This window comes from Chironomus tepperi, unplaced genomic scaffold (assembly GCF_022539635.2).
Source record: "Chironomus tepperi strain 1889 unplaced genomic scaffold, CSIRO-AGI_Ctep_v1 contig_353, whole genome shotgun sequence".
NCBI classification, from domain to species: Eukaryota; Metazoa; Arthropoda; class Insecta; order Diptera; family Chironomidae; genus Chironomus; species Chironomus tepperi.
In genome coordinates, this window is record NW_027226475.1 from 112943 (window position 1) to 185031 (window position 72089).

The 72089-nt window shown below is 33.4% G+C and overlaps 2 protein-coding genes and 1 long non-coding RNA gene across 3 annotated transcripts; 2 read left to right on the forward strand and 1 right to left on the reverse strand.

Annotated features, from left to right (window-relative positions):
- Window positions 1–711: 711 nt before the first annotated feature.
- On the reverse strand, window positions 712–9365 carry Balat (Beta-alanine transporter). The gene is made up of 8 exons (XM_070645212.1): window positions 9261–9365; window positions 9087–9190; window positions 7930–8152; window positions 7152–7660; window positions 5819–6042; window positions 3478–3639; window positions 2415–2552; window positions 712–1097 (listed from the first exon to the last, which is right to left on the reverse strand). Exons 1-8 carry the CDS (start codon window positions 9363–9365, stop codon window positions 772–774), a joined length of 1791 nt encoding a protein of 596 aa, XP_070501313.1. The 3' UTR covers window positions 712–771.
- A 23941-nt stretch (window positions 9366–33306) lies between these two features.
- On the forward strand, window positions 33307–34457 carry LOC139094234 (uncharacterized). Its single transcript, XR_011544758.1, has 2 exons — window positions 33307–33691; window positions 33740–34457. It is a non-coding gene; the product is annotated as an uncharacterized lncRNA (long non-coding RNA).
- Window positions 34458–35064: 607 nt separating this feature from the next.
- Window positions 35065–39649, forward strand: LOC139094239 (zinc finger protein OZF-like). The gene is made up of 3 exons (XM_070645213.1): window positions 35065–35943; window positions 36035–36323; window positions 38545–39649. Exons 2-3 carry the CDS (start codon window positions 36310–36312, stop codon window positions 39647–39649), a joined length of 1119 nt encoding a protein of 372 aa, XP_070501314.1. The 5' UTR covers window positions 35065–35943; window positions 36035–36309.
- Window positions 39650–72089: the final 32440 nt, after the last annotated feature.

Genomic DNA, 72089 nt, shown 5'->3' on the forward strand with positions numbered 1-72089 from the left:
ATGTGGCTTTAATCCTGCACCAGACTGACATGACTTGTTTGGTGCTTTGGATGGTGTCACACCTGGTTGATGTCGAGTGACATTACGCGAAAGTCACGCCAGGCTGGTTCAGGATTCAAGCCAAATCCGGCACAAACAACGTCAAGCAAGTGAAGTATCATCCGAAAGTCACGTCAGTTTGGATCGATTAACCGACTTGTGCTATTTTGGTTAACAGATTGTATAAAACAACCTGAACAGTATCTCAAATTACTAATGATCCCCTAAAATAATCCAAACTTCCTTAATTCAGCCAGTCTGACCAACCTGCACACCTCATCACATCTAACTTACAATTTACCTCAATTGAGAGCAAAAAAAAAACCCAACACACCAAAAATGCAAATTAGGAATTTTTTTTTTGTTTCATTTGCCATCGTTCAATTTGATGATTGAATGCAATTGTACAATTGTTGAGTGTATAAATGTCTACAGCATACTTCAATTTTCCCATCACTCATTGTGCGGTATTGATAGATTGTAGATCGATTGAGTGTTTAAACTAATCCTATTCAAATATCCACAATACACATACATCTACACATGCTTATATTAAATTCTTAGTCACATACATATTCTAAAAACTATTACAATGCAATGATTTGAATTTTTATTTTATTTTTTTTATTTCATTCCTCTTTTTCCCTCCCCCCAATATGCATATACGGACCATATATCCATCTATCCTTTTACCCATCTTTCTTCCTTTACATCTTTCATTCTATCCTTTCTCTATTTTTCCAATTTACATACATCACATATCTGCACGTCCCCATCTGTCTCTCGACATTGCTGTTGCTGTCGTCGACTACAATTCTGATGATGTTGCTTATGCTGTCTCTTACGTCTGGTACTAAAAATAATATTGAATGGATTTACGAGTGGTATTGAGTCACTATCGTATATTGTTTGTGGAAGAGATTTATTTTTTGTTTCCGGTAGGAAGAAACTTGCGATGCCGCCAAAGAGTAACAAAACTCCCATCACAATTAATGGTAAAACTATCATCTCACTCCCCATATAGTTGACAATCGGAATCAATGTTGGTCCAATCATTGCTATTGTGTTTGTGTTTGGATGGATTATTTGAAAATTTTTTTTTTTATTATTGCCGAAAAATACAAAAAAAAAAGCATATTGTAAGAATTATTGCCCATTAGTGAATAGATATAGGGATAGAGTATTGTTGTTGGAGATTGATGTTAGTATGAAAAAATATTATTTTTGGTTGTAGATTGTGTAGTCAATAATTGGAAAGTTTCTTTAGAAATTTGAAGATTATTGAGATTAGGTCCTTGTGGAGAGTTTGGGGAATTTTGAGAGGTTTATTGATTTTTACTAGGAATATTTTGGTACATGATATAGGACATGATCTAGACATGGTGCATGATATGCCAGACATCATGCAGATAAACAGCCTGAGTAGAACTTGGTGATCCTGTTGCTAAAATTTTGCTATGACCTAGACTTAGTGCATGATAAACAGACATAATGCAGAATAACACTCTAAGTATGTCTTAGTGACCCTCTTGCTAAAATATTGCTATATTCAGCTCATATGGGGATCTAAAAGTTGGTTTCTAAGTTTAGCATATTCATGGATTAGTACATGTACTATGTTCACATATTTTCTGTGTCCACATAGTCAGAGCATACTTTAGAGTAGTCTATAGCTTAGGGAGCATTCAGAAATTACAAAACGCTTAATTGGTAAGTGGATTTGCGACTTATAACTAGGGTGGCCAGAGGATTTTCGTAAAATATCGGGACACTTTTGAAAAAAATCGGAACACTACTAGGTTTGGCACTATTAAGGTTCTTTTAGACTGTTCAGAAGTGCAGGAAATAATTGAAATTCCCTAAAAATATATTTTCAGTCCTGGGTTTAAACCCAGACCTTCAAAACGAAAATGTTCAAAATTTTCAGGCTTTGTCGGGACACAGCAACAAGGCTGAAAAGTACAGCAGCGTCCAGGTAAAAATACTGCAATTATATCGGAATTTTAGATAATGATTTGGCTACAAAGCGTTATAGTTGGGGTAGAGGTCTTAAAAAAGCTATTTCTAGCTAAGTTTCTAAACACTCTCTTAGACTACATCGAGTTACATTAGAAGGGTACCTACGAGCAGAGCTCGAAGTCTTCTCAGATTTTGTATCAAAAAGACAACTCAACTTCATTTAAAATTCGAGTCGATTTCGAGCTCTGCCTAGTTGATACAGCTTCTAATAATTTGACTCGATGCCTAAACATCAATAAATTATCAAATTCCATACCAAATTCACCACAAGGATATTATGAAGTGCATAAAGTAGCAAAAAAAATAGAAAAGAAATATCGACAACAATTTACAGCATGTTGGGATCAATTATTTACCTACAACTTGACTAAAACTCATTCCCAATCCTCTCACAACAGTCGGATAGAGTTCAGAGGCCATTAATGGTAACACAACAAATGCTGATGATATTCCCATTTTAGCAATGCAGTAAAATATCAATGTTGTTGTTTGGTCTTCTCTCATCCTCCCCCCACAAAACATTCCAGTCATTTTACATCCATTCATTGAACATTTCCATCCATTTGTTTGTATGTTGCATATAATGATAAAAAAAAGTCCAGCCACAAAGAACATCATGTAGGATGTTGTATGTTACGTTATTCAGCCATTGAATAAAGAATTGAATGAAAGGGAAAAGAAATGAGTTTTTTTTTTCAAAAAGGAAGTAGCATCAACATATAAAAAATAAAAAAAAATATATAAAAAAAACATTGCATAAGTTTCAGGCTCTTCACTTCCTTCTTCTTCCTAACTTTTTTTTACTTCTGAGTTAGTGTTGTTGTTGTTATTGTTAAGGACATAATTTTAAGGGTTATGTCATTTAAAAGTTTTATTGGCCAGTTGTTTGTCTGACAAATATGACTACTTTAAGACTAGCAGGAATACTAGCTGATTAAGGATCGATTTCTCGTTGTAGGGTTAATATTGCATTAGAATAGTGCAGTCGTGGGCAGCATGTGTACCGCGACACACTAATATGCCGTCAATCTAGATGATATCATGAACTGTGTGTAGTTTCGGTTGAGGCTTTCCACCAAGGTGTGCCATAGATCAAAAAAGTTTGAACAACACTGCAATAGAGGTATCCTGATATGCCTAGTCTGCATGGTTTGCTATCGAATATTGAAGATTACCATCTAATTCCCCAAAAGACCCCTCTAGTCACACCCCAGTTAAGACTCACTTAACCCAAAAAGGCACTTCCTATCTAGCTTTCTATCAACTCAACCTAATTCTACCTATTCAACCTAACACATGCGCTGCATCTCTCCCAATCTTCCTTACAACTTCACTATTTGTAAATACCCATGCCCCTTAAAAAAAAAACACTGAAAAAAGAAATAAAAATCAAATTTATTGCTCAGCTTATGAACTCACCATGTTGAACGAGAAACGTCGCCAGGCACGCTGTACCACCAACAAGCATTGAAATACACAATATCCATCGTCGACCAAAATAGCTAAGACTCGGCCATAGGAAAATATATGTTGGAAGTTCACAAGCGCCGGCCAAGAAAAAGTTGAAAATTTCATCTCCACCTGTAATGTTTTGGATGTGGAAGAAATGAGTAAGAATGATGGGGGTTGTTTGTAAATTATGGGATGTTTTTAGGGGAAGTGTGGAGTAGATGATGGGTAACCTGTGAGCCAAGGCAGGCTGATTTTTTGAAAATGTCATTAGTCGTATGTCGTGTGAAGCTTTGGTCTAGGCTTATCATTAAGAGGTTGCCCACTACTGGTCTAGGGTAGCCTTGTCTATAAGATTCATGAAATTTGAGTTTTGAACCCATGTATGATGGTTCGGTGTGCAGTTAAGTCCCACAGAATGAAGCCACTCCACCACCGAGTCATATCGACTAATATTTTGATAGACGTCATTTATGAATGACCCCCCAAAAAGAAGTTGAAGTTTTTTTTTATGTGTGTTTTATGTTTTCGTATGTACATGGAAGATGTAAAACATAATGATAATTTATAGAGTGTGTTTTTATCTTATACTCAACTCCTTACAACTCTACATGGTGTAATTTTTACTTCTTTTTTGCCTCTTATTTCTTGTACAAAATATTATATATGTGTGTAGACATAATAGAAGTTCCAACAACAACAAAACTTTTCTAGCTTTTATGTCTTCACCGAAAATTTATGTACGAGGTGATAAAACTTGAAATAGTGGAGTTTCTTCTTTAAATTTTTGTCTGTTTCTTTGCTTATTTATGGGTGCTGCAACTTCTTCACAAAAATATGCTATAAAAATTAATTTCAGTAAAGTTCATGTTGAAAATTAATTGTTGCGAGAGAAAAAGTGAAGTGGATTTGAGAGAATCTGAGAGGTTGTTATTAAATACTTAAGACTTGTGACTTGCTATATGTTTTATCATCATAAATTTTTTTGTGGTTTATTTTTTAACACCTTCTTAATTTATGATTTCATTTGTGCAGTGATGTGAGGGGTGTTAAAAATGATTTGTGGATTTTAATGAGGCATCCATGGATGAGTTTCGTGAATTTTTGGAGCTTGAAAATTGACTTGATTAAAAATTAATAAATTGTAAATTAATAAATTAATAAATTAATAATTTAAAATGCTCAAATCATTTTCTAAAAATCTCATTTCTTTTAAGAAATTCAATTTTTAAAATTTTTCAATTTTAAAAATCTAAATTTTCAATTTTAAATTTTTATTTACTCAATTTTCAATTTAAAAAATCTTAATTTTTCAATTTTAAAAATCTTAATTTTCAATTTTAAAAATCTTAATTTTTCAATTTTAATTTCAAAAAAATCTTAATTTTTCAACTTTATCTTGAAAATTTTAATTTTTCAATTTTAAAAATTTTAATTTTTCAATTTTAAAAATCTTTAATTTTCGATTTTAAAAATCTTAATTTTCAACTTTAAAAAAAATTTTCAACTTAAAAATCTTATTTTTTTATCAAAAAATCTAAATTTTGGTTTCAATTTCAAAAAAGCTCAATTTTTAATTTTCATAACCTCAATCTTTTATAGCCAATCTTCAAATTTATAACCTTTGTTCCAATGCAGTTTTCCACCGTAAAATTCAAAAAACTTCTTAAAAATTGTTCTAAAATCTTTTAATCAAATTGGATTTTTATCAGATTGCACCATTGTTCAGCATAGTAACTCCAACCGATTCTTTATGCAGCTAGTAATGACACATAATTACACCAAAAAACTGCACTAAAACCGAATTCGATTAAAATTTTTTTAATTTTTTAAAGCAAACTTCACCAACTTTTCTGATTAAAAACTTTAAAAACATCCGCATACAGCACAACCTTTAATATCATTAATTATCAGGTTATCTACCAAGCAAGCACCGCAAACTCTACTTTGATGTATTTTAACTTCAAAAACCTCATAATTAACATCAAGACAATATCTCTTTTTAAAAAAAGGAAGCCACTCAACTTGTCTCGAGAATTTCATCAATTTAAAGTTTTAAAGGAACAACTTTTCATTCTTAATTACCATGAAAAGACAACAGTTTTTAACTTTACTTCAAAAAAATAATAAAATTTCATAAATTTTTCATGTTGTCAGAAACTGCATGCTTTAAACGACCATAACAGCACATACAGTCAGTCATTGGAGAGTAATGCAGTTTTAAAAAGAATGAAAAAACTAATTTGTTGTTGAAAATGGAATCACAATCATGTTATGGTCGTTTTTTTTCCCGTCATCATCTACAACTTACCTAATGAGGGCGCATAGTAGCTCAGACCCACATATACCGATGTGATGCAGAACCAGATGAAAGTTATTATGGCGGTTTTTCTTGTCATGTTTGCGGTCGCAAATAAATCACAAATGCCATAACTTTGCTTCTCTGTCGATTGCAAATTTTGCATGTTTTCATATGCCATTGTTCGCTCTTTTAGAGTACTTTCGTAATTTGCTGGCAATGCTTTACCATTAAATCTAATTATGGTGCGGAGGAGCCAAAATGAAAAATTGAATGTGAACTTTAAAATTAATTTTTTTTTTGCCCAAAAAATGATGAAGAATATGGAAGATGAGAGAGGAAGAAGGGAGGGTAAGCGTTAAAATGAGTTGGAAGTGAATTGAGTAAGAATTGGTTTTTTTTGGTGTGATTAGAGCGCATTTTACTGAAGTGAATGAGTTGACTGAAGCTAATTGAAGCAAGTCTTTGTTGTAGCGTGACTTCAAAAGGACTAGAATGACTAGAATTGAATATAAAGTATGGAAACTCAAGAAAAATGGGAAATGCTGAATAATTAGGCTTAGGTTAATAGTAAGAGAGCTTATGTCACCTTTCTAGGATATGCCAAGGACAGAGTTTCTTAAACAATGCTCTACGACACACTATTGCAGTCATTAGGTAGTCCAACATGATGTGGCACACTAGTACGCCGTTAAAATCTCAGAGGTACCAACAAAAAATTGTAAAAATCTCAAATCAAGTGCTAGTCTTCTGAGATGCACCAAGATACAGAGACACTTAACTACAGATTTTAGTGTACCTTAAGTTCTTAAAATTATTCTATGAAGTCAAATATCATGCTTTTACCTCACCATTCCCTAGATTAATGGCTGTAGCCTATAATCAAATTCTTTTAATCCAGTGTTGCCCAAACTGGATGATGCTTCACATTAGTGTTCTATTCTGTCATTTTTAATAGAAAAAGAGCTCTTAAGGACAATTGATCGACACTCTCAAGTAACTGACCTCTTTAACTCTCAGAAATTCCCCTCTTGGCAAAGAAGACATCCCATTTGCAAGACGAAGCCTCCCATAAATTACCATCATCTAAGCACAAAATCTCAAGACTACTCTTAAATCATCTCATGTCAAAATAAAGCCAATAACGCTAATTGCTTCAAAACTTGCAGCCAAAAAATTATAGAGAAGAATGGCAAATTTTTGCCATTAAAAATTTTTCTGTAAACTTGTTTCTGTTGCAGCTCGTAAAGAGTGTGAGAGTGAATAGTATGTGGTAAATGTTCATATACATGTAGGATAGCATGGAAAAGGAAGAAAGGAGGGAGAAATAAGGAAAAACTTTTACCGTGCAATAGTTTTCATAACTTTGGCAGCTTTTTCGAATTTATGTGTTGCAACGAGCCATCGAGGGCTTTCGGGTAGTGTAAAATAGCACATAAACAGTATTAATAATGGCATCGATACAGCAATTGATAACATCCTCCAATCCCTGATCATATAGACGATACCAGCAAGCGATGTAAGTCCAATACTATAAGCGATATTAGAAACAATTGTACAAAATACACGATGTGTTGGTCCAACTAATTCAATCGCTAGAACATATGGGCTAGCTAAGATTGCTGGAACTGTTAATCCAACCATGAATCTAAGTACAAGCCATGATGTAAAATTCCATGCAAGTGAACTTAATCCACATGATAGAATTTCGAATATTAAATAAATATAAAATGACGGCTTTCGACCGTAATAATCTTGCAAATATCCAAAAATATAATTGCCAATTAATCCACTTATTCCGAATACAACTAATGCCATCGTTGAATAATAATCCTTTTCACATACGAGATCCCACTACATATATTTATTTAATATTATATTTTTTTTTTGTGCAACATTGTAGTCGTAGACGTAGATGAAATTGAAAATGAGGAATTTTGAAGCACGGCAGCAGCCACCATAATGTTCATGTACATTCCATTTGTGAGTAGTATGAGAATATAAAATGAATTGCATTAAATATTATACAATACAGAATGAACGATGGCGGGCAACAGAGAAAAAGAGAAAAAAAAAAACATTGAAAATTATAAATTTTTTACATTTCAAAATTAATTTCATACCTCACTGATGACGGTCATGGGAAATATGGATGTGTCGTATATCCAACCATGCTTACAATTTATAATTTCATAATTTTTCATTTCATCCAACAAATGTTTGTGATTGATTAAAATTTCATTTGGACTTTTATCCATCCATAGATTTGATATTTCCGTATAATTGCGATTATACATTTTACATTCTGAATATTTTGTTGTACCATCGCGTATCTCGATTGGGATGCTATTGATATGAGGATAATGAACAGATTTTTTATTTTTTTTTTGCTTATTGTTGAATGAAAGGAATAACAATTTTTGTGTGTCTAATGATGAGTTGGAAATTTTTTTGACTTTTGATTATTGATCTCAAATTTTGGTTTGATTGTTGCTTTTTCGATGATTTCTAGGGTTGGACCAAGAGTCATAGGCCTGTTATTTCTACGTTTTATGTGTACAGTACTGCAGTTTTTGGCTGGAATTTGTAGTAGGACCAAAACTAGAGGCCTGCATGCTTTGTCTGAAGGTTTGCAATTTTGGATGGATACTAATAAATTCTTAGACATATTCAGTTAAAATTGGGGAATCTCACAAAATTCATTGCATATTCATTATTTGTCTCACTGCACCTAATTACAATCTCACAACTCAATTCTCATTCTCAGTCACAAATCAACCTTAACAGACAATCAGCATGCTGTCCTACATGAGCGTGCACATGAGTATACTAAATTAATTGAACAACCTCAATATGTGTAGACTTACTTAACAGCATGCTTCTTGTCTATTCAGGACCTAATAGTCAAAGAGACAGCTTTTAGGTACCATAGTGGCATTTCTGTACCATGAAACCTTGTTCTTTGCCTCTTAGAGGGTACCTTAAGTCTATCCACCTTATTACAGCTAGTTGCATGTTCCTCGGCTTTTCGGGAAATATTACCAATAATCAAACTCAATGTCATTTTCAGGTCGCGGCTCATTCGACCAAAATAAGGTCCCATGAACCACAACCCATTTTCATTTAATAATTAAATCCAACTTAATCCGATCCCAAAAAATCATTAAAAATTCTCAATGATTCCTAAAAACTCAAAAATGTTCCAACCCTTCACAAACAACATACGGTAATAGTCGTAGACGACTGAGGATTATTAGCAAAATTTTGCACATCTTCATACCTTAAATTTTTCAATATATCACGATAATGATTTATCCATGGCTGAAATTCAGGAATTTTGCAATAATGTTCGGGCTTTGCGGCAATGAAAATCTGTGAATATGCCTAAATAATGATGTTTAAATGAGAAAAATTATTCCATTCCGTTTATTTCGTTTACTGATTAATATTTTACATGAAATGCGCAAGGCAATGTTGCAGGTAAAAGTATCAGACATATTACTAATTTTTGATATAATCCAAATGATCCAACATCATTTAATTGTGAATCAAAATCCATAGTCAACGTATTTTTTTTTCACTACTCGATATGATACACACGCTATAGCTGAATAAACACTAAGAAATATTTTGTCAGAATTAAAAAAATGCTGAAAATTCCCCGGAGTTTCTCTTTATTTCATTTTGCAATTTAGCTTAATTATCTAAATTACGTTTAATGATAAAAAAATATAAACTTAATTCCATCCAGCATCCACAAATTGTTTAGTTTTCAAAATTAAATTGACATGACTATGCTTTACATAAATCAAATCAACATGATGTTTCATAGTCATTAGTAAAATTACTAAATGGCGGTCAGTTGAGTGGAGAATCTACTCGAGACTAGATTACTATAGTTGTTGATTTTAAATTATTTATGTGTAAATCTATTGAAAATTTTGTAAGTTCTTTTTAATTTGAATTTAAATTAAGTGTTTTTTGATAAAAATTTTATTTTGTTTTAGTTGTTACAGTTTGGAATACAATTTATCAGAGCTTGAAGTAGACTTGAATATCATGTGGAGTTGAGTCGACTCTAATTGACATTTTCATAAGAAATCTGAGTTGACTTTCCACTCCGCAATGAATTGTTAGCTGAGCAAATCAAATTTCTAGCCAGATACAGCCAGAAACTGAATTAAACTGTAGTAATATGGCATTGTTATATCTTTGTACAGTTAAGTGTCGAATATAGCAAGTTGTAATCCTACTATACCTAGCCTGTTTGTGGGGCTCCCACCCAACAGGCCAAGAGTTTGAATAGGCTTTTAACCTTTTCTTTAAAGTACTTATTCCGGCACAGCTTCGGTCGGTGTTCTTAGTGAAAACAGGAAGTACCACGGGAAGGTGAAACACTTGACGTTTGGTCAGCCATTGAGTCAGATCGACGGCCTCCCCAACTTCCCAAGTAATATGGCATCACTAGACCCGAATAGTTCAAATCGGTTAATTAATCCAAAATTTGTCCTGGCTTAGTGACTGGCTTAACCAGACCAGAGTCCAGTCAATCTGATGTCAGGTTTAAACTGACTTGTGTTATTCTATAGACAGTGTCATGCCAACTTGAGCTATTCTGAAGACTGTCTGCTTTTTGTCCGTCTAGCTGTCCATTATTTCACTCACTCACTTGTCCATCTGTCTGCTCATCTTCAAAGACATATCCAGCTCATCTATTTAACTATTTATATCCCTAAATTACTCCAAAAATAGCTAAAGTCATTAAAAATTAACTTAAGTAGCAAGAAAATTTCAGAAGAAAAAGATTTTTCAGCAAAATACAGAAAAACTTTTTTATTTAAAAATATTTTCCATCTTTTCGAGAAAGTCAGCAGCTTTTCCACATCAAACCTTCATAAATAATCAACCACAAGCACAAGATTGTTGAAAAATTTTCTATACTTCTTCTATCAGATATATAATTAAATAGGAAAATCCGAAGAAAATTCATGATAATTTAAGGTTTTGTGATGTAAAGCATGTGATAAGCCTATCGCTATTTATAGATTAATTAAAGCAGTGGTGGGTAACCTTTTGTAACTTGTGGTACAGCTTAGTGGATAGGATAGATGGAAACCGTACACAGCATACGGTTCATGGCATTTTCAAACATTTTTGGAGTGTCACGGAACATAGGTTGCCCACCACTGAGTTAAAGACTTGAATTTTTCGAGAATCTTTTAGAATCTACATCCAAAACCACATATTCAAGCCACATATTATCATAAGAATAATAATAATAATAACGAAAAATTATTTAACATACAAAAATCTCTTACCTACCCTCTCCCAATACCTACCATTCCATAACATATACAATTTACTATAATAAACTTTAATCATTAGTTCATGTCAAAAGCACTTTAGATTAAAATACATATCATCATTGTTATAGTGTTTAATAAGAATTTATTCTATAAGTAAAAAAAAAATATTTTTTCAGTATATAAATAAATGAATTAACCCCTTCATTATACTCAACTATTCCTTCTTTTTTTTGGCATAACAAAATATTAATACATGCACAAAACAATGTGGAAAGGAAGATTTTTGTCGATCGTAATAAGATTACCTCCTACCACACTTCATGCACGAGTTTAGTTCTTATGTTTATGTTCACACCGCTGATTAGAGTTATTTATGGATGTAGGAGTTGATTAATGGAAATGACATCAAAGGACGAATTCTTGGATTGTAACGAAGAATTATAATTAGGTTAATGATGAACTGTATTAGATTTCGAATGAATTTTGAAGACTTGATGTCATTTCTGCGAGCAACAGATTTTGATGAATCTCATGTATCGTGGTAAAAATGAGTCAAAGTTCAATTCATCTTGATGTCGACTAGGTATCTCCAGGTCTTACCATTAATACGTCATCATAGCGTTACCCGATTTGCGATATCATGCTGACGTACTTCAGCCACATGTTACCCTAGAGAACACGTTGTCCTGGTCGGGCAGAGTACCTTGTGAGCATGTCCTTTGTCTAAAGCAGTGGTGGACTTTTCGCAGCACATTCTTCGACTGAAACAGCATATCACACACGTTGTAATATTTTCATATTAGATTTGTATTAAGCCTCGATTAGCTTTTTGTAAACAACAGCTATTGCACCATCGGCATAAAACATGAAGCGTCAATACATTTTCCAAAAAAATGGCTCTTAGCATCTACACAGGCTACTCATCACTGGTCTATGGTCATTGATTTGTTCCGTACCTTTTTGTATTTGTATTAAAATTACGAAAATCAACTGACAAGTGAGTGACTTTGATTTAATAGCTTTTAACACTTATTTAAAAAATTAAATAAATTTAATATGCGACATATTAAATTTTAATACGATTTTATTAAAATAGAATGACCACAACGGTTCTTCATTTTTTAAATTTTCTCACAAATTTAATACTGAATCAATCTCAATTTTTGTATTTGATCTAATATGAATATCCAATCAATTAACTTGGAATTTCCAAAAAAAAAATCGGGAGTGATCATTGGTCTATGGCGTCGACAGAAATTCTGCATTGAAATTACGAAAATCAACTGACAAGTTCTGGACACTTATTTCGAACTGCAAAAATGAATATCCACAATCTTGAATATCCTCTCAGAAGTCAAAAAATATCAAAAAATTACCCAAAATCTCATGACAAGCTGCCTAACGGTGTGAATATATCCCACAAATGCTCAAAACTTCCATCCTCCCAATTTTCTGCACATATTCATTTCTATTTTCATCTCAAGAGGGACTCCTTTTTTTCATAATGTCGATGATGATGATAAGAAGTTTGTAAGAGGTCCTCCGAGACGAGTTTATGGTTGAAATTAGGCAAACTATTAATTAACACTATTTTTTGTACCGCATAGCATTTTCAAGAATATTTTCGAGAACTCATAAAAGAAGCTTATGTTAAACAAAAGAAAAATTGGAAGGAAGGAAAAAGGTCTACCATAAATGAGTAGAAAAAAGGGGTATTCAATATTCTGTAAACATATACAAATTTTTCGGAAGGAACTTTCAAAACAATTAATATAATGACTCTAATCCTTTACTCAAATCATGAGATGAGAGTGTATTTTAAGGAGGATGCAGGCACTGATTCATTTTTTTCTTTCTTGCCTTTTTCTCGTTTCTAAGAAAACAATGCTGTGTGTTTGAAGTGTGGGTAAAATAATAAGAAAATATTTTCATAGCTGGTTCATAAGAATCTTAATATACGTACAGCATATCACACTGTATATGTTTATACAACCGCTATGTATTTATTCGCTCAATTTTCGACAAATTTTTGGGATTCCTTGGAAAGGTTTTGTTAGAATTTTTGGGATTGGGATTGAATTTTAAGAAGGATTAAGGAAGAGACTAGTAGGAGATTGGGTTCTCGGACATACCTTAGTCTCATTGATGCTCATAACTCTATTATAATAATAGGCAACTTTTCTTGTGTTACAGCTCACATTGGTGGTAATTCACGACCGAATCCGCATTTATGCCGAATTTCAGAGAATTTTCGAGAAATTGGCGACATACCAGTGTGCCGCAGCATACAGATTGCCTATAATTGCCCTAGAATAAAGTCAATAATCTATCCTTCTAATCAATAAATAGAAACGAATTCAGTACACTGTCCCTAGTATTGTATTTACTTAGTTACTTCGCTGGCCGTTCAGATCAAGTGTGATCCATCCTTCAGGCCTTCCTCAGTCGGCTCCTGAAGCTGGTTCTATCGCTGGCTACCGCTTGCCAATTACCAACTCCAAGTCTGACTATGGCCTATCGCGCGATCTCTTGCCATCTAAAATGTCGGATTTAAATACCTTTAACAATGAAGCATCCACAAGTCTTCTGATAACATGCCCAGCCCATCTTAAGGCTACCCCTAGTATTGTACTTGATTATAACTGACTGAAGCTAATTAATAACCTTAAAACTACAATTTGAATGCTTTGGATGCTGAGGCTGCACTGTCATACATCAAAAACAGTTCAATATCAGATACACGCCTAAATTTCCTCCATAATCATCAAAAAAATTTGTCATTCCATAATTCTAAATTCTCAAAATCTCAGCAAATTTTCCACAAGCCAAAAATTAAATCCACCGAAAATTTGCTCAAAGGGATTAACCCTACCGCCGCACACATCCATAAAAAAGACGAAAAGCAAAAAAAAAAAAGAAAAATAATTTTTGTTCACATGTTAATGTATGATTCATGAGATTTTTGGCTTTAATTTGATAATACTTCAGATGGGGTGGAAGAATGAAAATGAAAAGTGCTTATTTAAGCAGAAAATAAACAAAAGTCATGATTTATGTATTTAAATTTTAATTAAACAACAACATAAATTTGATTACGTAGCATCGAAATGCGATTTGGATGGCAAAAAAAAAGAAGTGGGTTCATTTAAAGGAATGTGGATGTGGAAAATGAGAACATTTAGCGAGGGGTAAAAGTACTTTTTTCAGATCTGATAACCGAGGAAATTGGGAAGAAGTTTATCAAGTGCTTAAATGTTTTTTCAGCTCACTTTCTCTCATTGAATTCATTTTGCTTTGCCTTTTTCTTATTTTAATGGGGTTATCCACATGTTATGTCATAGGATAAGGTTGAAATTAGGACTGTCTTGAATTTAAAGGGGGCTATGAGGGGTGCATATGAGTAGAAAGGGTCTGATGCAGTCCGTTTGAGTGAAACAAGCCCTAAAAGGGCCCTAGTTGAGCCTTCCACATTTGTGTCGCTATACCGGACGTACAGATCAGTTGTGGTCCATGACCTTGCACAGGAGTCACCTGGCTCTATCGCCGGCTCTCACTTGCCAATTTCCAATATTTCTAATATAGTCCCCGTAATCCCATTTCATCACATCATTCACACACGACCCCTCATTTTATTTTTATTTTCTCCTCTTTTTTTCTCTTCACTGAATGAAGATGAATGAGAATGACTGGGGTGTGAGCACCAAAATTGAAAATGAATGTGACGGTGGATGGTTAAAAAGAAAACTCTTTCGAAGTAAAATTTGGAAAAGAAATGAACGAAAAATGCTAATGCGCTTCCGATTGAAGATAACACATTTACGAGTTGAATTGAATGGGCAATGGATGTGAAGTATATTACAGTCAGAAAGGGGTGCTTATTTTGAATATATTAGCAATATACATTTTAATTTAACCCATTTGGTAATGGGCTAAAAATGCTTACCTTTCCAATTACCATCATACTGACCCTCTTTCTCGTCCTTATTAGAATCAAATGGAAATTTAAGAAATTGTAAGCGTAACGGCGAGATTGCTGTAATATTTAGTGTATTTTTAGGTAAATGGTTATTGTTGCATGGCTGACCATTTCATGTAATATTCATATGATAAATTCCTTCAATTTTCATCTCAATATCTTTTTATGCTTCACTAATTTATCTTTAAAAGGGATCTTGAAAATTGCATTTTCCATATGACTCACCACTCGAGATCTGGATAAGATCAAAGAGTTTTTTGCTTCACATCTTATGGATGGTCATCCCATAATTAAATATTTTCTTTTTGGTCTTATGTTGCTTACATTGTTTTAATAGTTGTGTGATGCAAGGGATGGTAATTTGTGGGGTAGAATAGAATGAATTGTTGGGTCTGCTTGTAGCAAAGAAGCACTGCGATCATCGATTTGTTGTATTATGATTTGTGGGGTAATTTTGAGGGGATTTTGAAGGGATTTTGTAGTAAATTCTAGCTGAATCTTACTAGGGCTTCTTGAGGTCTCGGTTTCGATGAATTTTTGAGACTGAAACTACATGGGAATGCTTCAAAGTCTTGGTGTCGACAAATCTCAAAGCCGAGACTGGGAAGACTTGGCCTTGATCTCAAGAACCATCATAACTCTTTTGGTTAATGTTTGAGACTGTAAATTAGTAACTTTTAAGTTAATTTTGGGTAAGGACACTATAGCCACCTGTTTAAGCATTTAATGGTAAATTTTGATATTTTATGTACTACTATGGGTGTATTAAAATACAGAAATAATGAATTTATAGACTATTAAATGACAAAATACCAAGTTTTAATAGAAACGCCTCCTTACACTTAATTTTTAATTAAAATATTCAATAAAATTTCCCTTTAAAGTAACCTAATTTACAATATTGACAAAAAATAATCCTCAACTAATTTCTCACCCATTAACATCCACGTGCGCGTATAAAATTGCCACTAAAAATAATCATCTCATATTAAATAAAATGTCATATAATGAAGAAATTTTTGACTATTTTCCCAGCTGACAGTCACAATGTCATTTAATTTTAAAATATTTCATAAATCATAATTTCACTTGCACATTATTACAATATTCATAATAAGACCTAATTTTTTGACTAAAATACCGGAAAAAATAATTTTATGACAGCTTTATTAAAACTTTAAAATTGAAATTTCATCCCCTGGGTTTGCCTCCGTATATACATACACACACGACAAACTATGCTAGTTTATATTAACATTCGTCGCAGTGAATTTACACCCCCTTTATTCATTCACTATAAAATGTACAATAATGCTTCTTTCTTGGCACAGAACGGCACAGAAGGAGAAAAAAAAAACGAGGAATAAGAAATGAAATGAAATGAACGGAATTAATATTTATGGTACCATAAACGCAACATAATAGAATTAATTCAATATGCTTTTTAAGATAAAAGTCTAATACATTTGTGCATGTACGTATGTATAGCTACATGGCATTCATAACATTATTGTTATTAACAATCCCTTTGGAATCTCATACTCACTCATTCGCTTAGGAATTTCTTACAATTTTTTTTCATCTTTCTCTTTCCCCCTTTCTTTATTTTTAGTACATCGAACCCCTCATCGGTGACGTGAGGCAGAATATGACAATTTTCATACACAATATAAATAGTTTTATTGCAAAATACAATAACGCATCCATTTCAATGCATGACGTTACATTTATTTTCTATTTTTGTGCTACTTGTATTATTAAATTTGTTATAAATGGGAAATTAAGCAGAAATAGCCCATCATATGAAGTAATAAATATATAGCTATATTATGGATTAATAAATGTAAGGGATACAAGAGAGGAAAAATGCATTTTGTCTTATCTTATTTCCGACATATTCTTTACTCTCTTACATCCATTTAGTTGCAGTGTTGGGAATAGCATATGTTTGGAATGTATAGGAGACTTTTGGAAGTTGGAGGGGTTATGGATTTACAAATATATTAAGTATAGACTTAGTATAGACATTTCTTCTACAAAATGAATTCTAATCATTGTACTAAGCTTTATCTCTAGATCTTGAAAGGCACACGACATGAAAAAGTCGGAAAAAAGTGTACCTAAGCTGGTATAATTCAGGCTCAGATTTAGACTTTGAGTCGGATTTGAGTCTAAATCTTAGACTACATCCCCCAGAGCCTCACTGGCCGGAGGAAACAATTGTTTATGTACCAAAATATGCCCCTAAAATGATGTAATCTATAAGGACCAAGTTACAACACTTTGCTCATTTCGAGCTTAATTCAAAAACATTCAATACCTAGTTAGAGGTACATAAAGACATTGGTAACAAGGAGAACACATTTAAGTCAAAATTAGCGTTTATATAAAGTTTGCATACTGACTGATCATATCCTTAAACATTTGGCAAAACCAGGAGTCAATCCGGAATTTGAATGGAGACGGAATCCGAGAAAAGAACGATCGACTGGACTTCATTTGAATCTTAAGCCAACTTTGAGCTCTGCCTTAGGCAATAGTAACATCTAGATCTGCATGTTGTTGTTCGTTGTTTTGTTTTTTGGCTGAGTCGCACGAGGTCCCATTGCCGCATGAAGGGAATGTCTGAAGACAGCTCTATCGTTAGAAACCTTCTAGATCTGAATATTATTCCATTTTAGTTCAAAAACATCCCCGAATAGTAAAAGCTAACTAATTGATCCAAATTCAATACGAATCCAGCATCAAGTAAGAGTCACGCCAGTCTGGAGCCAGATTTTTGATCGATTAATCGATTTTTCCTTTTCAAAATCAACTACATCATCATTTTCACCAAAAAAACCACTTTCAAAATCTCCCATACTTACTTACTTCGTACTTACTAGCCGTACAGATCATGTGTGATCCTTCACTCGGCTCCTAAAGCTGGCTCTATCGCTGGCTACCACCAGACAATTCCTCAATTCATCCCAAACAAAACAATCCCCCATACATCCACAAAATAACAACACTGATTTACAGTTTTACCCATTATAAAGATATATCACTTGCGAAAAATTTACAACAATAGAAAGCAGGAATGTTAAAAAGGAACATATGAATGAATAATAATCATTTTTTTTCAGCTTTCTATCTTTCCATTTTCTTCTTCCTTCTCTCACGCTCCAACAAAGATGGAAAATATGCGCATCGTGAATTTATGTCTATCGCATCCACATCGTTGTTGGCATTTTTTGTGTGCCTTTTTTCTTTATTTTTTATTTTATATTTTGGTGGAGACGGAAAAGGGAGAACAGCTATAAGTGAGTCTATATATGTGGAATGAAACTGGCTGCCAAAGAGAGCATTATGGGAGCAAAAAAAGAGGCATCATCTTTTCTTTTTTTGTCAGAATTTATGATGCCAGACAATTTCAAGTGCCTTTTTTTTCAGAAGTGACACTTGAACCCCCCAAAAAATATAAATCCCTAAAAAAAGGAATTTTTCTTTTTTGATATTCATAACACAAAATAAACTTCAGTATGAGAGAGAGAGCATCGGCATCAGAAGTACATGATACAAGAAAATGAAGAGGCAAAAAAAATGCATGCGAGGATGAGACAGAATAATTTATCCATAAAGCAAACAGATGAGATGATTTAAATGCTCAGCAGAAATATTTTTTTCTGCTTCTTTCTCCTTTCACATGCCAATGCGTCTTTAATAAAATCACGCGAGTTTGAATTGACTTTATGGATATGAGGTTAATTGTGATGACGCATTCAGAGGATGAGTTGATGATTAGCTTTATTAGATTCGTTTTGTGGGTTACAAAATGCTTCAGGAGAAGACAAAAATTGGTCATAATTAGTTGATGGTGCAGTTGATCCAATTTCCAGTTGATGCGGTGTTGAACGTTAAATTTAAGGGCCAATAACATTGGTGGACAACCTAAGTGAGTCGGCTCATCAGTGTTTCATGCAAAATTTTAGGTGTATACATTGGTCTATAAATATATTTTTTTACTAAATTAGGTAAATTTCAGGAGCTTGGAATGCGAATTAAGACTGGCTCTACTGAAGCTCTCCCGAAAGGCTCATTCTAAAAAAAAACGAAAACCGGACCCTAAAACAGTGATTTGCAGACCCAAGATTAAATTCGATGAATTCCGGTCTCAAGAGAGTCAAGTCAGTATGGTACTGGATTTTTAGCTATTTATACGCCTTGTGCTTTCTTCGCTCTTCTATTTCAAAACTCAAATCTGGATTGGGAGTCGTTAGAGGTAACGCTCTAACGGAAGTGATAAGGCTGAGGAATTAAGGAGGAAAAAGGGGAAGGTAAGTGTTACAAGTGAACTGTCCCTTATATTCTCTCAAATTTTGTATCCGACAGTTGAGTCGACAACACATAAAATTCAATTTAATTCGACATAAATTAACCTCAACATTATTTCCAAGAATGCTCTCAATATGACAGTAACTAGCATAATGCAAACGACATAATACTTTGAGTAAATTTCATCCCGAAAAACTTAAAATTCAACTCAGTTTTTTGAAAATAAAACTTTTAAACCAAAATTAAATTTATTCAAATATTTTGCTACTTTTTATCAATATCCTTTCCAAAATAATCTCTTTAAAATTCCATACTCTATAGAATTTACAATGAAATTTAAGGAAATAATCCCTCAGATACCTAAAACAAGATCAAAGTATTTTATTTTAATCTTGTAAAAAAAATTTCCATTCCCTTTTGATGTTCATTGAATTTCCAATATTGATCCATGCTAACAAGATATGCTTAGACTAATAGACAGACTGAACATATTCATCAATCCTGTACACTTCTTTTTTTCGGATAAAAATCTTACAATTGATAGTAGAAAGGGAAGGAATTAATTGGGAACGTAAGTAAAGTGAAGACGAAACGAGCGAACACCTAATTTAATGAAAAATAAACTTAATCATTTCCATAGCTATGAATGTGAATGGGAAATGAAAATTAAAGATAAACAAATCTATAAAATAGAATAAAAAGGAACGGATAGAAATTGAAAAATAAGGAGTGAATGCATGCACAAGGAATGGAATAATCATGATATTGTGAAGCAGGGTCACTCCCTTCTTGTATGATTTTTTGCAATCATCAACCAACGATGTACTTGTGCCAACTACAGCAGAGAAAGTAAATAAAGCAAAGTATAGAATAAATAAATTTTTTTTTAAGGATCGCAAGATAAATTTCATTGATTTTTTTAATGTTGTAAAATCAAATCACGAGATAAAGGAAAGAAAAATCGCAATAATAAAAAAACACACAGCCATTGTACTTTTCAGTCATCAAATAAACATTCAATAGCAATTTTTTTCTCGTAGTTTATGGGAATACCCTGGAGGTGATTTTGGAAAATTCTTTTAATGAAAAAATTTGGGAAAAATGATGACTAATTGGGAATTTAGGTCCTCCGACAATTGTTGATCAATTCATGAATTTATTTAGTAGATTCAGAAATTTTAATTGACTGTAAATTAACAGGTGTAGTTGCTAAATTGACAAATGCAGAAAAATATTTGGAATGTTCTATGTGATCTGTTGCAAAAACTAAAGCAGATTTGTCTGACCTGTAAAAAACTGGAGATTAAAAATTGTTGACAACCCTAACAGACAATAAGAGTATACTCACATTTGAGTACAGGGATCAATTTTCAATAAAAGGACGTCCGGAAATTACCTAAGGCATAAATTAGGATTTTTTTTCAATTTTAGAATCTTAGTGTCACTAAAGTTACTCAAATTTGACACAAAAGCCAACACCATACCAGTTTCTTGTAGAATTATCTGGCTTTGCGACGTAAAAGTTCTCTCGAGAATCTTGAATGTAATCATACCAAAACCGGCACATATGGAAATATGTGTCAGGAAAATTAACAGTACCCTTAGAGCCAAGTGGCAATAAATTGGCGAATAAAATCAGGTTTATCATCTTTCTACCACTTGGTTATGAGTATATTGCCGCTTCGTTGCCGTGGTGGCAGAGCTTGAAGTCGACTCAATTTTGTATGGAGTTGAGTCGACTCAAATCAACATTGATGTCTGCTTTGTAGCAACATTTCAATATGTGCTGATCGGGTGCTATTCACAAACTGCTGTAAAATTTGTTCCATGAACTAATCGAGGATTTAATAACATTTTGCTTTAAAAATTGAATTTTTTTCAATCAGTTATCATTGAAATATGGAATTCAACTTGGACACAGTACCAATTTTTCTAGCAGTTCTTTTATGAACGATATGGTATCTCCAACTGCAAATTGAAAACAACTTGTGCTGAACCAATTTATTTCAATAATTTCAAAACAGTTTTCCCTCACTGTAATTTTATTTTTCATTTTTAAAAAACAAATTTTCCTTAAATCCCCGAATTTTCTTATCATTTTAGCAATAACATTATGTCACTCAGTTCCAAAAAAATCCGACCCGTCACGAAAAAAACTTCTCACATTCCATCATCGCAAATTTTGCATCATTTTATTATCAGGGAAAGGCAATAAGGAAAAATCCTTATGCACGTGTATGTATTTTTGCCTTTGATAGAAAATTGCTGTTTGTATAAATAAGCAAATAAGATTTGACAATCCTTCATCATCTCATACCCCGCCTTTTTCTATTTCATCATTGACTATATCAACAGGAAAGACTTCATTTCTCTTCATCATTTCAAATAAATATATATCTTGTTGTTACTCTCTTTTTAGTGTGTATATGGCATTGTGTTATTCTTTTACATCATCTCATAAGAATGAAAGTAAATTCAATAAAATATATGAACTTTCTTGTATTTTTCTTCATCTTACTTCCGTTGTTGTCAGAGATGCGAAGGTGATATCAGCGAAGGGTTGGAACATAAAAGAGGCACAGCACACACACAAAATATTTGTCATCATAAAATAAGCGAAAAACGGGGGGTTATAAACATTTTATATGCATTTTTGAACATCAAGTGGATGTTTGTTACTTCTCATTTTTTATTCAGGACTGTCAGAAGGTGATGGTGAGGTTGGGAATGTGTTTTGTTGGTACGGCTTGTCCCTTTGGTGGTGGTTTGGCAGTCTTCTTAGCTAACTCGATTTGATCAGAGATAATGTCATATCGTTTGCAAATGCTCTTTGGAAGAGCAACTAAGCAGCAAGGACGTAGTGGTTAGAGTGTCGAACAATCGACCCTAATGACCCGGATTCAAGTCTAGAGAAGGTCTACTTGAATTGGGGTGCTTTTTTGGAGTTCTAGTCACGTTATTCCGGTTTATTTCAGTGGTAGGCGACCTGTGTGATGCTGCACATTCGTTTGTTGCCAGAAATGTTCGAAAATGTCGTGAATCGTAGGCTGTGTGGAACTTTGGTCGAGGCTTACTACTAAACTGTGCCGTGACAAATTAAAGGTTGCTCGAAACTTGTTTAAACGATTTGCAACACAATCTGTGGTTAGGCACATAACATTGATTCCAGATCATACCCTAAAAACAGCCTAAATGCCTAAACACAAGCCTGCATATGCTACATCCCCACAAATCACTAAAAAATCATTTATTCATATTTATATCAAGCAGTTCAAACACCTAAACATGCACCATTTAGCCTTCACATCCTAAATCATTTGAACTTGTTTGATTCCTGTTTTTTTTTATATGTCACAAAGTGAAGTGAAAAATCGCAATCAATAACTTGTCAACGCCATTGTGTATTGTATGTGAGTCAGGAGGCAAACGAAAGAGCAAAAAAAAAAAATATTATTTTTTTGTCATGTCATGCGTCAATATATAATTCGAGGCATATATGTATGAAAAGTAATAATCAAGTGTAAACAAAAATAAACAAGTTTTCCATGTTCTCTCTCTCACTCTCTCACACATTTTCCATATCCAAATCCTATGAGAAATTTTCATAAATATAGATTTGTATTAATGTTGCACAATCATGGAATTTCTGTGTAAGCAGGAAAAGAAATTGCTTACATTTTGTGTACATTATAGACTGAAAATAACTAACTAACGAGTTGACCCGCTTACATGCTTGTTGCTGATTACGATTTTTTTCTCTTTCCAATGTTTTTAAAATGCTTTTTTACTGTTCCTGTAAATTACAATGAACAACAACAGCAGAAAAAAATATGATTTATTTCATAGGAAATGCATGAGGTACATTTACATGGTAAATTTAACTCTTGATGCTGCCTGCATGGGATAGCAAAAAAGTTTTTCGAGAGTTTGGGGGAAAAATTTATTTTAATGAACTTTTTTTTCCAATTTGTACGTAATTGTAAACTAATTGTGTGAGTAGCTTAATAAATTTGTAAGTTGATTAAATTTCCTGAACTGGCAAAAAGCATGCTTGCGATCAACGAGAGCTAGCTGTACTTTAATAAACTATGGGGGTGTTGGATACTCGCGAATGTTACTATCAGCTTGTTCTGCTTAAGAAGAAGCTCATTGCTTTGTAGGGTTTGCTAAGCGACAATTTTTGCTTGTTTTGCAACTCATTTTTCTGACTAAAAATTGCAGTAATATTTGCTTTGTAGTGCTTTTTTTCTGTAAGTGGATGGCATAGGATCATAGAATAGTAGCTGTAACGTGCCAAAATCAGTAACTCCAAAAGCTACTTGTCATAGATCAACGATTAAAGAATATCAGCTTAAAGTGCGTTCAGAGAATTTGTACTAAACTTGGCGAAGAAGTCCGAAATGGAGTCAGGTGGATGGTAATTGGTGGTACCGCCTGATTCTGCTCCTGAGCTCCTTTTCTTAGCTCCATATACAATTATTTACAACAGTAAGAAAGTAAATGCAATAAATTTCTGAGAATCTATTCATCACTATTGCAATTTAAATACCGAAGCCTTAGATAACTCCCCAACCGAACCATAAACAAGCTATAAATCTATTTCCATAAATTCTCAGCATTTAGTGTTTCATGCAACTGGTTGAATGTCAACAATTGATAGTCAAAATTAAGCAATCAGTTCGTTAATTTCTAAGGTCAAGCCAAGAACCGATAGAATGAATTTTCTGCGTTTTATATGCACAGTACTAGTAGTTTTTGGCTATACTTTATGATTCGTCTAAGCCTTTGACTCCAATGCTGCAGATCAGTAGACTTTCTTTTGTAGATCTGCAGTTATGAATGAACCCTCCTCATCACTAAAGAAATTCTAAAAAATAAAATAAGTTTCTTAAAATTCAATAAAAAAATTCTAATTGGCTCACTTAAAATATAATTACCGAAAATATTACCACACCACACCTGAATTTTTCAAATATTCTTCAAAGCCCATCAAATTTTAATATCTAAAACATCAAAAATATCATTTTTCCGCTCTGTACTGTAGTTAAACTTTTCTTTGGACTTTTAATTACTTCAATCGAGCATTTTGAAAAAAATAATTTTCAAAGTAAAAAATTTACTTTTAATCTCCCGTAACTTAGACAATTTAACTTTTATTGAGCACTTTTTTTTGATGTTTTTAATGAGCTTTAATGTAAAAATCTATACCTTATGAAAGAGCTTAAATGCTCGAGTGTGGTAAAGTGTTCAATGTAAAGAAGAAAGTACATAATCTCTTGAAATATCCTCTGTGTTTAAAAAAAAGTTTATAATTAATAAATTCCTCAAGCACTTGATAATAGAAAATTAAATTTCTGTAATAAATATTTCACGAGTGTAGGAAGAAAAAATTATATTTTTTTTTATAATACTTTGAGGAAAATTTTCTGAGTGGAAATTTTGATGCAAATTAAAAGATAATTATTTTGAAAATATTCTAGGAAATTTTTTTATTGTTGTTAATGTTTAAGCATGGAAATTAAGTGGAATGAGATTTTTTAAATTTTGTATTTTCTAACAAATTTCAAAAAAATTCTAACTTTAATTTAATTTTTGCTAAACCCAATTAAATTATTTTTAAGCTAGAACATCCAAATTAGGTTGGTGTAATCTGGTTAAAATTATGCTAGGTTTTTTGTCCACACAGGTGTCATGAGCTCGAATTCTGTCAAATTCCAATCAAAACCACCATTTTTCCAAAATTTTTCACTTTTTCAAAAAATGTTTATAAGAAATTATAAAACACTGTGTAATACGCATTAAACATTAGAGTTTCTGACTAATCTTCATAATTCAAGACATCTATAGACTCTATAAATATAAATAAATGAGGGGAATCTAATGAGGCGGAATATTAGGGGTTGACTTTGTATCACTCTCGAGAGGCATACAGCATGAAAAAACGGAAAATAGTATCCCCAGACCGACTGGACTCTGGAATCGAGTGGGATTCGTGAAAATCCAGACTCCACGCTAAAATCACGCATGCCGGACGGGTTTCTCAATATACCTCTACACCCACATCGTCCTTAATTCAAGGTATATACTTATACCTATCCTACACCAACCTTTGCTCCTTAGGTTTACCCTACGGCATACTAAGGCCCCTCCATCAAGTGTATCCACCAAGTGGAGAGCAAGATGTACACCGAGAAACTGCCCTCTTGGGACTATTTCTTCCGTCATTTTTACACTGTTGGCTTCTTAAATTGGTCTGAATTCAAATGCGTGTTTACAAACAAAATTTTTAATGATGAAATTGTAATACATCATAAAACATCCAAACATTTACTTGCTTTGTCGTACCTAAAGAACAAAAAAAAAATTATGATTTACTTCCCCTAATTTCAAAATAAATTTTCCATATTTATTTTAATCATAAAGTGAGTAAATATATGCTTAGTAAATTGTAAAAAAAAGAAAGCAGGACGATTAAGAATATAGAGGAGTTCCAAAATGAAATTAGTTGATGAAAAATGAGGCGTAAATACAAAGTGAGAAACTTTTTTAAAATTTGATTAAAATTTAATGGTGTTTTAATAACAGCACAAATCTCCCATCCCAAGTCTCCCTACCTTTGTTACCTTTTACCAATTTACTATCGTGTATATAATTTCAAGCATTACAGCACCGAACCAAAAAGTATAAAAAAAATTCGTGAGAGATTTTTTATGATGCAGAACTGCGGGTACAGAGAATGAAAATGAAAATTTGCCGATAAAAATTTATGGCACAAAAGCAAATTATTCGAAGCAGCACCAAAAAAAAACTCATTAATTCCGTATAGATGTACTTTAATACAATTTTTTTGGGATGGAAAATTAAAAACAAAAGAGCACAAGAGAGTGGTGCTCAGCTATGGGGTCATAAGGGACAGACGCCAAGAGATTATCCATTCTTATGCTGGCAGCAATAACAATTTCGATCCATAAAAAGCTTTTAACAGCTTTAACCCATACAAAAAAAAAATCTATAAAATTTATATTAAATTTAAATTGCAAGCTAAAATCATCGAAACAGCGGCATTATGGCGCTAGGGGTTGGAAAAATTGGAAAGAGTTACGAAATAAAAGGTAACAATTATCATTCAAATGTAAGTCAGTTGAATCAGAAATTGTAAAATGTGAAACAATAAACATGAAAACAGTACTTTTTTATTTTTATTTTTATTCATTGTCGATGGATTTACCATGCAATAAAAAATGAGCTCCTTTCTTATGCCTCGTTCCAATTGTAATAAAAGCAGAAAGCTGACGTGACGTTAATTTGCGAGAATGTTCTCTGCTGCCTTTTTTTTTTTCATCACACAATTCACCATTAAAGCACAAAATGCAATGAAATTGATGCCTTTTTATTATTATTGGTTACCATTCGGTCATGCTAGCTTACACGCTCTGTTATTTATGCTCTTTCTACTCAACATTGTTAACCCCCTTTTAGTTCCTCCATATCCTGCATTTGCTATACCAAAAAATACTGGTGTAAAATTGCCAGGATATTGGATTTGAGAGATAATAGCGTTGTTTAATCTGACATACATGATTAGGTTGATTTGAGGAAGAATGCATGGAATGGAATCAGATTAGTGAATGGAATCAGACTAGAGGATGGAGCCAGAATTGAGGATGGAACCAGACTTGAGGATGAAACCTCACTATAGGATGGAATCAGATTAGTTGTGCATATCTTTGTGGGAAATCGATTAATCGATTTAAAATCTGGCATCAAGCCGACGAGACTCTGGCTTTGAATCAAGTCGGAGTCACGATGGTCTGAGGTTGAATTAGGACTACTTGAGTCTTAAATCGAGCCTGTGGTTAGATTCACGATGGGTTGGAGTCCGATTTTCAGTCATTTCTTCGGTGTGTTCTTTCCATGGCTATTTGGGGTTTAAAAACTTATGAGAACAGCAATTCATAGTCAATTGTTAGGTTAATATCAATCTAGTACAAAGCTGATCGTCAATAATGTGCCGTTCTGTGTTTAGAATGTGCATTTTAATGATCTTAACAATGATCTTAACAATGATTTTAACAACTTTCTCTAGTAACTTCCTGAAATTGACAGAAGTTAGTGTGAATTAGAAACTGGCAGAAGTTATCTAAAGACAGATTCAGCTTTCGACGAATTCTAAATGTGGCAATGGGCCCCCGTGCGCCTTCACCAAGGAAGTAAGAAGTAAAGTACTTCCTTCTACCGTATTCTATCGTGTTGTATTCGAGCCTCAGAAATGGAACTCCTTTACTATACCTAAATGGAGTCCTCAACAATTCTCCAAGTCATGTTATCAACTAATTAGTTGAATTCAAGTCAGCCAGTCAAACCACATGACTACTTGCATATCCTCATATAAATTACATTAAAAATAATTCTCCGTATATCCATTACAACTGTAATATGGCGAGTAAGAGAGAGAAATGAAAGAAATTCATGTTCATTTTCTGAATAAATTTTTAATCGACGTGAATGTTTCATTTCAAATTGTTATTTGTATTTAGTTTAATACGTGTGGAAATGGATGGTTCATGTGCATGAATATATTCCTTTTTTCCACCTTTCAAAATTACTACTGCTGGCTTTTTTTTTTTTGTTTTGTTGCCACACGAAATATCCATAACAATACATTTTTGTTATCCATTCTCCTTTTTCACTTCAACTTCTTCATTTATTTTTAAAATTACCATTTTCCCATACCACAAAGAACTAACTGAACATTTCAAAATAAATTAAATTCAATTCTCACATTCATGTCCAAAATGAATGTAATTCTTATGCACTACCGCACTTCAATTGATGCCTAATGACCCCACAAATCGTTGGTCATGTCCATCCTCAATGAATGAATGATTAATAATAGATGATAATAACAAGCATAGATTAGGCCAAGTCTTCTTTATTTTGAACTCAAATCGTCTTCTCTTTTTTTTTTGTATGTTCGATGGATGGACAAACGATGCATGTACATCACATTTATCACATTAATACATTTATTAAGAAAATTAGGTGACCCCTGGTGATGAAATTTGTCAGTATTTTTTTGATTGATTATTGAGTAAGTAAGTGGATGTGTTTGACACTAGTTGATCTGAGAGATCTCTTATCTTTAAATGTATGCTTGTTCAAATTTCTAAGACAGATCTGGCATGTTGTTGGTTAGGGGATTTTTTTTTTGACATTTTGTAGTTTTGACCCCATTGATAAGTTGATATTTATGAGAATTACTGATTTAACAATGAGAATTGTAGATCTAGTTTCTGTGGATTAAAATTCCAATGAGCATTTCCAGCAACCAAAAGGCAATCAACTTAGAAACGGCTGAAAACCCGACTCCAAGCCCGCTTGATTCTGGTTTGAGTTCGAATATCATAGAAACTGGCTTAATACTAGTGTCAAGCTGCTCTTAGTCCAAATTTTTGGCCATTCATACACCTGACGCTTTTTGGACAACTCCAAACAACCTTTAATGACTCAAAACCTGACTTGACTCAGACTTGATACTAAAATCAGCTTTAATTCAACTCCATGTAAGAGTAACATCGGCCTGGTGTCGTATTTTGGATCTATTAACTAACTTGTGCTATCCGGAAATATTTGGGAAAGAGCCCTTCATAGAACAGCACTGATTAAGTCGGATCAAATCAGAAAAAATATCCTAAAAGTACACAAAATTCCTCCCTAAAGTCCCCACAAGGACAATCCATAGAAGACACAAAACAACACAGCAAAAAAAAAATATCGAACGGCTTATTTCTTTTCTTAATTGAAGCTCATTAAATATTAATCATTACGTGACTTGAACTGGACGTCTTTTATAGGTAATTGTGAATGAATGAAGGAAAAAAAATGTCAGTAAGGCACATCAATCAATAAGTTTTATTTCTCTCGTTCGTCATGTAATTGATAAGTAAACTAAAATAAAAATGGAAAATTGATGTAGGATGAAGGCATAATATCATTTATTTAGAAATTAAAGCCTATTTTGCCATCACTTAATAGACATCGTGCATTATCTCTGTAACATAATCTTTTTTATGGTCTGTAATTTTTGCTTAGACAGTCAAAAAAGGGAGGAAGATATTACAATAAATTGGTGGCTTATTATATCATAGAACCTTCAATATAATTTGTGCCAATGTGTGTCCTTAACTGCCCACAGCATCACCTCCCACCTCCTTTTTACTTTCACTATTTCCCAAGCCATAATCTATTCCACATAAATTCATCATATAAATGATGATCTTCGTTCTTCCTTATCTTACTCTATTGCCATAGATACACACACACAAAACCATAAAGTCTCATGTCAAACAAAATGAATATGACTTACGACAAAAATTTTACGTCATTGAAATGAGTCAACCTGAGCATTTTATGGTGAATGTAATGTAATGTTATCATATAGTTTCAGGTTAATGAGCAATAAATTCAATCAATGTATGTGCTCATATATGTGTATGGAATGGTATAAAGGCATAGAGCAAAAGAAAAACTGTCACAAAAATGAGCATTCATATATGAATGAGCATGTAGGTACATTTATAGAATGAGAGAAAAAAGAACCACAATTTACAGCATACCGCAGATGAAAAAAATGTCTTTTTTTTGTTGTAGCTGATATGGTTGGTTGTGCATGTTTGGGGCTCTAAATCGAGAAATTTTTTGGGATGTATTATGTATATGAACGTAGAGGTCTGTTGGATGCTGAATTGATCTTTTGGGAATCAGTTGTGACAGTAGCATAGCCAGCACTTAATTGATTGGATTCTCCTCACAATATTCGTCCTTCAATCTTCAACATCTCTACAAAATTCACATTTAAAATCTTTAATACACATTAAATGAAAATCAATACTAACGACTTCATCTTAAGCAGCAAATTCTTTTAAAAACCTCATCCTAATTTCAAATGAGACACTTAAGAAACCGCGTCATTTCAGAATCTCTATACACCTGCGACAACATGAATGTCATTTACACGACTCAGCATTTTCCATTCAGTTCTGATAAGTCAATTGAAAATAAAATTTTACAGCAATAATTGCATTGACAGTTTTGTGGTTGAAGGAAAAGAATGGAAAAAATATAATGATGTGGATTTGGAGGATGTTATGAACTTCTTGGTGGAGGAAAGGATTGATTTTTAAGGTATTTCTATTGAGGATTCTTGAGTTTCTGGTGTCTGATTGTGATATAATTCAGGTATATTGAGGGTATCAACTGAAATTTTGAAATATCAAGGAGATGATCATGACTCAAGGGATGCAAAATGGCACCTCAGAGTTCTAAAGGGCATTGGGGATTTTGTATCAAAAAATCTAAGCAAATTGAAGGATTTTATCTAAATTGAGAGAAAGGTTTGACCCCAAACATCCAAACTTCTTCTTTTTGGAATTTCCCTTAGGTGAGCCAAGGGCATGGCCTGTAATTTTATGGGAAAGTTAAGAAGCTCAAGTCCCAAACAGACACCTCCCACCCTGAAAATGCCCCTGATTTGAGCTGTAACTAGTATTTTTTAGTTAGTTTACGAAATCAGTCGTTACTTAGCTGCAGAGCTCGAAGTCGATATGGAGTCAACTCGACTCGACTTCGAGCTCTGCTTAGCTGTCAAGGCATCCTCAAATTTCGTCTTTAACACGGCAACATAGCCCCGAATGGACAAAAATACGTTAGAACTAGACATCAACTGGACATTGACTTGCCTTTTATTAGTTCTAACGAATGTTTGTCCACCCGGGAGCGGAGCCCTAACGACTACATTGACCAAATTTCCATCCAAACCTAATTCCACGTGGAAGTCAAAAACCACAGAAAATAAAAATTTACTGATAACCACATTACGATTATGATATGGGATTGTAAAACACAAGCATAATATTTGTATACACATTGTTATTTTCATTGTATGATGGTATTTACACATCATTATTTGTGTGCTGAGTATAGACATATGTCGAATTTAAAAAATAAGAGAGAGAGAAAATATTGAACAAATCACAATCTCATTTATAATTCAGAGATTTTTCATCGACACAGAAAGGCTTTCGACATATTTTAGTATGGCAAAAAAAAAAGAATTTTCTGGTCGAATTGAATTTTCTCGAATTTTTGTGTTAGGCAAATATAGAAAAAAGTTAGTTCTTTTTGGTTAAATAAAAAATTTATTGCTGATTTGTTTTTTAACTTTTTCATTTATACTCGATGTGAGAATATTAGAATGAGTAAGGCAAAAAAAAAGTTTATTTTTTGAAATTGAAAAAATTTGTTGCTTTTTTTTTGTTTTTTTAACATTCTCAATATTATCTTTAGGGATTGTTGGTAAATCGGTTTTGTGAAGGTTAGAGATGTTTGTTTTGATTAAAATAAATTCAGGAATTATGAAAATTTTATGTTGGTAATTAAATGAATTTATGTAAAATGAAAGATGTGAGTCGAAATGGGTCAGTGGCTTAGTGGTTTGGTTCTTCGGAATTCATTCATTGAACACCGACCCAGGGATCATGGGTTCAAGCCTCGACATGAGAAATTTGGATCAAATGTCCTTTCTAGAATCAATTACACCAATAAAGAGAATTACAGCCTCATTTTGTAGACTACACTCGTATGTTGTCAGTGGTTTGGTTCCAACCACTATAAACTTGTAGATCTAGGTTTGAATGCGGTGGTTTGGCGAGATCCTCACTCGATGCCTTGAGACCCTAGGACTAGTTTGTTTGAACTAAAATATTTAAGCCTTGAGATCGATGGATTAAGTTTCTAAGCAAGGCTTTAGAAATCTGAAATATTTAAATCTGTATTTAAATCCATTGATCTCTAGGTTAAGGCCTTGATCCTAAAACCCTGTTCTAATAAAGTATCAACTGGATTCATGGCCTCCATAAACCCCCAGAATCCACTAAAATTCCAGAATCCCTAACTAATTCTAATTTTTTAGACACCTCAAACTATTCAATCATCCAAAAGAGAAACTTTCATCCATAGCCAATACAATGACTAACAACAAAATGGAGACACAAAAACGAGAAGAAAGAAAAATGATGAAAAATAATCTAAAACAGAGAATGGATGAGAAGAAAGGCAAAAGGACGATAATGACGTACTGTTCATTAAAGAGTCTGTTGTTAAAAAATTGTTGAACTGAAATGATTGTGTGAAATTGCAATGGAATCATCATTGGTAGCCATGTCGAGTACGTTACAAGAGGGACGAATGCAAAAGAAGAGCCATTTTCATCTCAAACTCCACGACTATTCACAATATTTTTTTTTTGTCGGGGATATAAAGGCAAGCTATTAGTAATGTCGGGGATATGCATCAAATTATACTTTAACTACGGTCACTGGAAATGAAAGACGACATTTGAATGTTGGCAAACTCGTTACTTTATTCAATTGAAATTCTCAATTAGATACGCCATTATCAGCCATCCTTGCAATGATTCCATTGTTTGATTATGAAACAGGAAAAACGTGAAGGCAATTGTTGATGTGTACTGGATAGAACAACATGGCGTACAGCTGCTGCTACAGCAACGAAATATCTATTTAGTAATGAAAATTTGAGACATTCAAAAAAAATAGAGGCAAATGCACAAATGGATATTATTGTGAATGGGAATGAAAAGTACGCGACATCAATTTGTTGAGAATTGTGGGTAAATTCGGAGTAGTTTGTGGTTTTAGCGCATTTTTTCTGTTGATTCATGAAGCTAAGTTGCTTAATGTTGCATAATTCCGCACTTGTTGTACTTTACATAGCTGAATAGCCGACAGAGCTTGCTATGGCATTGCTGCGTCGCTGAATTAACGTTGACACATGAACCTGCCCTGAGGGCGCTGTGACGACGGATTTAGACTAATTTTTACATCGAATAAGGCTCATCACTGCATTTTGCAGCCAGTTAACAAGTCCAAAGCCCCTAATATCACCCAAACAGCACCCAATACATCCAATTCATCCTACACAACTCCATAAAAAATTATTACTTTAATGAGCATCAATTTGCCATCCATTAAATATTGTCATTTGTAATATATAAATGGTCAGAAAAGGGTCGCGTACATGCACAACTACTTTTTTCAAATTTCTTTTCATGATTCAAATTATAGAATCGTAAAAAGAAGCGCAAACATCGCATTCGAGATTTTTTAATGAATTATTTCCGGAAGTTTGAATTGTTATTGCGGGCACTTCAGTTGAATGCTTAAATGACGATGATTGTATCGTAAATGGACGGTCATTGAAGACTTAAAGGTTTATATCATCGAATCGATAAATTACATAATTTTTTCTATTGTCTAGCAATTAACAATTGGATGGGACTGTCTGTAGATATTTTTATGTGTCTATATCAGGGCATTGAGTCATGACTGGAGAGCATCGAGCAATAAGTGTAGAAAATTGACGAGATTATTACTGGACGTAAACAACATCAAAAAAGTTACAGATAGAAGAAATATTATAGCCATTGAAGCAGCTAGTAATGCAATTGAAGATGGCGTTATGGCAAATTTAATTTATCAGAAGTTTATTAAATTATAAATTATTTTATTTTTTTCTATCTTCATTCCGCAAGAGAATTGCATTTCCAGATGAAAATGGCACAAAACTAAGAAAAGAAGTAAAACTGAAATTGAATTGAAGGACACGAATGAGAGCAAATTTCTTTTTTTTTTCATTCCTTCATCTGTAATTCAATTTTATTATGATTTTATTTTATTTTTTTGTGTTTCTGTTGCTCTATCTCTCACTCTATCTCACTTTGCTTTTTTGACATTGCCATTTTTTACATGAATACGTGTATTTCATACACATGACCTTCTCACACGAGATAGTCAAGGGCGGGAAATTGGAATCTTAATGATACTTTTTGGCAATTTTTTCAGTTTGTTATCTAAATGGAACAGGCTGTGAACCTATCATGGCAAATTTTGTGAATATCAAGTTTATTAATTTACATTAGGTCCATTAATCGAAGCCTATTTGCCTCCAGATTGAGCAGTACAATTAATTGATTTATGATGCCGACCTCAAAACCCGAAAACACAGAGCGGCGAATTCCATTTTTCGACATGAAAATGAGTCGAGATCAGTCTAAACGGAGTCGTCAGGGCAACTTAAAGTCTTACCGTTAATATCATGACTTAACGGTGTCTTAGCGAACACGATATGCTCTCCGGAAAAGCATTAATTCATAAGACATTAGGTCCAGAGATTAATCTCGACTCGGATTTTGTAGGGAAAAATTCAACTCTAGTCAAAACTACTTCAAATTAAAATCGAATTGACTTTGGGCTCTTGCATTATTTTACTAAAATTAAGTAGGAATCCTAAAGCAAGAAACTCAGTCTGACAGAGTTTGATGATGTCTGACTAAGCCTATAAATTCAGCAAAAACTGAGTCAGACTTGCCATTAGCACAAGTTGGTTAATTTATCCATAATCCGACAGCAGACAGACATGACTCAAGTATGGTACCAGCTTTTAACCGATACAGGGCAGTCGGATTTTTGATCGAACAGATTTGTGCTATTTGGTTGGCTATTTCATGCAAATAGCAGCATTTAGCCTAATGATAGCCAAATTGCGTTACATTCTAAAACATCGATTCAGCTGTTTGACTTTCTAGTCTAGATCAGTTCAGATGACTGAATGTCTGAGCCCAGAAAGTAATTTTATGAATTAAACTGACACCTGATGACTGAATCGTAAGAGAAATATTAAAAAAGTTTCAAAGACATTTAGCTTTGATTTCAAAATTTTCAGAAAAAAATTCATGTCCAAATCTAAAAATATCTCATAAATTTTTGCTTTTAAGAACCTCACTCAAATCAACCTAAATTTCCTGCCAAAAACTCTCAACATTAAGCATCTTTACATCTCAAAAAATTTACACTCATTGAGCATCACCCTTGTAATCTTTGCCAAAGCTTTCATAACGTCTCGGCAAAAGGAAATAAACCCAATGGAAGGTGTACATGAATATTATGTAAAAGGATGAATGCTTAAAAAAAATGAATAAAATATTTTCTACATATTATATGTTACATAAACATCTTGGGCATTCCGTAAAGGTATCGCAGGTGAGATATGTTGCTTTCTAAATTGAGCCATTGTACTTATAATAAGCCATGCTTTCATCTCTTGATGAGATCTTACCTTTTTTTTTGCACAAAGCTTTTTTTTCTCCTGTTTTTTTACATGAAAGTGAAGCAACAAAAAAACTTCTTGTGTAACCTTGACAGATAATTTGCCATGACATATGAGAGAATATTTTTATTATGAAGGCTCAATCTACGTAACATGTTTTGCTGCTGTAGATTTGATGGAAGATTTGAAGGATGTTTTTTCGAGAAAATTCAGTAGAATTGCTTAAAAAGATGGAATTATATGTTTTAGGAAGATGATTTAAGCATCTTCTGGGAGATAGGATATTAGAAGACATATCATGTTGTTGTAAAGGTCATTCTTAAAGGTCAAAATCAGGAGACACAGGAGGATTTAAGGTGAAAATTTTTGAAATACTTTTTTGTTCCTTAAATGAAAATGTTCTAAAAACTGAATGACGAGCTTTTAACTAAATTGGTTTTGTATTAGATTTGAAGAGATCTAGAATGTTACTGAGATCGGGTGATATGGGATGCTTAGAGCTAAATGACAATTGTATTCGAGTGATACATTATGACAGAGTTGTTCAAACTTATTTGTACCTCGACATACCTTTGTGGACGACATACATTTGTGGCGTAGGACGGTAATGAAGGAATGCCAGTTAGTTGTCAAAACTGAGAATTTGGACAAGTTTTGTGATACAGCCAGCAACAGAGTCAGATGGAAGGCCTTTTGGAGTAACCTAGGCTCCAAGTCGGAGCATGGTTCCAGTAAAGTAAGTAAGTATACCTTTGTGGTAATTGTGTGTTTACAAATAAATTCTGACCAAACTTTGAAGAGCCATATCTCCGCAATGGAATCGAATTATACAATTTTGTAAGCAGTACCACAAAAAGAGTATTAACGACTATAATTTAAGCGAAGAAATTAATTTTTTTTTTAAAAAAAATCATTTCTAGCCCATAGTGCAGTGTTTTGCAGCACACAGTTTGAACAACACTGCATTATGACGTCATTCACAACAATGACGAAATTCATATGATCTTTATGTGACGCTTGTGTGACACTCGGGAATTCAGCTTGTATTCAATTACTTTTAGAGTTCATTCACTTTTAACATTCAAATGGAGAAGAGAGGAGTAAATGCGATTTAAATGAATGAAATTTCGAGAATTTCATGAGTATTTTTGGAAAATAGTTCGTTATTTTGTAACTTAATAAATGAAGATTCCCTCATCTCACTCAAATCAGAGCTCAAAGTCGACTAGAATCATATAAAATTCGACTTGACTTCAAGCTCTGATTTAAATCCAATTCCAAGACATCCGAGCTTTTTAAGCACAAAATCATCAACAAAACTCTTAAGACAACTCAAAAAATATCCATCAAATCCAATGCCACCCATCAGCCCTTCACCACTTGGCGACTAAAAATCGTCTGCCACAATCAAAAAAACAAGCAAAAATTTGCAAATGAATTTTTCATCGAGAAAAACTTTTTTCTCTGCCATAATTGATGTTTTTAAATGAAATTGTTATTTTATTTTCTTCTGCCATGATGTTTGTAGAAGTTGGATATGCTCCACATAGTTATTAATCATATAGCATGTTCTCGAAAGTTTTTTTCATTTTAAGCATATCATTCTCTGTAATAAGTACAGAAGTAATACATTTAGGTCAACTTTATTTAAGTAATCGATTAAAAGAAACTTTATTTCTTGATAAAAAAAGGAGAAAACTTTTTGATGAATGAATGGAATCGATAAATGAATGGATTGCGGCATGAGATTGAGCTCAATGACAAAGATTCAATGAATTATTGCTGTGGGTGGACATAAGTGGTTAGAATGAAATAATTACGGTCATGATAAGTCTGAGAAATGGACAGTGGCCTTATTTCGAGATCGATGCTCTAAAGTCAAGCTATACACCCAAGATACTGTTAATTCCGTTCATCATTTCTAATCCTTCGTCAAAAATTAACAGACATTACAATTAATGGGGATGAAAAGTTAATAAAATATGAAGAAAATTACCTTTTTTTTTATTCCTAGAATGAAATATTGTGTGGGGATTAATGGGAAGCTGGGGATTAATAAAGGAATCGTATGATTTACAAAGGTAAAAGGCAGGATGAATGTAAAATATGAAGCTTCAGAAGATTAATTTTCTTTTTATTCTGGGATTTTATTTGATTTCATGTGCGGAGATGACTGTAATGCTTATAGGATGTTGAACTTAATCAAGGAAAACTGTTTTGTGGTACGAATGGCTATGAGTTTCTTCTACTTTGACGATATGAGTTTCTGAAGTTTATTCAGTTACTGAATTCAAAGAAGGATCTTAGGATGATTGAGAGTAGATAGGGAGGTTGATGTTTGGAATTAAGCTAATCGAAACGAGGACAAATATACGTAAAAACTATAATTGACTAGTTAATAGTTACATCAGACTATGTATACGGTTTAAACGTTGAAGGGCTTGATCAAGAGTCGCTGTCAGCATTTTTCATTTAAGATGCTAAGCCTGCAAATTTCGGCGTATCAATGTTTGTCCAGCAGAAGGTATTGTTCAGCAATGCGAAGTAGGAGACGGACACTTGATGTCCATTTGAATTCTTACTTAGTTACTTCCTTGACAGAGTACGGCGACGTATTGCCTCATTCAGAAGAGAGCTAGATCTTTCTTTAGATAACTTCTGCTAGTTTTGATCCAGAATGACACAAAATAAGGTCACAAGTATATCCCATGAGGGTCCATTTCGATTTCACAGTTGACAACAAAATCTTCATAATTTCCAAATAGAGCTTTATGTCGCACGGTCCAGTAAACCAATCCTAAAAAATATACAAATAGAATATTTTAGTGCAAACTTCACATTTAATTTTTTTTTTTTCAAACTTTTTTTGAGATTAAACTCTTATGTTATCATTTACTACCTGAAAATCTCACTTCTGATCATATAAATAGTTTTGAAAATTGTAAAACATTAAACAGTTTCAATTCATCATTCATTGAGATAAATCAACTAAAAAGCAAACATCAAATCAAAATGTCGACAAAAATTTCAAACTATTTCAATACAATGACAAAATTTCAACCAGCTAAGGAATCAAAATTCATCAATTCAAATGACTTAGTGTTGTATATCAAAATTGAAAAAATAATTAAGGAAGAAAAGCGCAAACCAGCATATGCTGATGTAGAAAAGATAACATGTGAATTTTGCAAGAAAACATTCAAAACTAAAACAATCTTGACTCAGCACAAGAAGCATATGCACTCTGACAAAATCAATTGTCTAAACTGCAACTTCTGCGATGCGAAATGTCTGTCTAAAAAGAGTTTGGATAATCATACGAAAAAATATCATTCCAGTGGAGAAATTCAAAAATTTGAGTGCGATTTTGATGGAAAATGCTACAAAACCAAAGCATCTCTATATGCGCACATGAAAGTCCACATACCGAAAGTTGAATGTGAAATTTGTCACATTTTAATCAGAAAAGCTAACTTAAATAATCACATGATAACTCATAACGGAAGTGGACAAGAATTTAAGTGCGACTTTTGTCCTAAAAGCTTCAAAACTAAAGCTTTACTAAAAAGTCATCAACCGCTTCACGTGAAACAATTTGAATGTGATATTTGCAAGAAAATGTTTTCACATTTAAGGCAGTTAAAGAGCCACAAAAAGTTATATCACGAAAATCCAGGAAGCTTTGAATGCTCAACTTGTGGTAAAATTTTCAATTCAAAATGTGGATTAAAAGCTCATCAAATGACTCACGATAAATTTGCACCGAAGAACTTAAAATGTCAAAAATGTAATTACAAGACTAATACCAAGAGGAACTATGAACAGCATCTAAATTCTCATGAGCGAAAGGAGAAGATATTTGCAGCAATGAAGAATCCTTTAAAATGTGACAAATGCTTCATTTTCTGTTCAACACCGATGAAATTAAGACTTCATTTAATTAATTCTCATCCAGAGAATCCATTTCAATGTGATTTATGTGGAAAGTATTTAAAAACTAAAGTTTTTTTAAGGAATCATATGAAAATTTGTCTTAATAAGAAGAATAATAAAAACTGTTAAAAAATATGACTAGTCTTGTATAATATAAATTATTAACCGTAATCAGAGAGTAGGATAAGTGAACTAAATCTCCTCCTGAGCTATTCTTTACTCTAACATTGTCCAAAGTTTCAAATTTGTCTTGTTCTTGTACCTATAGCAATTAAAGAATCTTAACTTCTGAAAATGAATAAATTTGGAAACGGCAGAATTTAAACTAACGTCCATCGATTTATCTCGTCAAATTTGAGTCAAGTATCTTGCTGATTGCTTCGTAAAGGAACTTAACTACTTATTTACTTGACAGATTTGGTTGATCTGTGTTGTCATCTAGTTCCAGGTAAGTATGCATGAGATGGAGAGGGTTTGTTGTCTAATTTCGTCCTCCTCCCTTTTTTGGACCAACTTCTTTAATTTGTTATAGCTCTTTGATATAAAAATTGCCTTAACGCCATATCGAAGATTTTATATTGGGAGGTCATGGAAAATTGGATTGATTCAAGTAAGTAAGTAAGTATAACGCCTTAAGAATGATTCCTCGTCCCATCAGTAAGAATCTGACATTTTATTCAAGACAACTGCAAGAATCATCATTTTGAGGTTTATCATCGTTTTTCATCGTCCTTCAGCCTCCACTACTCAAGCACTTATTCTACCTTCTCTTAGATTTCATGATTCATTCTTGGTATGCTAAACCGCACAAGTGATACGGTACTAACCAATCAGGTTAATTGTGAGTGTGAGTTCTGGCTAGCCCGCACTCGTAAAATAGTCTATAACCACGAACCGTAAGTTAGTAAGCAAATTTCTTCTATAAATAAAACAAGTTTTATTTTTCAATAAAACATTCCATAACATCAATTAAATATTCCATACTTTATCAATACATCCTCAAAGTACAAACTAATAAATATCAAAAGATTTCACTTCCAGATTTTTTATTTTTCAATTGAGGAAATTTTTTCATTCAACTTTTTCCATCCAAAGTTTTTCAATCCTTACTTTAAAGTTTTGCCTTTAGTTATTTTTTTATATCATTTAGATTATGATTGTGCATAGCAATAACTTTTAATCTTCATAATGCAAAAATATTTTCTCCAATATTTTTTTAAATCCATATTTTAAACTTTCTCATGTTCCTTGTACGAGTTCAAATTAAAATTTATGACATGTAAATACTAAAAAAAGTAGGGAAAATTGAAAAATCGACCCACAAAACTTGTTGTGTTTTGGCTTAAAATCATAAATTTCATATTCGTACGACTTACAACCCCAGTTGCAGCATTTATTTGCTGTTTCTCATTCTCACATGCCTTCTTATCAGAGATGTAGTCAGGGGTAGGGCGGCCATCTGCTGTATTTTTGCCGGGACGCTGTTGTACTTTTTTTTGGTGCTGTGTCCCGACAAAGCCTCAAAATGTCCCGATTTTTGGCGAAAATCTTCTGGCCACCCTAGTTAAGGTGGGCACACCCACCCCTCCCTCCAAGAATTGGAAAATCTTTTATTTTGTAACGGTTTTTTTATTTTCAAATTTTTTCAGTTTTTTTTTTTTCTTAAAAAATTTCAAAAAAAGATTTGGCCCCCGTGAACGGCAACGAGTTAAGAGACGTATGATACATCGATGGATAGGTCTCAGCAAGGGCCAACTTTCGTCCTTTGACACCAAAGTGTGAAAACGCTTCTGTGAGGCGCCAGAGCGCTTTTTCTGAGAACAACGGAAAATGACTCAGCATTTTCAATGTTTAATTCAAAGTGCTGTAGCTCCTAAACGGAAAAGGAGTTAAAATTTTCTAGCTACACCCCTGCTTCATATTCACTTTGCAAACCAAAATCGTAACATACACTTACTTTTATAGGTTTGAAAATTGTTTTTTTCTTTCTTTTTTCTTGTTGTTTCTTCTCCCCACGATTATCGTAAATTGGGGACAACAATAGTTGAATAAGGAAGAAAAGTTTTCTATTTTTTTCATTTTCATTCTTCTTAGATTCTATCAAGCGAGCATTTATAAATTATTTTCCGACAATGAAATATTTGATGTCATTATTTAATTTTTATATTACTTTTTTTTTTCTCTCGTCTATTCTAGCCATTCATCCCTCAATGAACTTCTTCTAAGAGACTTTTAACAATTTTAGTCGATGTCCATCTCAGGGGAGAAATATGATGTGAAGGTGGAAATCGAGAAAGTTTTTCTTATTTTTATCACTCTCCCTTGGTGTAACATTTTTGAGATTCCTTCTTGTGGATGTTTTTTGATGCAAATGTGAATGAGCATTGTTGGATTTGCGAGGGTGTTTTTGTAAGAATTGTCAAGTAATGCCAACTTTATTTTCATTTAATTGATAAGAATTGAATATTACAGTCTTGCTGGATTCTATTTTATTAATAATTAAAGTAATTCCAACTTGGTATAGAGACTCTCATTTGCTTAATTTGGATTTCTTAACTTCTATATATGAATGTCGGTTTGCAGACCAGGAATACATAGGAAATAATCAAAGACTCATTCAAGAAGGTGAGTCTAGTACCATTTTCGTTAATTTTTTCGAGCATCAAACCTAGTCGCTAAGGAATCACTACGTCATCGTATCAATGACCAAACGTAAAGGTGTCTTGACGTCACCTTAAATACAATTATCGGCTTATTATACGACAAAAATTGGAATTTGACGAATTTTACTGCTCGGATTTATATAAACCCCTAACAGACAAAGAGAATGATTTTATGGCACAGCAGTTTCACTAAAGGTGCTCCAAAAGCTATTTGGCACAGAATAGTGATACAATAATGTCAACTCAATGTGCGGACAGACGCCAACTAGGGTGTTGTACAAACTAGGAGACTGATCCATCAACAGAGTCAGGTGGAAAGCCTTTTGTCGTAACCTAAGCTCCTCATAGGAACATTGTTGCAGTAAGTAAGATACTAATTGCACTAAGGAACCTAAAATCGTTCTTTTATTCCTTTAAGTCAGAGCTCGAAGTCAATTTAAGTTAACTTGATCCGATTCAAACCAACTCGAAGTTGAGTCGACTCGAGTAGATTGGATTTTTATTGACTTCGAGTCGTCCTCATTTTCTCGAGTCGACTCAAAGTCAATTGATGAAATTCAAATCGACTCGAGCCGATTCGAGCCTACTTGACTCGATTTTGAGCTCTGCTTTAAATTGTCCCCCACCTGCCTAGATTTTAAACTTAAAACTCTCTCAAAAAATTCCCCCAAAACCTTCACAAGAGCATTCGTTATCAGAGAAGTAGGACATGAAGAACAAAAAAAAAAGGTTGAAGCATTACGATTTTCATTTCCTTATCCCATAAGCTTTTTTTATGATATTTTATTCCTTTTTACACACTGCACGAGCACACATACGTGGAATCTATAGTCCCGTACATCTATAGACATAAGTATTGCTTTTTCTTTTTTTCCCTTCTCAATGAATTTTATTTATCTCAACATTTATAGGATTAATGCTTTTGTTCAATTGGATTAGAAACCATTCACTCTGTGTTTCTTGTAATATTATTGAATTGAAAATGCGATTTTGAGTTTTTATTCTTTACTTCCTCATTCTTATTATTTTCCGTTTCTCATCTAAGATGGAAAAAAAAATGAAAAGTTTATGTTCCTACTTACTTTATTTCAATTTTCATGTCAGTGTTATGTAGGGCGATAAGAACTCAACTATTAGACTTAATTTGTCTCTATGACATGATATCTTTATACTTTTTTTCGCTGCATGAGGTTGACATTTATGTCACTATTATGTTGAGTGGGCTGCCAGTGATAAATGTATGAAAAATAATAATAGACTTGTCAGTGAATTTTTATGACTTTTTCAACAACGCGTGTTTACTGAATATTTTGGAAAGTGTGAAGTTTTCGTGTGATTCGTAAGTCGTGGGTTGTGATGGAAATATTTAACGATCCACCTTGATTTCTATGAGTCTTTTTTGAAAGAAATCTGTAATTTGTGTGCCAAAAATAGATGTTTTTATTTTTCCAAAAATCATCCCTGAGATTCTCGGAAGGTCGCTCAAATGCACACAGAAAATTCAATTTAAATTCCGATTCCTGTTGTGGGTTGAATATAGGAGTTTTGAAACAGCTGGAATTATATTTCACGTTGAATGCATGATTGTCGTCAGAACAGATATATTTATATAAGTTACGATTTATTAAGACGCATGCTGATTTAACCAATGACAAATTCTCATCCACACAAACAACTGAGAAGGTCAGGGATTGTTTACAATATACTATTGAAAGAGATGTGGAGTAAGGGAGGGGGTTGTCTGGGCGACATGATTAGGTGAACTATATTTGTCGCTTTAAAAATAGATCTAAATCAGCATCCAATAACAATGTAGGCAATGTAGCGATGTCCTATAGAACGCATTGTACTGTTCGGGCTGTCTTTTCTAACTCAAATAATGTGCCTTCATAACCATGACTTAAACTGATGCATTCTGAATTGTTCTCATATCTGACACCAAGCTGACGTGTCATTGACGGCCGAGTTATAGCTACACCGGCCTGGAAAAGCATTCTTGATCGATTAACCGAACAAGTGACGCCCAGTCTTTAAGGTAACTACTTCAGACTTTGTGGATGGCAAGAGATATGTATATGTTGAAAAGGGCGCTAGAGTCCTTAATATCCCGAACGGGCAGAAGGTTTCGAAGGATAGAGCTGTCTTCAGAGATTGACTACGCGCGGTAATAAGCCCTCGTGCGCCCCAGCCAAGGAAGTAAGTAATTAACCAATTATTGCAATGAGAAAGTTCACTTAATAAGCAGCGGTCGGTTGGGGATTGGTAAAAGTCTATTTTTCGCGTAGGCATTCCCAATACATCTTCAATATCCTTCATAAATCTTGAAATTTCCAATTTAAAAATATCTTATTACATCTATCATCTCCATAATATTTTCGCATGACATTTTAATGCAATCTCAATTCGCAAATCATTCAACCTCGATATAAAAAATAAAAATTGCAAGGATGATGAATTCTTATGACGTTATTATCTCTGTTCTATTTTTACATTCGAATGGGAATCGAAGTGCTTACGTAGTATGCAAATGACGCAATAAGCAAAAACGAGAGAAATTTTTTTTTCAGTCTTGTGAGTGCCTTTAGGCTTTGCAACTGTGTATGAAGCTTTGATATGTTTGTTGCCACAAAAATGCGCTTTGAGATGAACTGGAAATTTTTTTTTGTCCTGATTTGCAGCAATCTCAGTCGATTACAAGTAATATTCTGTTTAAATGCATTTCTGTTTACGTTGGTTCTTCAACGGGATTGTATATAAAGGATTATAGTTAAGGGAGAGGCTGAGGGGGGTCAGATTGAACTGTAAAATAAGGTTTAGCTTCGTTCTTCTTGAAGGTAAAACCAGAAAATGGTCAGAAAGTGCGTAAAGCTAGTAAATAGCGTTCTTAGACCTTTCCTCTCATTGTAAGGCTTGGTAGTCAAGAAAATCATGAACGTCAAAATGCTTAGCTCCTCCTTTTAAAGGAAAACTAAATTGTTGGAGTTCTTAGACCTTTCCTCTCATTGTAAGGCTTGGTAACATAATCATGAACCGACATTTGGACTCTATTACTAAATTATGGACCCCCATCTACCTTAGCTTTACATGATCTTCAAATATTGCCATATTTGAGCCTGAATTCTTTAAATGTCTAATAAATCAACAGAAAATTAGATGACGAGGATTCAGGATGACTTCATTACCTCCTGAATACGCCTCTGATCTTCAGCATGGCAAAATATTGATTATCAGAGAATTATCTCAACACAAAGAGCCGAGAATAAAAGGAAAAAGTAAGCAATGAGAAAAAAAAATTAATTTATTGAATGTTGTTAAATTCCGCTTTTCAGCACAGTCAAGTTCTATGAATAGAACATTCTTTTTTTTTTTTCGTACGCTATACAAGAAGTAAAAGTATAAAAAAAAATGTAATTTCATCAGGATTAAAGTTGTAACTAATGAAAAACATTCAATTCAAGTGGATATCGGGATGCAGTTAAGTCGAAATTGGTGTTTTGCACTCGCTTGCTTACCAAAAAGCAATGGAAAACGCCACACAAAAGGAATCGAATCGGAGTGGATGAAAGTTATGGTGAGTTTGTATTTCCGTTTATTCCTGTTCAGCAACAACAGCAAACACAATAGATGAGATGATGAAAAAAAAGAAATCGCAATTTCGTGCTTCTATTTATGGGTATAAGTCAATGTAACATAGATCTAATGATGTGAATGAGAGCAAAAAAAAATATTATTGCTATTGTTGTACCTCATGTAGTCTGACCGTGCAAGAGAAAAAAAAAAGTACGTGTAAACTATGATGCAATAAAAGTCCCATTACTTTGCTACAGGCTAGATGTAGCTTACCAGTGTTTTTTGTTTGCAAAAGTTGCTGAATAATAGCAAATTATTGCTACACAAAAAAATACAAGATTTTTTGTTGCTGCCTTGTTTCTAACGTCGAAATATCATGCACAGCCATCACAAAAATTGGAGAGAGAGAAAAAAGTTATTTTTCTGACTGAAGTGAAAATGGGAAAGCAAATGGGTTCGCATAATAAATATCATGTTTATTTCACTACTCACTTGATGCCTACTTTTTTTTCTAAGCATTATTTTGAAATATCAACCGAAAAACATAGAATAAGTGTTGGGAAGTTATTGGGGTTGGGTTTTGAGGAACGCGCATTTGAATTTGAGTTTGGGAATGTCATTGATTAAGTTTGTAGGTTCTTAAATTCTGTATAGTCACAAACATAACTCAATACTACAATTTATGATAATCTAGTGTCAACAAGATGAGCCTAGAACAGTGATAGTTAACTTTTTTCGAGTCAAAGCACATTTAATTGAATAATATCAACTTTGTGGCTCACCCGGACGACACATGATGTAGAATAGGCAAAAATATCTAGCATCAGGCCGACTTAAGTCTGACATGAGGCTTTATTTCATCATTTCTGTACCTTTTAACCAGAACCGGATCAATCCTACTTCACTCCCCTTTTAAATACGTTACTGGAATTATGACTAGAGTCGTGCCAAACTGGCTCCGGATTATATACCTTTTCTACGCCTTTTACTTCCTGGGTTGATAAAGCAAATGTTACGGGAAACAGAAGATGGGCTTTATTGATCTAGATCAATTTTACTGACTTAGTCTTGATTCAAATAAACAAAAATTAAAGCAAATGACTACATACTTATTTAGTTCCTCGAATGGGGCAAAGGTTAGCTCATTGTCTTGCTTCAAAAATGCTCAAAGCGCGTTCCTTTTCCTTTGAAGCCTTCAAACAATATGGGGCCGTTCGCTTTTTAGGGAGGGGGGTCTAGGATTTTGTAACAGCTTAAACAAAATTTTATTCTTGCATGGAAATTTTGTAACGAGGGGGGAGGGGGGAGGGGGGGTCTAGAAATTCGTTTTTTTTTTGCGTAACGTAATAAGTATGATATTCCTAGAAACATAAAATAGGACCAGAAGTCGATATGGATTAGAATCAAATTTCTTTGTTAAATGCCTACCAAATGGAGCATAGTGCCACAAAGGTAATTAGAATTTTGTCATATTTTCAAACCTAACCAATCCAAAGCTTCACCTCCTCGTGACCTCATGTCATCCAAAAACTCAGCTACTATCACCAAAATAAAGACAACAACCCAAATTACAACCATAAAAACACATCCCCTAAAGAAAAATGGCATTCCAAAAAAAAAAACAGAATCGACGAGGAAAAAAAATGTTCACTCAATACTCAACATACAAAAAAACATAGGAAGAATAGTGGCAATGGCAATGAGTTTAACAATCATTAATCAACTTTGTTCGACTCTTTTTGCACTCTGTTACCCTCTATTCGATCATTCATAATGGACGTACATATATCAGACAACAGAGCATTTTCAGTGCATCATTTTCATGTCGCATTTTCCATATTACAACAACAACAAAGGGAGTATCAGGAACAACAACAAGGAGGTGTAGGATGATGATGATGAAGAAGAAGACGTAAATAATCGTAGGGAAGGGCTGTAATGTGAATATCTGATGCTAGTTAATCGTTAAACATCAATCTAATAGTAAATAAATAACATCAAAATGTTGTCGGTGTCAATGATATGTCAATTAAGATTGCAGCCATTGATAGGAAGAAAATGGTAAACGATGTAGTGTATTATGGCCTGAATATTATGGCTTTACTGCTAAAAAAGTGAGTTTTTTTTAAAAACACATTCATGAAAAATTACGAGGAAATTTATTTTGTTCCAGAATGTAAGCCGGTTGCTGTGAAATGCATATGACATCTATAGTCCTTAATCAGACCGGAGAGACATGTCGAGTTGGAATTTATACTTCTTTTTTTGAGAATTTTTCCACTCATTCATTCATTTATTATTTAATTCCATGTAATTTTCCAGTTGTCATATCAACACACTAATGAAAATGCCATTCAAAGCATCTCTCACCAACCTATCCATCATACAACAAAAACTTCTCTCTATTGTTATGAGGAATACACAAAATAAAAAAAAGTTTTATAAGCCGTTGCTTAGGTGAGGAAATAGGAAAATTTTCAGTATTTATTATTATTGCATGATTTTTTAATATAAAGATTGTCGAAAATTTTCACAACAAGTGTCATTCACAATAATTTCTTAATGAATTTTATCATTCACATCCAATCTTACCCTTACTTATTGTTATGATATTTACCAATGACGACGATGATTTATAATAGAAATGGAAAATGTTTTGTTCATATCTGTTAAAATGTGTGGATATTAATATGAATTGTGTAAGGATGAAATTGTAGGAAGGTGTTGGTTTTGAATAAATGATTTTAGGAAGCTTGCCATTGTGGAAGGATGATAGGACGAGATTTGTCCCCAAAAAGGACTTGCTTGGCGTACATGAGGTTTCCGTTTCTTCTGTGGCCACGATGAACCAGATTAGTGTTTCCTTCTTTTCGTTCTTATTACCTACTTATTTACTTACTTACTTACTGGAACCATGTTCCAACTTGGAGCCTAGGTTGCTACAAAATCCTTTCGTAGCTTTCTTTGTACAGGTTGGGTTCAGAGATAACAAGTTGTAAGTAGGGTTTTCAATCCCGGGATTGAAAACCCTAGTTTTAAGCCTGCTATTCCTAGCTTGTTTGTGGGGCTGCCACCCTAAAAGTGAGGGTTTAAGTAAGATTTTAATCTACTCTTTTGAGTGTATATCTCGGCACAGCTTCGGTCGTCAGCAGTGTGGTCAGTGGTAACGGGGGATACCACTTGACATTTGGTCAGCTTCCGAGTCAGACTTCGGCTTCTCCAATTTCCCTTTTGTTCATATTGCACTCCAGAAACAACTGGATCACTACAAAGAGTCTAATAAAGAGATAAGTAAGGTCTGGTTTTGATAAAAATACATGAACTGCATGCTAGAATTACAAAAAATGGCAAGTATTCGAAAAACCTACAAAGCTGTCTTTATTTCTGAGAATTTGCTACAAAATGTCTACTTACTTACTTCGCTGGCTGTACAATCAATTGTGATCCATTGCCTCTCAAAGTTTGCATCTGAAGCTGACTCTATCACTGACAACCGCTTGCCAACTACTGATGCCAAGTACTTTACCTTAAAGTGTCTGCAAACCTCATATTCTAGCATCATAAATTCCCAATAATCGACCCTTTATCAAAAAATCTTCAATATTTAACTCATTTCCAATCGAATTCCTCATATTACTATTATTGCTAATCCATACGCATTTACGCACTCATAAAAGACGTCTTAATGCACGGATCAATAATTTCTCAAAAAAACTCAAATTCAATTTCGTACCTCCATCATCGTCAAAATGTATTTTTCATTTCTTCTTATTTTTCCGTGCCTTGTTGTGTGAAATTTTTTCATCCTTTTTATTTCTCACACTCTTGGGGCTTTATATCATCATCAAAATCATTTACTTCAACATTTTTTGTTGTTGTGTCTGAACTCAATACATGAGAAGTGTTTTTATTTTTTTTTTTGTTTAAAGGTTGTGAAAAATTAAGGAAGTGAAAGTGAAATCTTGTCAAATGATGATGCCTCGTACTACTTAAATTTTATTTTTTGTCTCTCGTTTCCGCAAACACATGTGGTGTGAAGATACATAGATACGTTTAATGATGAGTAGGGAAGTTGGTGGAATGAAATGTTGTGACTTGAGCGCTGGAGAGTTGGGCAGGGAATGTTGGATATTTAGTGTATTTTATAGAGTATATGTAGGTAGAATGTAGATTCTTTATATCCGTGTGTTCAATATTTTACTAGATTTTGATCTCAATTTTTAGTTTCGTGGAACTGAATTTTAAATGCGATGTGTCGAATTTCCGGTATCCAAGGTCTTTAAGACACACTTTGCAAGAGGCAAGAGATCAAAAATATGGCACCAGGCTCGAGTGATGTTGACTTGATGCCGGACTAGAATCAAATTCGGCAATGATGATCAAATAAAATTACATCTCTATGACGTTATGATAGACTTTGAAACCAAAAGGCTCATGGCGTAATAAAAACAAAATAAAATGCTCAGATTTTGACTTCATACTTAGGTCGCTCCAACCTGAAGACACGATATCTCGCTTTATCCACGCCATGTGCCTTTTAGTAAAAAGAAGCCTCTGAGTTAGGGTCAGATACTGTCTTTAAAATTGAAATTTGATGGTTTCTGACCCTTTTCTCTGTGTTATCAGTAATACTGCACTTATGTGAATGAACAGTAGCCCGGATGGGTCAAATTAGTTGTTGTCACATTGAGAAGACCATCAGCTGACAGATTAAGCAGAATTTTTTGGAAACATTAGTTTATATTGCATCAAACTGAGCCAAATTTCCTACAAAATTGGATATTTCAGTTCTAAATAGAACCAACTTCCAAAAACTCTTCTAATTACTATTCCAAAACAATAAATTGTCTTCCAAACTTCCGTAACTCCTTACAATAAATCTCACAGTCAATGTGTGACAACCAACACGAAACTCATACACAAAAATTGAGTTTAAATCAAATGATGGAAAGTGGAATTGTTGATAAAAGCGCACTTAAAAACAAATGAGAATAAATTCCCTCTTTTCACTTAACTCCTGCTTATTCAATGCACACACATACTCGTTTTTTATATTCCCAAAACAGAAGTGAGTGTCAAAAAGTTGTGATTGTTTGTTGGTTTTTTTAAATGCGTTTTTCACATTTTTTGTCGTCCCCTTTTCGCATTGATGTGTCTCTCTCCCATTGTAATATTATTATTATGTTTTTTTTCCTATGTTAAAGAGCTCGGGACGCGCTCTTGTTTGTTTTTGAGCTGAAAGTAGGAATCGTAATTTGATTCGCACAACAGGGAATATTTTTTAGAAAATAAATTTTGTTTTATCATTAAAGTACATTAACTTTACTTACTTACCGACTTATGTACTTGCTTGTATATATTTTTGAAACATGTAAAATTTCCTACGACAAATCTAAATGGATTTTATATTCCTTTCTTTACACGAGGAGAGGATGAAGAATTTTTTTGGGAAAAATAAAACACATTTGTACGATAATTTTTTGGTGCATTTTTTGTTTGGAAGGGAAATAAATGGTTTGATGGGGTCATTTTGACAAGACTGTTGGATAGTTGACTAATTGCTTTAGTTACATGCTACTGGATTATTTATAGTTTGATTATTTTGGGTTGGTAAATTGAATTGTGAGCAAGATGGGAAGGTTTATTCATTTTGAGGTGGCAATCTGCAGGAGGCAATGCTTATTATGGATGTGATGGACAACCAGCCGTCTCTTTTAAGTTAGTGAAGTAGCCAGGAAATCTCATGAATTGCCATAACTCGATCGATTTTGTTAAAAAAACCGTCGACTCGATTCCGTTCCGATTTCCATAATTCAAGTCGATACTAAGCTCTGGTAATTGTTGCTTCATTCTTCTGAGAATGTAGAGTCATTCAATTTAAGTTTTAAGTAATGTGGTTTACTAAAGGTGGTAATCGCGCTGCATTAGTGACTTTATGTCACTCTTAGCTTAACTCCAACATAAACCAACCTAATCTTTTCGCAATGAAGACCGTCAATTCAAGCTACATAGTTGATAGAGTCAGATGAGCCTCTGGTTAATACAGTGTTCGGTAGCCTGGAAAGCCACGATCTTTAAATTCAAACTAAGAATTAATATTAAATATTGAAAAGGTCGAGAATCACAAATTATCTGTATGTCCAGCGGAAGTAAGAAATAAACTAGAACTCTCTCTTTCTATGCTTACTAACTCAAATGGCACAAATTGGTTAATCAATCAAAAATCAGTTCCTAGGTCAGTGTGACTCTGACTTGTTATCGAATTCGATTCAAATTCAGGTCAGAGTCAAGACCAGGTCGTGCCGAGCTAGATCGATTATCCGATTTGCATTATTCGAGTACATTTTCCAATAATATTTACATAATCTACCTTTCCTCTTTACTGCATTGAAAAATTCTATTTCCCTATTCTAATCTCTTTTAAAACAAAAAAAAATATAAAATTTATTACAGAATAAAAAGTCAGAATAATAAACAGGGAAACTTTCCTGTTATTTTCGAATATTCCTCGAAGGAATTCAAAACTAAATGGAAATTCAATGACATTTTAAACACCACACCAAGTGTGAGGCTTGTTTTACGACGTAAATAGAAAAAATTGAAAATTGATATCAAAACAAATTAACTTTTTCGAATAAATTCTTTCAAAAAAAAAATTTTTTGTTGTTTTTTGCGATGTTTGAGGGATGTTTTGGGAGTTATGTAACGTTATAGACCCTCCTAACGTGGCAAAATCATGAACCAAAATGTGCAATACATTACAAAATTCATACTCCACCCTTAATCGTTACATAACTTCCGAACAATCCCCTATTTGCAACGAGAAATATTCCTTTGTGTGAAAACACGAAAAAAATAATGCCTTGGGGGTGTTTTGTGAAAATACATATCTGTATTAAGAAGTTTTTTTCGTACGTATTTGAAATTTAGTATGTGCAGAAAATTGATATTGGCAATTTGTTTTACGAAATAAATATTATTGACTAAAGGATTTTTGGATGAATGATTGGTAATGGATGGAATAATATTCTGCGTATTTGTTTTGAATTATTAATCGAAATTTGAGTTTTTGATCTCTGAGGTGAAGATAAAGATGGATGTGTAGATATTATTTGCAAATAAATCACATTTTGAGGAAGATATGGAGAATGGAGTTGGATGTAAGTTTGAAGGAATGATGTTTAATTTTGAGTATTTATTATGTAATGTGAATTTTATGTCTTTTTTGAAATAACTGAGATTTATGGGGACATACTAGTTTGATATGTAGGATTTCTAGGAGAACAGTGCATAGTTGGATCATTATTATTGCTTTAGAACATAGATAACTGAAGACAATGCTGATGGACAATGAAAGAAACAGGCAAAAATTCCCCGGAAACCACAAATCACAGAAAACACGAGAAATTTGGGTTCATGTCGACTTTACTCTGATTTGAAGGCAGATTCGCTGAAATCTGACTTAAGGTCAGACTCACATCGGACTGAGACTGAATTTTTCGATTTTTTACGCCGTATGTCACCTGGATTAGTCTTGAGTAGATTTTCGGGACCGGGAAATCCCAGTAGTAGAAAATCCCGTGAATTTCCCGGTCCCGGTATCGAGAAAGCATAGTCTTTACTAAGTCTGTTAATAATCTTGAAATTTCATGGATAGCTACAAAATATGCTCAATATTTAAAACTAGACCCAATCGACTAATTGCAGTTTGTTCCAGTCAGAACTGTCTAAGCGACGATTAACCATAATATTTTGCTTTTTATGCGAAGTCAATAGCAGCTTATATTTTATGACAGGCGGTATATTAATGTCAAACAAAGCATCGTCAAGGAAACATTGTTTTAAAGATTAAGACTTCTTCTTTTAAATGCTAAACTATTTAAGATTTCAACAATAAATCCCACAAAATGCTGAAAATAGTCGGCCCAAAACTGTTATTCAAACTAGTGATCAAACGATTAAAACATCACATAGACAACATGAGCACAGCATCAAAATACACAACAACCCCATCAGCTAATCTCCTGTAATCCAAAGATTACCACTATACCCAATTTCATGATTCATAATCTTCAACACCCAAAAAAAGTTGGATGCAAACCAACCAAAATATTCAATCATCTTCTCAGAAATGATGCAAAAACATCGTTTGACTCCCTCGAGTATCAAGAAGAATCCAAAAAAACACTCCCCAAGTCTATCATCAATAACATTCAATATTGATTAGCCACATTATTTTTATATAGAGATATAAATTCAATATCGTATCAAAGTCGAGAACAGAAACTTTTTGTGTCCTCAGAAAATTTCATTTCCAATCAAATATCCTCCATCTCTACTCAAATTTACTTAATAACTAACAAACATCTCTAAGACTACAATATTATGATGAAAATCGAAGATGAAGTCAGAGCTAAAAATAAAAATGAGGAAAAAAAGACGTAAAAGAATGGAAAGAGTAAATCGTACATACATAAAATACACAATAAATATCGATAGAAGTCAAGTCAATTGAAAGGGGAGAAAGAGAGAGAGAGAAGTAATGGAATTACAATAAAGTTGATAAGGACCAATATTCGAGCACTTAATTCAATATAAAAATTCTCTTGAAATGTTCCGGCAGCAGCAGTAGCAGCAAAATAGGAAAGAACAAAAAAAATGGCAATTGCATTAAATTTGATTTTTATTAGAGGCGACTTTTATTTTATTTCATCTATCCATATACATAACAACAGCAGCAGAAACTAAGGAACAATTACTCCCTTACAAATAATACAATATTATATTGACATTTGATCTCTATCATCTACTCACACTTCATGCAATTTTATCAATCCACTACAGTCACTGAAAAATTGATTTACTAAATTAACATAATTGCGTTTGATAGGAATGGATAGAGAGGCAATGAATGAATAAATGAGTGCAGAACGAAAAAAGCCACATCAAATGTTGCATGAAATTTCATTTTAAGACTCATCTCACTCCTATATTATTGTGTCTTGGGCCAGTCTATATAATTCGACTCCATAAAAATGTCAATGGCATTTGGTAAATAATTGATCTTGAACGATACCCTCCATGGCTATTATATGAGAGAGACTAAAAGAGTAAGAAGGACAGCCCAAGCATTCGACATGAAGCATTTGATATTAATGAATCACGTAGTAAATTGTATAGTTTTTTATTACTGATTGTTGTCCAACAATTTTTTTCCTCTATATCCTCTCCTTCTGCCCATTTTTACCCTTAAACAAAGATGTCCATTGCTCTTCTTGATGTTCTTTGTCTCTCATACACGCATCACGTTTTTAGCTTGTTTTTAATGAAGAAAGAGTTGAGTTTACTGATGATTTGCTATTCAGAATAGCACAAGGCAGTTAATCGATCCAAAGTCAAGCACTAGGACGGCGTAACTCTAGCATACTGTCGGATTTAAGCTGAATCTCGCATCAAATCTGAGTCACGCCTTTCTTATGACTGGACTTTTTATCGATTAACCAATTTGTGCTATTTGGGCATGCAGATGCATATGATGAACAGCAGGACTTTGTTATTACCCTGCTTACCCTTCAGGAAGGTCATAACCAGTGCTTATCTTCAGGAGAGTCATGGATTTTGCTAAAGTCGGAGATCTGTAAGTAAGTACCAGCAAAGTATGTAAGTAAGTAAGATGCAGATAGAGGACAACTTTAGTGACAAATGTTATAAAAGTTGCAGGAGTGACAATCGTTCTCAACTAAGTTGAGACTTACTTACTGGCCGTTCAGATCAATTGTGATTCATGGCCTCTCTCAGATGGGGCCTAAATCTGACTCTTTCGCTAACTTACGTCTACCTACCAATTAATAATACCAAGTGTAATACTGTCTCTATTAAAAAAGCTTCTGTCCAGGAGTTCTTATGCCATCAATAAGCTCTTTTACCTCTTACAAAGTCAGATTAATTTTCAATAGACAGCCTTAAAATGCGCTCTAATCTGATTCAATTCCAATCATCCTTACTCACATGTTTTGCTCAACAAGACAACAAAACCGAGATACTTTAAGATGTGCTTGTCTTCATCAAAAAAACAGACCGACCAACCGACCGACCATCCAACCGACAAACGACACCCCCAAATAGAGAATTATATTCACAGTCATATCTATGTATCTCAATAGCATGTAATTTACTATCACTGTTGAATATTTTATGCTGATAAGATTCTTTGATTTCCATTACATGTTAATAAAAATTTGTTATTTTACCATAAATGGTGCTCAGTCACACGACTGAATTTATACTTTATCAGAATTCATTTTCTATTTTTACTGTTTCTGTATATTTCTCAATGGGATATGAGGCTACGGAAAAAAAAGCTTCATTCTTTTTCCCATTTTCATGATTGTAATTAGTTTTAGCATTTGTAAGACCCTTTTTTTCTCTTCCTCATTCTCAATTTCTACACCCTGTAAACACACAGAACGAAAAAAACTTTATTTTCATGCTTCTCAAAAATAAAGCTTAACTTTCCATGTTCTAGGGAAAAGAAACTAATTTGAAATTCCGTAAGCGTCTCATATATTTAAGGCAAATGCATGCGAGCTGAAAAAAAAACGTAAAGAATACGGAACAAAAAGGAACAAGGAAGAAAAAAAAATTGTATATGTGTGTACGTATGATGATGTGTAATTCGATATAGCTAATAGCCAAGGAAGGATTATTTTCTGCTTGCTGAAAATTAAATTAAAATGGATTCCTTAACAAAACACAACAAGAATAAAAAATAAAGAGATGAAATGTAGAAGTTATAAAATGTAAGAAGCTAATGATTCAACACTCGACCTGAATTTCTGACAAAAAAATCTCTCAGCATTTACAATTTATTTCGTCTATAAGAAGTGAATGTATGTATGGGATGTTATAGACTTGCTGTATGAAGAGTATAATGAAATATGTACCTTGGAATTTTAACAACATGTTCTTGATGCTATCTATTGTAGTAGAAATACACAACTCATGATTTGGAAATGTTCAAGTTGTTTTTTTTGTCTTTTTTCTTGTACATTGATAGAATTTTGAAGTAGAAGCGCTCAGTGCATGTATATTCTGGTATTATCTATGGAAATAGCTGACATTTAAAATAATTTATTTAGTAACATAAAGCGGTGAGGCTAATCTAGCGGTATTAATTGATTTAAATCGACACAGTGCTATTTGCATTTGTAAATTTTTTATTCTGTTTCGTAATTCGCACTTCTTTTGTTTGCCATTGCTGTGGACTGTCTTTACACGTGGATGTGTAATGAGTGGTTATGTTTGTTTTGCTGAACTGTTAACATTCTTTCAATTATTCAAATTAGCTCGGATCAAGTTGATTCTGATATCAATTACATTCAGTTACATTTGACATCATACGATAGCGATAGCTAAGGAGGAGGGATTTTGGGGTCAAACCCCTCTTTGTGGTGCAAGATTCTTCAATTTTCTTGGGTTTTTCGAGATAAAATTCTCAAAATCACCCCAAAATGTTGGAAAGTTTGGAATTTGGACAAATTTTATAGATCAAAATTCTTATTCGACCGGAAAAATCCTCACAGTTGCGAGTGTTATTCACAGAAATCTGGAAACAAAGCCATGAGTTACTGCAATAACTCCTTAAGCAAAACTTATACAATTTAATTGTAATCTAACCCTTGCCTGTGTATTAACCCTAACATCACAACTTATTCGCTAGGACACTGCTCCATCATCGTATTAACGGTAACTTACTTACTTACTTCATTGGCTAGGGTGCACGGAGACTCATTGCCGCGTTCGAAGAACGTCTGTAGATAGCTCTATCTTTCGATAACTTCTGCCATATCTTCTTCTATTAACGGTAAGACGAAAAGTTACCCTAACATTATCATGACGGCTGATTTCGATCTGATTTTATGGCATTAAATGCGATTCGCCACATTGTGCCGCTAGATTAAAATACTGAGGTCCAGCTCTTATTCAAAAATTGATATTTTGGACGACCCCAAACAAGATTTTTGAGTAATTTACTTCAATTTATTCTTGAAGAGCACGACTCTGCTTAAAATAGTCGGATGACTATTCTTGTAATCATTGCTTTGGTGCCAATCGCTTTGTAAAATTCTCAGAAAAAATTATCATAATCATCCAAAGAACTCATTAAAAATCTCATTCCATCCCTGATTCCATCCCATTTCCCTTCCAACATGAACCTAATAATTCATCTAACAAATTTCCATAGCCTGAGAGAAGACAAAAATTTTTGTAACTTTCATCCTATTAATTCACTTATTACTTGCGACTCCATACATATGAATGAGTGTGCTTGTTACGACATCCAAGATTTTATAAGAAAAAAAGCAGGAACAATGAAAAAAGAGAGTCGAAAATTCTGAAACAACTTTTATCTCGTTATCGACTTCAACGATGTTGCTTTTAAAGAAAAAATCTTTTTTTTTTATCTCCTCCATTGTCTATCCTTCTCTCGTTCAGTTGATAAATTCAACCTCAGTTTTGTTGTCTTTTTGCCTTCATTTAATTTATTTTTTATTTTGTTGCATGATTATTAAAATAACAACCAAACGCCAAGATTGTTATTTAACAAAGAAAAAAAGCGGAGTAGAAAACATGAAAGGAAGACGGAAGAAGCTGTGAGTGGAAAAAAGAATGTTCTCAATACTTGAATCATTATACAATTTTCAATTAAAGGATAAAATTCAATCTACATAATTTTGTGCTCTTAAAAACTCATTGTAATTTCTTTATCTTTCGTCATCATCTCTATCCATTCTTGACAATTTCGCTATCTGCTTATTAAACTTTTTTTTTCGCAGACAGTATTAAGGAAGATTGGTATGGAAGGGATTTGAGGCGCAGATTTTTTTGAATCTATTAGAAAAGTTGTTCTTTTGATGTCGTGACACCCTTGCTTATACCCTAGAGCCATGTTTCAGAGTCCCTGCTATATTAGATCTCTAAGTTGACTTAGATTTTGTTTGGAAAAGTCGATTCAAGTCGGGTAGACTTCATACTAGAGTTCGAAGTCGATTCAATTTTATATGGAGTCGAGTCGACTTGAATTGAAATTTTGATACAAAATACAAGTCGAATTCAAGCTCTGGTTCATACAATAATCGAGCTGACTTTGAGCTCTGTGCCATGTTATGGACATCTTGTAGTATAACCCAAGATACCAGTCTTTGGTGATATTTAAATCAGAGATCGAAGTAAGAAGAAGGCTTAGCTAAGTCGTTTTTTTAGCCGCCGCCGACTAAAAAGCGGCTTAGATCTCTGATTTAAACCAATTTTTAGTTAAAAGAAAATTTGCAGATCTTCAGCCTGTGGCTCAAACATTTTGCAATAGGTGCCTTCCTCCCATTTTTCAGCGTTTTGGACAGGTTTTCTCATGTAAACATAATCCTGAGGTCAAAGAGTCAAAGGGTTTTAACCTTCCTAAGACCCTCTTTTCGCTAAATTACCCGAAGATCACAATGTGTTCGCTAGATCACTGCTATGTCGCCATATTAACGGTAAGACAGGTAGATGCCTGGACGGCTCCTTGGCGGATATGATTCGTCACATATTATATCACTCGAGTTTATGCTTATCCATGGGTTAATGTCTCATATTCTTGGTCCTTAAATATCAACAATTAATACATGTACAAGCCACCAACCCAAAACAACAATACTAGCTCATCCCAACACCTAAAAATGACACAATAAACCAGAAAAAGGAACGAAATAAAAAAAAAGGCAACAAAGAGGAAACTTTCTTTATCAAAGACTGAGCTCATCATCATGAAATTGCTTCAAGGCAAGTGGAAAGATGCTTTTCCTCAATTTTTTTATATTTTTCTTCATACTTTCAATTTCGACTCTTTGACGCTTGGCACTCATTTTGACATGAAACATCGCAGCTAGAATGAAAATGAATAAAAGAGAAAATTTGAATAATTTTTTGTCTCCTCTTTTGTGTGTGTATTTTTTAAATTACGACAGATCCTGGCGCCTTTGTGCCACTTTTTTTCTCATCCGTGGTTGCCACGACTGTGATTAAAAAAGTGATATTTATGTGTACACAAATGAATCATAAAAGGAAGAAAAAGCAGGCAGATAGGATGAATTATGAACATGCATACAATTATACCATGAAATTTCGTATCGCATACAAGAAAATAATGACAAAAAGGCAAGAAATTAAGAGATTGTCAAACACCAGTTGTTGCTGCTTATTTTCGAAATGATTAATGAAGTTGAAAAAAAAAAACTTGCGGCACTTCATTATGATAGATTTTAATCGCACACGTGCAGTTCACTCGCCTCACATAATTTCACTTAAATACTTACTTACGGAGCATTACAAGCAGTTCTATTTTCATTTTTTCTCACTCATTTACTTTCAATTCAAGATGCTTTATAATGAAAAATAATTGAAAATTTATCACACATGTATAGACGATAGAAGAAAGAAAAAAAAAGTTCAATTGGTAGTTTCCGGCAATTAAGAAATTTTCTTCTTCTTCCTGCCATGTATTCAACCCCTTCACAATCTCATCTTACCCTCCTACATACTGCAAAAAATTTTTACTTCATTCACTCATTCCTTGTTCTGACTTTTAACATTTTTCGATTCAATTCCTTATTGTATAATGTTTTACATCGACTAGTGTACTTGAGTCTGTAACTAGGTATGGATACTGGATGAGAGGTAATTAAAGGTTGGAATCTATTGTTTGAATGTTTTATTGTGAAATTGTAGTTTGATGTACTTTAGATATAGATTTGGATTTATGTGTGATTTATGCCGGAACAAGGACAGCAATATAACACATGGAATAAGGCTGTTAATAGAAACAGTTATGTGCTTGATATTGCTAATTGGTAGAAGATAGCTAGCGATAGAGCCAGATTTAGCCGCTAACTAAAAGTCTAATTTGGTTAACTCACAAATTGTGGCAAGATATGCATTGTATATACAAAAATTGATTGGTCAATCCTTGTTATGCTAAGGCAATGAGTGATCGTCATTGATGCTACTTGAGTGAAAAAAAGCAAAGGTCTTATTTGGTTAAGGCTTGAATTTTTTCCCGTAGTGCAAAATAGTTTGATTGCTGATAGTACCTGCGACATATTTAACATCATTTTCAGTTTCATACTGACTTTGTAACAACAATGCAAGATTTTTCTTCAAAAACAGATCAAGTGTGACCTACAGCCTCTCTTAGATGGTATGAAGTTATTCCTACTGCTTGATAAATATCAACCAGTATTTTAATGCAATATTGTTTATGTTTTAGTTGCCCACGTGAGAACTAGTGATCTGTAAAATCCTAAAAGGCAATGAGTGATGTCATTAATGCTACAGTGATATCATTAATACCACGGTGATGTCACTGATGCCACAATGATGTCATTGACGCTACAGTGATGGCATTACAGTTCCATGTGGGTATATTCATTGTCTGTTAATGAATCCAACTTAAAAACTATATTAATGGAACCTTAGCTTGAAAAATTAAAATAATCAGTGAGGAAAATTGGAGATATCCAATAAATTGCGTTAATGGCATGCTCCTGGACATGCCACAAGAAATTTACATTCAAATTCTAATTCCTTAAATATGTTACTGCAAAATATAAAAATGAGCAACAAAAACACTGCCAAAATTCCCACCCTTGATCCTCCTCATTGTTGCTTCCTTTTACGAACTTGCTAGTCTCGAAAATCGAGAATAATGAATAGAAAGAAGAAAGAACTTAAGACTTATGCTACTGCTATATGTATTGATGCTCATACAACCGTGAAATTGCAAATGAAAATTTTTGCCGATGCATTGCAACACGGTACGGTTGAGTTATAGCTAATTAAAAGTTTTTTTTTTATATAAATGTATTGTTATATGATAAAATTCCTCCTTGATTCCATGACACAACATTCAATACAGCTGAGAGAGAGTTTGTGTTAAGGTAAGAATATATGGAATAATTATAAGGAAGTGAACGATAGCAGCTGTCAAAATAAAAATATTCGTCTATGCTGATAAGAAATTTCTGTTCATTAAAAAGCAGTTGAGGGAGCTTGAATAAAAAAATTATAATCTCACATTTGAGTGCGACATGGAGTAGAAAAAATCCTCAAAAAAGTTCATCTGGAGATCAAGCTGAAAACAGAGAGAATATTTTCAGACTTAATTAAATTTCACATTGTGAGAGCATATTAAATGAGATTTTTATAATCGGATTTAAGGGGGGATGAATCATGTTAGATTTCGGTTCCGCATCCGCATAGCAGCATATTCAAATTCATTTTCTATTTTAAGTCTACTCCGCCTCCATGTGAATCCTTTAGTTCTTTGAATTCCACATTGTGTTTTGTCATATGTTACCGATTTTTGGTCCCTTTTTAGCTTTCCATCCTTTTGCTGTATACAAAAAAAAAATTCATATGTGAGACCCACTTGTAGGCATACGGAATGGGAACATGTTGTTAAACAAAAAAAAAAACTTCAAAGAGCTTTTTTTCTTGATAAAAAAAAATCCATTCCTGCCTTTCATCTGCTTCTGTTTTACTTTGCGATTTTGTCACACAGATTTTTTTTTTTTTTCATTATTCTTTTTTTCCTTTATAGGATAAATTTTGGGATAGATGAGTGGGATTATTGGTACTTTTTCTGTCGGTTCGTTTGGATACTTATAGCTCCGAATAGCACAGGTCGGTAAATCGATCGAAAATCCGACTTCAGGCCTGCGTGACTCAGACTTCAGGATTTAAATGAACTCTTCAACGAACCCAACACCAAGTTGGAGTCATGACGATCTGGGGTTGGATTTTGAATCAATTTACCGATTTGTGCTATTTGGGAGCTTTGTTTGCAGCATGTTAAGCAGACATAGGCTACAAAATGGGTTTTACCAGCTTTTGAGTGGCTCACAAATGACGACCATCTAATAATTGGAAATCTATAAAGGCAGAGCTGATCAGAGCGACCATATTACTCTGAGAAGCTGCTTTGTAATTCCTTATCTTCAAAACTAACTGTCCATCAACAATGCGCCTCTCCACAACCCCCCAATAACCATCCAAAACTACTTTCTTTTTCTTCTTGTATGCCATTATTTTCCATCATCAAAAAAGGATTCACATCTTTTCATTTTTTCCTGAACTTCAGCTACCGCTACTATGGAGAAACGACCTGTAGCATGTGGGTTACGAAACATCATCATCTGCTGCTCCAATTTTTGTGCCTTTTCTTCTTTCTTCTTGGAATATTTGTCAAAGTCTTTGACTGTTTTTTTGCCTTTTTTCCTTTTTCAAATCATTTGTTTTTATTTTTTTTTCTTATGCCTTTTTTCTCTATATTTAAACAAATCAGGGTCCCGCTTGTTTGATTTCTTTTTTCTATTTTTTTCTATTTCATCTCGTTTCAATATGCCACAGAAGAAATCGAAAAAAAAAGAATTGAGAAGAAGAAATGGAAACTGGTTGAAATGTTGACTTTGAGGAGAATCAGATGCGCATTTTACTGGATTTTATGAGAGTATTTTTGGATGTGAAAAGGCAAGATAAGCAGGTTGGTGACTTAAAACCCGAATGGCCGAGCGAGACACTCTGTTCGCTAAGGAACTGCTAAATTTCCATGTTAATGGCAAAAGATGTAATTTGTCGAATTGTGCCCAATTTTGTCGCTCGAACTGGTTACAAAGTGGACTAAGGATTATGATCAGCTTCTCCTGATCGACTCCAATCAATAAGACTACCCAAACAGTGCAACTTATGAGCTGGAGTTCCGGTTTTTCGTCATATTTACGGCAAGACGCGAAGTAGCCCTAACTGATGATATCTATCCATTTTCACGTCGAAAATGCAGTTTCGCCCCATCTTGCACTCATTTCCTCAAAATCACTCAGAAAATGCTCATGTTCTAAAGCCAAAGCAGACAAATCAGCATCTTAACACCCAACTTCCTTAAAAATCCGCTATAAAGAGGATAAATGTAAATTTTTTTCATCTTTTGTTTTTCAAGATCCTTTATTTTTTTTCTTATTTTATATGTCACTGCCATGACAAGGTCGAAAAGTCAATTTCAATTCAATCTTCTGTTTCACTGTATTACTCTCATGTCAAAAACCAAAAAGACAGAATGAGACTGAAAGTTTATTTATATGTGTCTTTGATGTTACTACATTATATTCAAATGAGATGAAATTTATGTTAAATCATCTGAGCGTGTGCTTTGTGTTTGACTGTATTTTTTTCGTGGTACTTGAGATGGAGTGTATGGCGCTTTTGTGGGATTTTGAATTGGAAAATTTCTCTTTTTTGTGGTATAAAAATGAATTTTTTTGAGGCAATTTAAATATCATTTTGTGAATTCATATTGAGGATGTGAGGCTTATTTAAAATTTTGAATTAAGTTCCATACGACAATCAAGAGTCTGCAACCTTAATTCACTTCTCAGAATTTTCATTTACAGCCCACACTATAAACTAAAATTATTTTTAGCAAATCATTCCATCCGTCTCTGAAAGGCATTCGGTAGCCTAAAATAGCTAAAGATGTGCCTGAATAAAATATGCCAATTAAAAATGAATGCACAAAAAATCACGGAAAATTTCATCCAATATTCAAAAGTATAAAAAAATTCTTGGAAGTCATTAAATGCAAACATATTTCCTTTATTTATTAATAGAATCTAAAATCGACTTTCTTAGTAAAATATTTTTAGAAATATTTGTTGAAATTTTCAATAACAGTTGAGTATTGTGGGTGGAAAAGGATCTTGGAGTAGGCTTAAGAAATCGTGGAAACGCTGTCTGACATAAATGTGTTAAATAAGCAAATGTAGGCTGAATATGAAGGAATTTATCAATGAACACTCAGTGCTTGATTGTTATTAAGTATGACGTCAACATAGAACAAAAGCAGGGTTCGTCTAAAATTGCAGAATCGCAGTCTTGGACGAACTATTAAGTACAACCCATAGCTACATGTCTGCGCATCTGAAATGGAGATGCGGCTCTTGACCGAACTTTAAAGACAGTAAATCAGTAAATTGAGTAGAGCTGGCTTTTGGTTAAATAAATGTTGGCTTTTATGTCCTCTGAAACTCTAACTTTTTGGATTAGCTGCCCGTGTAACACATTTTGACGATGACATTGTAAAAGCTGTCGATACGATATTTTGACGATGGTCAAATGTCCGTCACATGATCATAGATGGTCATTTGAACATCTTCAAGACGTCGTACCAAAAGCTTTTATTGTGTCATCGTCGCTCGGAATCATCACTTGATCAGAACCACAATGAACCAAATGAGTTCAGCATCTGTTTACTCTCCACACAACCTACCTCAATCCTAACATTCCTGAGTTAAAATCACTCAAAGTTTACCTCATAACTTAGCACAATCAGCAATATCAACTCTCACAACTCCTCCTTGACATTTCTGATAACATTTCATAAAAAAAAAATCTTTTAATAAATTTGTGCGACAGCTTTCCATTTCTGAAAATATTTACACTGACCTCAAGCCATTGAAAATGAATGTTTAATGTCAAGATTTATTAAAAGAATAATTTTTAAGTCGCAAAAAAAATAGAAAAAAATTCTCGAGAAAAACAATAAATTTCACTAAACTTTTTCCTTATCCGATGGTCTGAAGTGCATATTGTCCCCGTACCTCCATCCATTCCCAGAAATTGGAAAGAAAATAAAAGCTTGAAAATAAAGAAAAAGGAAATGAATGAAAAAAAGGAAAGGAAAATAAATCAACTGATATTTTTTTATATCATCAGATATGCGAAGACAGAAGGAATACGACAAACTTTTTTCTCCTTTTTTATACTTTATCCCATTCAGCCACATCACCTCACTTACTGAACTTATGTTCTTATGCTCACTTTTTTTTTTGTTTTCTCTCCTAAAGTCCCGCTTTCTTTCAAGTCAAATACATATAAACATACGTCTATGGAATACACAATAGATGATGATGACGATGATAATGCCTTTTTTTGACGATGACAATGGAGTTTTGGGGGTCGTTTAAAAATGAGGTTAGTGTTTTTAATCCAGATATTTAGGTTAGATAATGATTATTGACATTTACGTTGGGATATGGTCGATAGACAGGGAGGATTAAAACTGTGGATAGAGGACTAAAGCTTCATTAAACTTGCTGTTTCAGTATCATTAATCAATGACATTTAAGACGATCTAGACTAGGAATTGTTCAAGAATTGTCAATTTTTTAGGTTTCCTGGCACATTGTCAATCATAGCGGCTTAAGTGACTCAATGCTCTGTCCAGACAACCATCAGGACACCATCATGCCATTTTTGAATTTTTACCGTTTATTCAGAGACGTAGCGATGCCATAGCTGTGGTAATCGACTCACACAACTTCATTGTCCACTAACTGCTTGTAGGATTCTCAAGATTTATGGTCCCGATCTCAAAATTTGGTCCAAACCGAGACTTCAGGTAACCCTAACCTGACCCTCGTCCTATTTTCATATCAAAATTGATTTAGACAGTTCATGACTCAATCCTTCCCCCTACAACTTCGACATCATCTGTAAATAACCCAAAACCGGAAAAGTAGAGCAGCAAAGATAGGAAAAAAACAAAAGATGATGAAAAATCTGCATTAAAGTGGCATTAAATTCTCAACGATGAGGAAGATTCTATGAAAGATATGTTAAGCTTCTTCTTCTTCTTTTCTTCTTATTTTTTTCCCTTCCATTCATCTCACGACTGACGAATTGTCTCACCAAACTGTTGAAAATGAAGTAGGAATCATAAGCCGAAGAGTGAGTGAGACGGCAAGGAAAATAAAGAAAAAAAAAGTCATTAATCTAAATAAATAAACCTCTCAAATCACTTAAAATCCTCATAATGAGGAAGATTCTCAAGGCTAAAGACTCCTGATGCTCGATTTCATTAAAACAGACGAGATGAGGATTCTCGTTTTTTTTAATTTTATGAAACAGACTCTTTGGGATTTGGAGTTTATTGTTACATTTAGGGGTGGACTTTTTATTGCAGTTTGTCTTTTTGAATTGGAACCTTTTTGGAGGTTATTGTTGAGTTTTTTGAAGTGCAGTTTTGAATAATTTTGAATGCAAATTTCAACAGAATTTAAAAAAATTCTTAAAAACATTTAAGTCATTTTAATTTAAAAGTAATAAAAATATTATTATAGCTTCGAGATGTGATGGCAAGTAAGCTGCTTTGTGATTATAAACTCACTTCATGCGAATAAGTAAGCATAATATCTTTATAGCTTTAAACCTTTTCAAAAGTATTGGAGCATGAATATTTCTTGGAAATTGTCATTATTTATCAATTTGAGTCTTACGATCCTATTCGATATTCAGGAATCTTGATATATATTTTAATAATGTGATGCATTAACAGGTTATTAACGTTATAGGCGTTTAAATTAATATAATTCTAAGATTATTTGACGATGTATAGTCATGAAGGATTGATGAGAAATGGCTTAAATCGTAAAATAGTACCTTATGCTGCTCGTATATTTTGAACTTTTAAGACTCTTCTTTTGCTAAATTTAATTTTGCATACTTTTCTAAATCATTGTTCAGAACGAATCAGATTACATGAAATTACTCATATACACTTAATATCAGCTGATGGAGTCTATTATATATGTCGATGAAGGCAGATCACACTTGCCAGCTTCAAAGCGCAAATGGAAGGCCATGGATCACACTTGATGTGTACGGCTAGTGAAGCAAGTAATTAATAGTCCATATGCGTCCATTCCACTTTAATCTCTTCATATTCCAACTTGCAACTCTTTCTTAATTTCCAATATCTTCTCAGAACTTTTTACTCATTTCCCTCAATCTTCTTAAAAAATGTATTTTATAATTTTTTTCCGATCCCAAAGTATGTGGCAACGCAATGTTCCGCGATTAATGGTGTGAGAATCATGGCATGCGGTTTGCCAAAAAAAAAAAAAATGGAAAGATTATGATTAGGATAATTTTAATTTTTTTTTGCTATATCTGCTTCCTCTTCATCATCTTCTTCTTATTTTTTATGTATTTCTGTGATGAGGGCAATAAAAAGTTGGAAATAAATCCAAACGATGAAAATTTCACGCGCACGACGGATGTAAAATGATGAAGATTATTACAATATTTTTGTGATAATGTCAATGAGAATGAAAAGTAATAAAAAAATTGAATATTATTATGATTGATTGATTTTTAAGGACGGTCATAATCATTACGTTTATCAGGATCATTAATATGTCCCCTCAAACACCAACACACAGTCACAAATTTGCATTTGATTTTTGGAATGAGAATTTTATGAAGTGGAAAACTTTTCAATTTCATTTTCATCGTTTGCGATATGCTGAATGGTGATTATTATGATGATAATGGTGATGGTTATGATGAAAAAAGTAGTCATAATTGCCAGAGATTATCATTCGCGTGCGCTCACTGGCAATGGCTCTCATATTCCATATTTATTCAATTTTATTTTCAAAACGGAATTTTTATGAATACAAATATTGAATAAAGGAAGATGTTTCATGTCCAGTCTCTATTTTCATTTTCATTTTCGATGGCTTTATGCTGATTATTATTAAATATTTATCAAATAAATAGCGAACGATATTTCACTGTCGTGTTAAGACATCAACAGCAAGTGCGAGAGTAGAAAAAACCTTGTTTAATTAAATCTTGATTCCCCGTGGATTCAAAGGAATTTGAAATTCAAATTTTTGTTTGACTTCCAGGCTGTGATGGATTTATATTCGAGGTCAATTATTGAGTTTTATGTATCAAATTACTTTATCAGCAATTTTATTTGATTTCATAGGAAAATGAGGTGATGTTAGTAATTAAGATATCAAATAGGGCAGCAGTAAAGGTGAAGGAATAATAATCAGCGGGTTAGTTATGGGTTTTGACATAAAAAAAAGTAATTTTCATAAAACAAATTGACATAATCGGTGCTTAAATGCCACATTTGGGGGTATTAAGTGGTACTTAAGGATATAATCTTGCTGAGGAAATGTGAAGGATATTTTGAACGTTTTATGAAGATCATGCAATGAATGAAATCCTAATTTGAAGTGATCTCCGAGTTAAACAAGCTACGACCCAGAAACGAAGCCAGCTTTTTGCCAGATTGCAAAAAATTAAGGGTTTGTACGGATGTTTTTCACGAAAAATTCTAATTTTTTCCAAAATTAGGGAGGACGAAAAGGAGTTGACCTCTAGACCCATGTCAGACCCTTTCCTTCTTCCTTAAATACGCCTTATCTCTGACTCTATGATGCATAGTTCTTGTTGATTTACTGTGAATCATAGGGGGTTTACAGGTTTATGTTCTTTGCCCAAACGACTACTTCTGCTAGTTTCTTGTGTTGCAGCTCTGTCTCCTTCTGTACAGTCTTCATGTCTACTCATATCCTTAACATTTCATGGTAAATTATACAAATGTCATATAACATTGTCGTATAACTAGACTTACGGTTGGCTATTCCTAGCCTGTTCCACTCGATAAGATACGTAGGGCTTTACCAACATGACGTCTACAAGATCAAAGCGTTGTCTTTATGATGAATTCCATACCCTGGTGTACCAACAGAATATAATTTCATCAATTTAAGATATGATCGGCACTTCAATTGTCCTATAACCTTGTTCAAACCTTAAATTTATCCTCATGCCTCAAAAAATCCTCACTGCTCCACCACATAACCCCCATGTCACCTTCCATCAACTTTGCTAACCAATTTGCATCATCTTATAATAAATATTGCATCTTATCAAACCCATTATAACCCATAATTTGAATAACATCAAACCTTTATCGATCATAAGCATCAGAAACATCCAAAATATTTCCATATCAAAAGTTTGTCAGAAACTTTCCCACCGTATCCACCTCATAAAATTTATATTCTTCCTACATAGTCTTCAGTCTTCAAAAAAAGAGAAATGTCTGCATAATAAGGATGATGATTATGATGAATGAGCTAGAAAGTTATTTACTGAAGGAAAAAAAAGAAGTGTCAAGATGTCATCGAAGCAGCAAGAATCTTTGGCCTGTTAAGGTCATTTGTTTATTCCTTGAATATTTTAACCTTTAGCTGTCTGGATTATTGATGAAAAAAAAGGGATCAATACATACATTAGTGGAAGAAGAAGTGAATAAAGAGAAAATGTTAGTGGATGATGGAAATCTGAGGAAAATCGTGATGAAAATATTTAAAGCTTGAATGTGGGAAGATTTCCTTTGAGTAAGTTTTGGAATGTCTTAAAATAATGAAGTCTTTTATGTAAATTTTTCTTTTGCTGATGATAACTTACTGTAGGAAGGGATTTCGATTGAATTATCATTGAATTTCGCTTCTGTTTCAATTGATGGACAAGTTAACTGGACATCATAGCCTTCCGTAGGTAACGCTTATTACTAGCAAATTGTAGAGCATACTCTAATTCTGTAGGAATGCACATCCAACAGTTAGATGCAAAAACGGTTAGACATCACATCGGAGCATGGTTCCAAGTAAGTAAATAAGCACATCCAATACGCAGGAAACACTACGCTTCAAAATGCAGAAAATTCAGGTGCTGCAGTTTTTGACGAGTTTTTAGTAACGAATACTTGACGATTTTGGCAAAAGCATGATGTATGGATAAGTCAGTCATATCCCAGTTATAAGGTAGTCAAATAGCACTGATGTGAAACTCAACAATAAAGTGCAGGTCAATGCCTTGATTCGAATTTCGATTTAAGCTGTTTATTCATATTTTGGGACTTAAATCGTACCATAATACATAGCAATTTGATCATCACATGGATAGTGTGTAAAAAAATAATAAACATTAGCTGTTCAGAGCTTAAGGTCCATAGCTGCGCGTTTATATGCGTTTCATGGCTATTGATAGTATAACGAGTGAGGATTCGCCAGATCTAGGAAAATATGTGTACCTCGGCATATTTCAATATATAAACCAAAACTTAAAGACTACTCAAATTCCCCATGCAATTTAATAGACTTTACTTCAACAATCCACAAAAAGCCTTAATCGACTTCGAGTTCCGAATTCTAAATGCTCCCATTAGGACATTAAATCATTCATTTTGTAGCCACCACACCTTATATATTACAACTCACGAGTTATTATCTTTTAAAATTTTATGACTCAAGCACAAATCTATAGCCTCAGTAGTAACATCAATATTCTCATCCCCCACCTAAAACCTTCATGCAACATTAATCGAATGCATTAGACCGTTTAACCAAATCACTTAACGAGCCAGAACAATATCATCATATAATCTTTAAAATAAGTCGTATGGAAGTTCATAAATTCTCAAAATCATTCCCATTTAGCTCATTCCAATTTTAGAAAATTTATGTATGAAACGAGAATCTAGTCAGAATCATTCAGTATTTCCATGGTGACTTTCATTTCCTCATGTGGAAATAAACAAATTTGCATGCGTGCATATCTAGAAAAAGTACATCTAGTAGACAACAGCAGAGGCATCACAAAAACCCCAAAACGAGTTGGTGCTGGATAAAAAACCTTAAAAAACGTTTCACAGGAATGGAAAATAAAAAGTGTAAATAATCGTATGTCAACAGTTTTTCATTCATGCACTCACACTCTTTACACGTGCATTTATTTCAGTTTGTCGGGCGCGGGCTTGATGATGTTGCCGAGTAAATATCCTCTCTCTTTTTTTTCAACTGCCATCATTTCAATCCTCAATGTGAGCATGAAATTCTGCCCGAAAGCACTTTTAAGTGAAACAAACAGCACAAAAAAAAATTATAATTTAGTGCTGTGGATTGAGAGGATATTTTGTGTTAAAAAAAATTCAATAAATAAACCAGACAATCACGCACATTCATGTAAGTGACATAAACATACTCACACACATGTGAGGCAGCACAAAAAAAGGCTTTCACAAAAACAAAACTCCGATATGTAACATCAGTGGATAAAATTTATCGGGTTTGTTATGAACATTTGAAAAATGGCACTTATGGCAGCAAATATGCGATTTTCAAGTTATCGCGGTAATTGAACAAACAATGGTTGATAATGTATGATGGGATATGTGTGTGCACAAAGTAAATTCGAAAATAATTTAAAGGTGTAACAATGAACAATTGCGGATTGAATTATTGTGAATCGATTGAATATTGATGTGGATGGATTTTAGATTTGATATTGATTTTTTGTGAATTGAAATTATGGGAAATTATGGAATATTGAATGTGTTTGAATTACCTTTAATTCAGAGCGACACAAATTATGAAAGGCTTCGA

Bases quoted from the DNA above. Each gene is read 5' to 3' on its own strand.
- Balat (XM_070645212.1), bottom strand. From the start codon at position 9,365: ATGGATTTTGATTCACAATTAAATGATGTTGGATCATTTGGATTATAT. The intron at 6,043-7,151 runs GTAAAAGTTTTT...CACCATAATTAG, and splicing joins GTTATGAAAACTATTGCACG to ATTTAATGGTAAAGCATTGC. The intron at 3,640-5,818 runs GTAAGTTGTAGA...AAAACATTACAG, and splicing joins CTACTATGCGCCCTCATTAG to GTGGAGATGAAATTTTCAAC.